Genomic DNA, 72,089 nt, shown 5'->3' on the forward strand with positions numbered 1-72,089 from the left:
AATAACAACAACAACAACAACAACAACAACAACACACTTTTCCAGATAGGTCAAGTTTTCCATTCTTTCGAAATTGCAGTGTATATAAATGCACAAGCATTCTCCCTCTTCTGGTTCTTTTTCTCACATACAATACCATTTTTTAAAAAAGCAATTATTATTATTTGTGTATAAAGAAGGAGATTATCGCCCAATTTGAAACAGGAAACTCAGAGAGCATAAGTCATTGAACTCTAAATGTAAGACAGGAGTACACTGAAAATCTCCCTAAGAAGTTGGAATGGAGAATTCATTATTTAAATGCAAATACACTGAAGTACTACTTGATATTTCAAAGTCTCATTAAGAATGGGAAGAACACAACTGGAATGAAACAAATTTTTCAGCACTGTGACAGAATTTGGGTCCATCACTCTTCCTTATTTATTTATGTTTTAAATGTGTACACTTTTTCAAACAAGTTTCAGAGCTGCATACAATGGTTAGAATACCTCAAAATGTAAAGACAGCAGAACAGAAAAATCAGCTTCTCAGCAATCAAGAGGTTGTGGGTTTTTTTCAAATATCCCTCATTCCAAAAAGGGGCTAATATGCCTTCAAACGGACAGCAGGGAAGAGGCCATATATACTTCTCATAAGGTAGCTGGAGATGGTGAGGGGAAGCCATGGCTTAATAATAGAGGACATGTTTTGCATGCAGAGGGACCCAGGTGCTATTCTTGGCATCTCCAGCAAAGACTGGGAAAGACCTGTTTGAATTCCTGATAACTACTGCCAGTATGTAGTAGAAAATATGTAGCTTAGACAGAATTATGGTCTGACTTCATATACGGCAGCTTCTGATGTTCCCATGACATTTCAAAGATTTGGGGCTGTGACAGAAATGCCCCTGCTTCTCATAGAAGCTGAACTCCTGGTTTTTGTGCAGTTTTCTCACATTCTAAAAGATTCAAATGCCACTACTAAGGCTTAATTAACGACAGTAAGAGCTTTAAGCTAAATAATGCTGGTTCAAGATCCAAACAAATGTTGTTTGAGTAATCATGTGCATTATCATACACAGGTAGGCGAGGACACGAGGTAACAATTAATGAAAAATACACTATGCAAAAGCAAAAGAAATACATAAGAAAATGACTTTTAACAGTATTTTTTAGTGTTTGTACAGCATTTGAAGTGAACATTATCCAGTTGTAATCTTTACAACAACTCTGTAAGGTAAGTCAGTATTATCCCCCATATTGGAGATGGATGGACTGAGCTGAGATCAAGTGGATTATCTAAGGTCACCTTATGAGTTAATGGCAGGAAAAATTATCCGTAGCTTGATCTCTTAGCCAATATGATATACCAGCTCTCTTTTTTAAATAGCACGCACACACACACATGCACACACACACAGAACACACTTACATACAGTGTTTTCCTTCATTGTTGTTAAACTAGCCAAAAAAATCAACAAAATTTTGAAAAAAAAAATCCATCTGCACAGAAATCCAATATCTCCTCCCACCTTTTAAAATCAAAACAAAGAAACAAACACACTCACCCTTCATAAGGTGTCATCATGCAACACATCTGCAGTAAGAGCTGTATAACACTGCCAGCTAGTGGTAAGTTCACCACAAAACACAGTAATTCAAACCAAGCCATTTCGAGAGCTTTCCTTACGTAGCAACGCAAATCACTTATGACGATGACACTTGTAGCAATTAGAAATAACTCCCTTCAACATTCTTATCAAAAACCACCGTGTAAAGCAATAAAGCTATTGATGCATATGTTCAGACACACTAGTGTCTTTTAAAACCATAAAAGCCACCTAATTGTCAGAATGTAAGTAAATGCTTCACCCTTCGTTTACCATTACTTCATCAGCAAAACCCCATTTTTCAGCCGTAAATTTTAGACACTTCTAAACATTGACACTGGACTAGATGGACAAATGTTCTGATACAAGTTAAGCCAGCTCCAGAAGCATCAGATAAATATTAACGACATGTGTGTAGTGGTGGTGACATTGAGCTTTTAATCTCAGAAAGTGGCACAAGTAGATTGGCAAGATGTGAAGAAAAGGGCGGGAAACATGGATTGTTTCCATAATTACTCCCAAATCCTTCCTTAGGATTTTAAAAGAAAACAAATTCTGTGCATTGTACTCCCGCTGTGCATAACGTAAGATTGGAAGAGGTTTTAAATTAATGTTGTGAATTTATGGTTTTAAATTAATGATTGTGATTTTATGGTTATTGTTTCTATTGGGTCTGTAACCACATAATAAAATGATGAAGAGGATATTAGCACAATTAAGGGCTTTATATGCAAGTAGGTACAAAAACAACAAAAAGCGCAATCTGCTCTTTATTTAAGCTGCAATCTTCATGTACTTCCCAACAACAAGAAGTTCTCTGCGTGGTTTAGTAAACTACATATTAAACAACATGTTAGGGTGTGTGTCTGTGGGAGGAAGCCTTTGAACTCTTGCCTTCTCATCCAGGAGACTGCCCAGGATGAGACAATCAGCGGGTGGCCACAGAGGAAGTGAATGGCCAGGTGTCAGTGGATGAAAGAGCAAGTGAGCGGATGACACCTTTATATGTATGGCTCAAACTACACTACATGTTAAATATGAAGTATACAGTTGACCATCTCTTTCTTTGTTTGTACTCCCCAGTAAGCATGCAAAATCCCAATCCCGGTTCAATATCACCCTGCACCCATAGGAGAGATTGAAATTCTCTCCTCCAGCCCCCAAGCTGATTGTTTTCCAAAATTCACACACACTCTGGTGGCTGAAAAATAAACAGGGTGAGGGAATCTTTCGTATTTGCTTCATGTAACCCCTCCTGCCTAATTAAGAAATTCTATAATCAAATGGCTAATGCGATAAAGCTTGGCCACCTGACCCACGAGTAAGAAAGGTGTCTCATCTCTGAGGTTTGCTTTTTGAGAAAGAAGCAGCACTGCTAGGCCATCAGCAATTAATCACTGTGACCCTTTAATGGGAAGAAAGGAATCCAACCGAAGAGGTGCCCATGTTGTGCTTATAGCTACGACTTCCTCTTAGCATTGTAAAAGAAAAGAAAAAAGTGCCATAAAATGATTATTCTCATAATAAAACCAGGTATGGCATCAGATAAAGTAGCCAGAAAGCTCATCTCAGAACGTAAAATACAACAGATGTGTAATAAGAAAAGCTCACAAGTCAGGATGCTATCAAGGAAATATTTTGTTGTCACAAACAGTTATAACATCTCAGGGAAGGCTAAAATGTTTGCGTAAGTATATTGTTATGGTCATTTATCTTGATAAGAATCTTTAAAATTTAACCATCTTATTTAGACATACAAAGATTTAGGGGAGTACATGCTCAGATTTTTTAGATGACATAAATATGTAGTAAAAATAGTCTGAACATGTTTCATAGCATCCAAAACATATATAAAGGAAACTCTGAACACACCATAGTGGGAGCTATGCTCTTGGATCAGCTTCTCCGACATGTCGCCTGTAGAATCAGCCAGGTAAGATTGATATTACCATTGAGAACTAACAATTGTACTTGATGCTCTTTAGATGCTTTTTTTAGAATGATGTTGAATATTTCATGTGTTTGAATTCATGCATGCACAAGCTTTTGTATTTAGTACTGCTATGCTGATACTTTTGAAGTAAAAGACAAATGTTGTCTGAATGTCTTCGAAGAATTCTGTATCACCCATATCAAGAGTGAAGTATTAAGCTTGCTCTATGATGGTATCTGGTTTTATGAGAAGTCTCTACACACACACACACACACAGAGAGAGAGAGAGAGAGAGAGAGAGAGAGAGATCAGTCATCAGAGGTTGCCAGCATACTGACAATGTATTTTGAGAGAACCTCTAAACCAGGGCAAATGCCACACTCCGCTGGCACAAATTGAGACTTCTTTAGCCCTTCTTCATGGGGGTGGGCATTGAATTTCAGAAAAGAAGTGGAGGGGGGAGAGATTTAAACCTCACAACTGGCATAAAATGGTCTCAATCAAGATTGGGGCCACATGTGATTACCTGTTAGTGAAACATTGTGTAGTTTAATTCTGTATCTCTTCCTTTGTCCTTATTTTCTTCCGCCCAGTTTTCAGGCTTTTCCCACCTCGCCAGCATTCCACAGGCACTGAGCACATTCAGTCCTCATTGGGCTGTTTTGGGGGGGGGGGGGTCCCCCCACTAAAGATTTTGTTTGTTTGCTACTTCTACAAATTTTAGGATTATTCTGAATTTACCAATACCTCCCTCTTGTGCATAGCTGTTGCTGGTTTGGCCACATAAGCAACATCAAGCAAGCAATTGAATTGGAATTAGAATATAGGATGGCCACCCATTTGTCATAATTTAAGGAAATATGTTCCTAGCAACACAAAATTAATCTTCATGAAAACTTGAACAGAAGGAGGTGCATGCATGTGAATATAAAGAGGTAAATTGAAAATGTAAGAATTCAAAGACATAGGCCAAACTGCCAACACAGAATGGAACACTATCTTCATCAGTTCTATGCGTTTTAATTCCAACACGTTTTGCTATCGAGACATACATTTTGCTTTATCAAGATTATTATTTTGGTACAAGGCCTTCTCATAATGATCTTTGCTGATTGGCATGCGACGCTGAAGCATAAGGCATTGTTATGCAGACAAAAGAACTGCTGTATGCGTGTGTTCTTTCTTCAAAGAAGTGAGGAAGTCAGTCTCAGATGTTAATACTCAATTCATGTTTTAACTTAATACTTGAAGGTCAGTGCCTGAGGCAAAGTCAGACTTAACAACATGTTAGCGAGTGTAGATGGATGTACTAGTTCAGCTAGGATTTTCTCCCATGACCATTCCTCTGTAATGACAGGAATGTTACAATCCTTTACAGACACACTGACAACCTAACACACCCCTGAGATTTTGCTGTGAACATTTCAGCACAAAGAATGCTGAAGTCTTGATTTTCTGATGTTTTAACCACTAAAGCAAACTTCCCACAAGGCCACAACTAGTATGGGAGCTGGTTCTGGCACTCATAACAGGCTGTAGTGGGGAAGAAGCAACAAGCATGACAGTAGCAGGCAAAGAGAACATCAGGGCCTGCTCCAGTTGGACCCCACCCCATCCCTCACAGGGCTAACTGACATCATGACCCTGTGGGGAAGAAGAAGCGAGGGAGGCAGGAACAGGCAGAGAGACCATCAAGGCCTGCTCCAGTTGGACTCCCCTTGCCCCCAGGCTAAACGACATCATGACCCTATGGGGAAAAAGAAGCGAAGGAGGCAGAGAGCGAGTACATCAAGGCTTGCTCCAATTGGACCCCCCGCCTTCCAGGGCTAACTGATATCATGACCCTGTGGGGAAGAAGAAGGAACTGTTGGCCTGGCCCTCCTTTGGGAGATGAGAGGGGGGAGCAGGGCCTTTCCACCAGCCCTGTTGAACAGTATCCTTAATTTCTTTTCTCCCTCTTCCCTCTGCATCCCCTTTTCGTTGTGTGTCCTGTCTTTCTTTTTAGAACGTAAGCCTGAGGGCAGGGACTGTCTCCTTTACTGATCCATTGTAAAACTCTCGGGGAGCCTTTTTGGCTGAGGGACGGGATAAAAATACTATAAATAAATAAGTCCCAATCTTCTGAGCCTCAAGGCAAAAGGTTGGTCAAAAACAAAACACAGCAATGTTGTACACTCAGATTGTATAATCACAGGTTGCGCCAGCAAATGTTGTTGGCATCCTCTACACCAGCACAGTACAATTTGCATTAGTACAGCCGCCTATCTCCCCTTACTAGGATTCTGATAGAGATCAGGCCACATCACTTTAACTCTATCGTAAAAAAAGATGCAACTACTATAGCTATGTCTTTATGTCTTTAAAGCAATGTGTGCTCTGGCACACAGTTATGCTTGGAGAGACCTGGACACTTCCATTTTTGTCTTGGGGAAGTTCACCAAAGCTTTGAGATTCTCCCAGTTTACTTAATACTAGCTATACTGCAGCCTTCCCCAACTGGGTGCAAATTCAGTAATCCGCCAGCTTTTGGCCAGGCTAGCTGGGGATGGAGAGGGTTGTAGTCCCTCTTCTCGAAGGAAGAATTGCTGTCAACAAACCAGTTATGACCAGCTCATCTTTACATACATATCAGTTCTGTCATTTAGCATATTTAGCTGAGCAAAGGGAACAAAGCGTAGTGTTGGAATGGTATGTAATAACTAATTAGCCAAGAATCTATGTAATACAAATAATTCAAAAACAACTTGAGTATTGGGAGGAAATATATATAATAGTAAAATCATACTTGAAGCATGTATAATATAGGTTGCAAATTTATTATGCATTAGGAAGCTTATTAACTTAAAAACCAAACTGCATAGTACAAAAGGTTTGATATCTTTGCTTAAGGCGGAACAAGTTTCAAAATATATATATATATATATATATATTTTTGTATTTTTTAATTTTTGTTCAGTCGTTACACAATCCTTTATAAAAGCTGTATATCTGTCAACACCCTCATTACATTTATAAATACAAGATTTACACAGTACCTCATCTGGAAAAAAGTAAAACTTCTTACAAATATCTACATATATTCAATACATATAAAACATTCATAAGAGTACTTTGTTAGTTTTTTGTGTAATGGTCCATTTCCACTGCCGCAAAATACATAGAAATCTGTGTAAATTCATAAAATGCCTCTAAAAATTATAGCATGATACTCTGTAGAAACTAAACCATCTTTAACACCTCTTTTGAAGAAGCATATCATAATTGTAAATCCATGAGATTCTTCAGAGATTGATATGAAAGCTAAATGTAGTGGATAACAAATGCACACTAAGTAGCAGTTAAGGCAGGAGTGAAATTAACAGGGATGGAGTGCTTCATACGGCAGATAAAAAGTGACGATGCAATAAATACACACAAGTCAATGTAAATTGCCTCAGCATCCAGTTAATTAGGCTCTATGTCAGAACTGACCACACTGGTAGTGCTAGACCGTTCAGTGAGCATCACTAATGCCTTCCATCAACATAGAATTATCTTTGTCCATTTTAGGTTCCAGCTGGAGCCCTTTTTACACATGTCTACGTTAGAATCCTTGGGAATGAGGGGAATGAAGACTTGCAAATAACTTCTATTTCAATGGTTGAAGTTCTTCTGCAACACTTCATCTGTAAATAGTTATGCAATACTCATTCTATCAGACAGCATATTAGTAAGAGAAATATAGGAGCATTTGAAGGAGGGACAATGTAATGACCTTTATCCATCAGTAGCATTTACTCATATAGAATATTTTCCCAAACTCAAGAGGGCTAAAAGGAAGGATGTATCCAATGAGAAGGCATAATGGAAATGCTTCACCATTCACTACTTTGGCAGGGGCTGTGGTCTGCTCATAGTGAAATTGAGTGCTCAATGTTCAATTGTGTTTTTGAAGGTAATTTCCAAGACACTGTATTCCAAATTCTCAATTCAATGTTGGGCATGATAGCATTTGCACCGATACATAAAAATAACTACTTCGGACAGTTATACAAAAAACACAGTAAGTGGTTGAAATCCGCCCGTCCGGGACACCAGTGGCCACCTACACAGTATACCTTAGGTGGGTGAAATGTGCAAAGCTTCTGATAGATCAAAAGCTCACCAGTCAAGTCCTGCTCTGAATTCAGAGCTCAGTGCATGGATTTTGCTTGCTTGCAGTCTCTATTAACATTAGGAAAATCTAGTAGCTCTCATACACTGCTGTCTTGCAACAGTGGCTCAATGTCCTCATCACTGCCTCGATCTGGGTTGTTGCTCTGGATACTGCTGATGCTGTTGCTGTGCTTCCTGGTACTGCTGGCTTTACTGTGCTCAGGGATGAATAAGGCAACTAGAAAAGCTAGAAGGACTGCACATGCTCCAAACAGGAAAGGTGGCCCAGGGATAATTGCACTCTGCAGAGAAAGAAAGAATGAGCTACCACAGATAAATGCCTGCAGAATAAAATATAAACAATGAGATTGTGCAAAGACGGATCCATGATCAGGTATCGATGCTGCGATTTTTTTTTTAGTCAGATTATTTAACTGACATGCCAATTAAGTTCAGTCGAGAACCCACACATCTGATTGGCCTTGGTAACCAGTCAAAAATGTGTGGTACCCACTAACCCTAACTCTGCCGAGTCAGAGCGAGGTGAGGTCTCATCTCCAATGTCATTCGGAATGACAGCAACACTGTTTCTGACGGTCTTCACAGCTAGTCAGAGAACAGTCCCCATTTGTGCTGCAAAATGCTGCACTGGGACGAAGAACACCCTGCTCAATCAAGGATGCAGCAAAAGCAAGCCTGCCTGCCAGTCTCAAGTGGACTGGGACAAGGCAGCCCATCTCTTGGCACAACTGGAGATGGGCCACAACACCTGAGGTTCTCACAACACCTGAGGTCTTTGCAGGAGTTTGGGGTTGGAAGAGAGTATATGACCAAGGTGCACAAAAACATGAAAGGGAACAGCCAAGAAGGATTTCCCCAATGCCTGCCAGATACTCTGTAAAAGGATGGTGAGTAGTGGCAACTTCCTTCGCCATAATCCATCAGAAAATGTCAAGAAAGTGTGAAAGTGCTCCACATAATTAATATAAACAGACATTAGCTTAATGCTAAGAACATATGAACATTTTAAATTACATCAATGGGCATAATGATAAATATGAAGTAAAGGCTATGCCAATAATAATAATAATTTATATCCCACTCTTCTAGTAAAAATACCCAGAATGGCCATACTAGGGGAAGCAGACTTACTCAAGTCTGCTAGAAACTGAATGACTAAAAGGATAAAGCCCATGTCGGATACTTGTAAAACATTTCCCCAAGAGAGCTTTTATAGCAGGCTTCAACAGCATGTTCAACACAAACTGTAAATTATTAAAAACGCAAGACCATAAACAGAAGCGCTGACTCAACCATAAATGTGTGGACATTCTGACAACCACATTATAAAGCACCCCAAGCATACTGGCGAAGAGGAGACTACATAAAAATAAATAGATGTACTGTGGTGGCAAGGAGTGACAATGAATCACCTGTTTATGACAAACACAGATGATAAAATAATCATTCAGCCTCAATATTGTGCTTCACCAAAGCTTTCATCCTCAGAGTTCTTAAAGAAAATGGGCACTATCTGAGGAATCATTTTTTCCATGGGCCTGAATACAATCTTAGAAGAGGTAGGATTTATTTTTGAAGTGTGAAAAACATTTCCTTGAACATAAAAGTTTTAGATTTGCCTACACAGATTAAAGAAGCAAAAAGACTAAAATGAAAAACCCAGAAGTGTATCCATAAATAACCTTCAGAATAATTCCTATAAAATCAAACTTTAGCTGTGAACTATGAAAATTATCAATAACCAAGGCTGCCTGAACAAAATGAAGAAAGGGGGAATAGTCACACATTTTATCAAGAGATTTTCCACCAAATGCCTTGATCAAGACCTATTAAAAATCACAACAATTAATGTTTACAATCATTTACCTCATCACTTGGATCCTGCATAGCCTTTTTATCCTGAACAGGTGCCAACTCATTAAGCTCCACATGGAACAGAAAGAATATAAAACCATAGAGAGCAGGACCTAGGCCATTGCACAGACCTCTGATTCCAGTTATTATCCCCTGGACAACACCTGTAGAAGATCAAGTTAACGGTGAAGGAAAAATCATTTTAAAATTAGGATGCAAGAACTCTAAAGCCTTCAGTGTAATGACTTTCAAGCTAACACGCAGTTACTAGGTTGACCTTATCAAGTACTAATGAATACCTTCAAGGATTAGCTAGATAGGAAAGTAATGCTGCAGACAAGTAGTTTGAATAGTACATAAATATGTTCTCTGAAGTAGAGATTTCCTTGTTTGGAAGTTTCAGAGTGACTGAATTAGATTACTTGTTTCAATGTAGGAAGGTAGTTCCAATCTGTATGCTTCTGCACTTTCAAATGTTCAGTCACCACTAGATGGCATTAATTTCCACTTTCTAACTACTAAAAAGGCTTCAAAGAATACATAATTACAACAAGACTAACACTATGCCTTTTTTTGCTGTAGCTTGCACACTTACTCAAAATTATTTTAAAAAATGATGCTTCTCTGATCTCTTTCCCATTCTGTGCCATGCAGTAAAACTGTGGTCATCTTAACAGAAAGCGAAGAGATCCATTAAAAAATGTACAGTCGTGTGAAAAAGAAAGTACACCCTCTTGGAATTGTATGATTTTACATATCAGGACATAATAACAATCATCTGTTCCTTAGCAGATTAACAACAACACATGACATATTACACCGTGTCATGATTTATTTAACAGAAATAAAGCCAAAATGGAGAAGCCATGTGTGAAAAAGTAAGTACACCTTATGATTCAATAGCTTGTAGAACCACCTTTAGCAGCAATAACTTGAAGTAATCATTTTCTGTATGATTTTATCAGTCTCTCACATAGTTGTGGAGGAATTTTGGCCCACTCTTCTTTACAACGTTGCTTCAGTTCATTGAGGTTTGAGGGCATTTGTTTATGCACAGCTCTCTTAAGGTCCCGCCACAGCATTTCAATCGGGTTGAGGTCTGGACCTTGACTGGGCCATTGCAACACCCTGATTCTTTTCTTTTTCAGCCATTCTGTTGTAGATTTGCTGGTGTGCTGGGATCATTGTCCTGTTGCATGACCCAATTTTGGCCAAGCTTTAGCTGTCGGACAGATGGCCTCACATTTGACTCTAGAATACTTTGGTATGCAGAGGAGTTCATGATCGACTCAATGACTGCAAGGTTCCCAGGTCCTGTGGCTGCAAAACAAGCCCAAATCATCATCCCTCCACCACCGTGCTTGACAGTTGGTATGAGGTGTTTGTGCTGAAATGCTGTGTTTGGTTTTCGCCAAACATGGCGCTGTGCATTATGGCCAAACATCTCCACTTTGGTCTCGTCTGTCCAAAGGACATTGTTCCAGAAGACTTGTGGTTTGTCCAAATGCAACTTTGCAAACCTAAGCTGCGCTGCCACGTTCTTTTTAGAGAGAAGAGGCTTTCTCCTGGCAACCCTTCCAAACAAACCATACTTGTTCAGTCTTTTTCTAATTGTACTGCCATGAACTTTAACATTTAACATGCTCACTGAGGCCTGTAGAGTCTGAGATGTAACTCTTGGTTTTTTTGCAATTTCTCTGAGCATTGCACGGTCTGACCTTGAGATGATTTTGCTGGGATGTCCTCTCCTGGGAAGATTGGCAAGTCTTGAATGTTTTCCACTTTTGAATAATCTTTCTCACTGTAGAATGATGGACTTTAAATTGTTTGGAAATGGCCTTATAACCCTTCCCAGATTGATGGGCAGCAGCAATTGCTTCTCTAAGATCATTGCTGATGTCTTTCCTCCTTGGCATTGTGTTAACACACACCTGGATGCTCCAGACCAGCAAACTGAAAAAACTTTGGCTTTTATAGAGGTGGTCATACTTGCTGATGATCAATTAATCACGGGCATTTGATTAGCAGTACCTGTCTGCTACTTAGCATCTTAATTCCTATGGAAGCAGTAAGGGTGTACTTACTTTTTCACACATGGCTTCTCCATTTTGGCTTTATTTCTGTTAAATAAATCATGACATAGTGTAATATGTCATGTGTTGTTGTTCATCTGAGGTTGCATTTACCTAATTTTTAGACCTGCTAAGGAACAGATGATTGTTATTATGCCCTGATATGTAAAATCATACAATTCCAAGAGGGTGTACTTTCTTTTTCACACGACTATATGTTCAGACGAACTCTGTCTAGAAATAGGCTGGGAAAACTGACCTGGAAGATGCTTTGCTCACAAAATTTGCTGACTCTGTGAGACTAAATTTGCTAGAATTAATTTTAGCTAACTGTTCTCTCACTCCCTCTCAGGCTAGAATCGCGCAACATAAGCCACGATGGGTTGTGTGCCCTGCTTGTTTTAGAGCAGCGTGTCAAGTTGCCGGAACCAAGCAGCATGGTTTCTTAACCATGCACAAGCCACTCTGACTGGGTTCGGACAGCCCAGCAAGCCACTCTGAAAGAAATATGGGTCACAGCCCACTGTGGGTTATCACGTTGTGCAAACCCAGTCTCACTGGGAAAACAACCTGTGTCACAATCAATCTTTCATGGGAAATAAATGCTGAAGTCCAAGTACTATTATGGTTGATAACAGATTATGATGGTTATGGAAGAGAAAGTAGATAAAGATGCAAAACTAAAGAACAGGTCATCACACAAAGAGATGACTGTGCTGACTGGAGCAGGGATGGGGAGCTGGCAGCCCAGGAGCCGGATCCAATGCTACTGGATCCAGCCTGCAGCAGCCAGCCAGTGTCCTGGCCCTCTTCAACCTCTAGTATGGAACTCCCCAAGAGAGTAACCCATATCCTTCAATATAAAAAAAAGATGCCCCACCTCTCTTAGCTAGAGAATCCTATTTTTTGAAGATCCACAGCACGCACAACTGTCTTCCCACTGAGTACACATGGGGACATGTCAGATGTGGAACGCATTGCTTCCAAAAGCTAAAATGTGTTTTCAAAAGCACAAGCAGATGTATGCACACTGGTTTTGCTAAGAAGATAGTTCTGTGGAAGTTTTATATCAAACAGTTACTGCACTCACCCTGCTGGTCTGAGTCTGCATTTCGTGACACAAGAGCACTGATCGCTGGAAAGGTAATACTTGACATGGCTGCTACAGCTCCTGCTGCCCACATCATCCTAAGAACAAGACACAGAGTCATGCAATTACATAATTTGAAAGAAAAGTCAACTATACAGAGAGAAAAAGGTACTTCTCCAGCTGTTACCATATCTTTTGGGTAGTATTAGATGGAGGGTTGGCATCCCTGTGGGATGTTTCCCATCGCACCATGTGCAAAGTTTATAAGCACTCACCACATGAAGCAGGACTACCAATCAGCAAGTTCCTCCACTCCATAAGTGGCTGCCAATGACATCAGGCAGGGAAACCTGGTAAGTCGTAGTCCCATTTCATGTAGTAAATCTTGTTAAATGTTACAGCCGGGGGAAGGGGGTTAGAACACCCACCCACAGGGATGCTGATGCCCACTGTAACTTGTAACCTGGCGCTTAAATCCTTGCTAACCCTATAGAGCTGAAAATGTCAGCACATAAACTTCCTACAACAAAGGAGCTTTAAATGCAAGATACCCCCCCCTTCCCAAGGTTGAATAGGATTATACAAATATTTGTTTGATAGCAAGTGCTTAATGCTAACACTTTGGCAAGGCAAAATAGGGCAGTGGTTTCTGAATGTAAAAGATCAGACTCTAATCCCACCAGTACAAGAAACCACCCAAAGAAGAGTGGAGACAAAGTGAGCTATCAGGTCAACTGGAAACTGGTGCAAAAGCTAAATTAATCAAAAGAGCTAATAATCTATGGAATCCTCCAGATGTCTAAAACTATAATTCCCATCAGCCCCAGCCAGCATGGCCAGTGTTCAGGGATTAGGGAAGCTGTTGTCAAACACCTGGAGGGAACCATGTTAGGGAAGGCTGGTCCGGGACACTGGTCTTCAACTGGTGGGTCAGGAGCCACTACTGGTCCATAGCCAGACCTAAGGAGGGTCGCATCAGCACCAATGCCACTGTATAAACAGAAATAAATAAAATGTGGGTCCTCAAATGTTTGTTTGGACTAAAGCGTGGTCCCTGGTCTGGAAAGGTTAAAGACTACTGATCTATGGGGTTCAGGAGACTATTTAAAAATACCCAAGCTTTATCTATCAAAAAAAAATCTACTTTGCGTTTTTAGCCCCCTGGGCATCCATCACAGCTTACAATAATTAAGGTACAATACTTCCGATTATACAAAAGAGCTAGCAAAGATGTCCTTGTTCCAAGAGCACTGCACTTACCACGGCTGAGAACCAAAGCCATACCAGGCCAGCTGGAACATCTGAAAACCAAGGCCAAGGAGAACTGTATTTTTGTTTCCTATGGACCTCATGAGGATACTGAGAAAGATAGTCTATAAAAATAGAGAATACGTTGTGTTGGAAAAAGCAGAGAGTGTTTTAAGCACTTCATATTTATAATAAATAAAATAAAAATATCAATGCAAACTCAACTCAGTCTGGCATTTTAAAGTTTATTAGCTGCAAATCCCATTTTAAAAAGATCTGATCTTATGCTAAGACAAACATAAAACCTTTCAAATTAATCACAATACATGTATAGCACTTTCTTTATTTCACCCAGTAATCTTGAAACAAGTCTGTTCTCTAGGACAGTATTATTAGAGGGAACACAGCACAAGATATAAGCGATCATAATTCCACCCAGTGAGGCTACAGCCGAGGCACAATTGAAATAGAAATCTCTAACTCAAAACCCCATATTCTTAACTATTATACTAGCTCCTCAACAAGAATTAAATAGGAAAAGACATTTCAACTTCCTTCCCTTTTCATACTCCCTACCTAGCATCCTTCCTTCTAATGATTTCATTTCATATCCCTACATTCCCTTTAGGGTAGAGAAAACTCTTAAGGTCCCCCTCAAATCAAGCAGATGCCAAGTCCCATGAGCAACTTTCAGTCCAACTGGAAAACCACGACTTCAAGGCAGATCTTTGGGAGAAGGCATATTCATGCTACAGAATCACAGAATTGAAAGGGACCTCAAAGGTCATTTAGTCCAACCCTGCTGATGCAGGAAATCTGCTGGCACAGCATTCCTATGGAGTCGTAAGAGGGAGCCAGCCTTCCTCAACCTGATGCTCTCCAGATGTTTTGGACACCAACTCCCAGATTATATCTAGAGAGAACCAGGTTGGGGAAGGCTAGATAGTAAGCTATAAAACACAAAGGCCTGTTTATTGACCCATATGAATGGGGAGGGCTTTTATGTTAAATGTGTTTTTTCAAAATTATTTTGATTGATAGAAATTGGATGTGTGATATATTGTTCTTAAATATTATGTTGTGACCTTTGTTTATGAGCAGCCTTGAATATCTTTTACAGGGCAAATAAGGTGGGAGATGTATTAAAATAAATAAATATTCCATTTATTAAAAAAACCTTATTCCACAGCAGCTGTATTTTAACCTGCGTACAAACATTTGTTTTATGTACACTTTATTTGCAAAGCATGTATCATCACGAGTACTCATTAAAATGTAAGCTTCTAAAAGACTGTACTTACCTGAGCACCTATGGACAGAATTCCAATGACAGCTATGAATGCTGCAATGCTAGCATACTCAAATTTTATCACCTGTAGACAAACCAAAGCACAGAAACAATGTGTATGTAAAGTTTAAACACAGCTGTTAGCTAAACTGATTTCCAAGAAGTAAATAAGAATGGCTTATAGGACAGCTTACACAATTACACAAACCAGAAAAGTTACATTTTTCATTAAGACCAGAAGGGTCAAAAGTGATTTTAGTGGTGGCCATAACCACAGATATTTGAGTTGCAGAAGGCAGGTAGCAGTCAAGGTCTGGTATGAACTAATAGGGCAATCCTGAGATGCTTGGGACAGCATCTCAGTGGCCATGGGATAAACTGAAAATCCTGCTCCAAGGTCAGAGGCAGAGCTCTGATCTTATAGGAGATCCAACTTTGGATCTCCTTCCCTGCCCCTGAGGAGAGATCTGTGGCTCTCATCATTCAGCCTGGAAGAACTGGAGGAGGACTGGGGGTGTGGTGTAGGTGGACCAGAGAAGGCTTCCAAAGCTCTCCCAGTCCCCAACCACACCCCAAATATGAAGAATAATTTAGACTGGCTCTAGCTGGTATAAATTATTTCCCTCTCGCCACTCACAGTGGGAAATGGTTAAAAAGAAGAACACAGGAAGAGTAGCAAATGCAGTTCCTTCTCTCACTTCTATCCTGCTGGCAAGAGCTCAAGAAGACTTTGAAAATGACACAAAGATAGGGTTGCACTTTAAGTCCACTTTAGGTCAAACAAAAGGCAGAGCAGATTCCGTAGCATCATGACCAGTTAATTAGATCATATTTTAGCCTGAAAACAAGCCTTCTATTGAGCAGGGGGCTGGACTAGATGGCCTTTTAGGCCCTTTCCAACTGTACTATTCCATGATTCTATGATCTACATATGCATCTTAAGATGTATCCTACTCCTTAGGCATCTTTTTACCATTTACTAGACCTTAATCTGTTTCACTCCAACTTTGTTCCAACATTGTTAAGTAGGACCTATTATCTTCCTGGTTGCTGGGGGCCGCAGAGCAGAAGAGCAGCACACACAGGTCTCTGCCACCACGCAGGGGCCAAGTGCCACTGGGAGGCTGCACCTCCTGTCTCCAGGGAAGAATATCATGGCAAGAGGAAGACCGGCCTAGACCCATCCATTAGACAGAGCAGGAGAAGCTAAAGAAAACTTGCGTCCCTTCTCCCTGCCAAGGACATCAGGATTAAGAAGGAGCTCCTCAATTTGCCCTTTTCTTCCTCCCTCCCAATCCTTCCCCCTTTTGTAGATGTCTTTTAAATTATAAACCTAAGTACGGGGATTGTCTTATCACTGATCTTCATAAGGTGCTCTGGTAGTCTTTTTCAGCTGAAGAGCAAGGTAAAAATGGCTTAAGTTATAATAAAGGCCTAACAGAAGAGTTTGAGAGTGACTGCTGCTCTAGCCATAAAGCACTGCCCCATAGTTGTGCTGTTGTTGGTATCTTTGCCCTCAATGAAATTGTATGTCGTATCATCACATTTAGTTTGCTTCATATTATTCCCTGCATTTAGCTCAATAACAAGAGGGGCAAGGGAGGGATTTTAATGAGAGTCTGCATATCAGATTGTTTTGCCTCTCAGGAACAAATTCACAAACTGGAAACCTTAATATTCTCTGGCACCTTTATTTTTTGCTTAACCACATAATAGGAACTTGTTCCTGGCTTGGCTCTATTACAAAATACAGGAATATGTCCGTTCAAAGATAGCTACAAGTGCTTTCAAACAGTGAGGGGTGTAACACAGGTAGCCTACACTAGTGGGATGAAAAAATAACTGGTTTATTTCTTTATACATTTTATTTTGGCATCCATCTTGAAACCACACCCAGAAGCACACGCCTGGAGCGTGCTCAGTTCCAACTATTCTAAAAGAAACACTTTTGCTTTGTTACCACTAGGTGGCAACACATAACATATATTACAGGGGGAAATCCACAAATGCTTGCATACTAGTATTTTGCTCTATGAACAGAAGTGTTGCGCTCATGGAAGAGAGCTTCGGCTATGGGGTAGCATATAAATGTAACAACAACAACAACAACAACAATAATTTCTTCTGTGAGTGGAATTTTAAAGAGTCAGGATCTAAGCCACACTATTTTAAAACTGCGTTTTCAGAATAAAAACCATGCAATATACTATGTGTCAAAGGTGCCCCTGGCCACACCAGTGAGATTCTTCAGACACAACAAGACCTTGCACAAGCCCAGCAAGAGGGGACTCTCTTCTCTGAACAGCAGCAATAGGTGCTGAACTAAAAAACACTTCTGAGTTTCCAAAAGCAGTTTGCTCTATGGCACTGGTTGGTAGGGGGAGCAGAGGTTGCTGTTAAAGAAAGAAAAAAAGTCCTACTGCAAGCACACAGTTAGTCATGTAGCCTGGATTTTGGCCATTGTGCTATTTTAAAAAGTTAGTGTTTGTACCAATGACTGACAAACGGAATAAACTCCAGATTTCTCCAATTCCAAAAGCTGCTGTAACTCTGATGCAATGTCTATATACTATGCATCACTATATTTTAAAGCTGTACCTGTTTTCTAAGTGTATTCTTAATTTAATAATTTATCAGGAAAAATGTGGCAGAAGTTAAGAAAATATATCTATCTATCTATTAGAAAATACTTACCTGTCTCAAATACAGGAAGAAGCTAGAATACTGGCCAGCCTCAGGCAGATAAGAAAGAAAGACGGTAATGCAAGTCAGCAAAATCGTAGAATCCTTCCCAACTCTTTTCAACGACTGTCAAAAGATTAAGGAAAAGTAAAGTGAGCAAAGCAGAACATGTGTGAAGGTTTATTTGGTTTGGACCAAGTCCTTACTTTGAATCAGAATATATTCCATTTGTAGTTTGTTTCAAAATAGTTTTTTTCCCCAGGAGTTGTTTCTCCTGTTTGTGAGCTTTCCAGGTTCACCTGACCAGCTGTTCATGGACTAAAATGGATCTTGGGCCTAATTCACCAAGGCAGTTCTTCTGTTATGCTAGCAGGACAAAAATGAACAGCCTGGTCCTCCAGCAGCCTCATTTTCCTCCCCTTGAGGTCGAAAGGGAGACACAAAGGTCCCACGGCTCCTAAGCAGTGAAGCTAGGCCACAGCCACCACTGCTGATAACGCGGTCTCTCTCATCTTCATTTCTTCCCATAAAATAGTAGCTGGGGCTGCTAGTGCAATCTGAATTGCTTGGAAAAGTCAGGTCAGGTGAATTACACCTGCAGGGCATACACAGAAGGCCCTGTTTCGTTTCGCCTGGTAACTTCCCCATCTTCTCAAGGGGCATTGGCTTGTCTCCACAGGCCTGGATGCCTGACTTAGCACTAAAATAGAAAGATGTACTAAATCATGCAAGGATCAGTGAGATTTTACAATCATTCCATCATGACCCTACATCTAAATAAAGGATTTACCATTTGAACAAGTAGTGGTGACATCGAGATACGCACAGCTACATGCGGCCTGCAAGTGCTGGTTGCACTGAGCCCTTTTTTATGGATAGCTTGTTGCCTCTGGCAAGTCAGAGTTCCTAGGCACTAGTCAGTTTTCAAAAAGCCACATTAGGCAGGTTTAACGGGGTTTTGATTTAGTCAACGCACACACAAAAACTGCTGAAAATGCATTTCCCCCTATATTATCTTCCAATGAAGAAATCAGACTAATTGTAAAGAAGAGTGAACACGAACTTACTGCAAAGGGGTCTGCTTGTTCCCATGATATAAGAGCTCCCCATGAAGGTGGTCTCATTTTTTCAGGTAGAGATTCCGGTACAGCCAACAGAATGAAACAGATATCTACAATAGCCACCACTGTAGCAACTAGTACCACCAAGTTATCACCATATAGAGTAGACAGGTGTGCTCCAATAGCAGGGCTAGTTACCAAGCTTGCTGCAAATGTGGCAGATACCTAAACATAGAAAAAGACATCTCAATTTAACTACTTTGCTAGAAGAAAATGGGGAAGGGGTGGAGAAATGCATTTCAAGCATTTAACAAATATTGATTATGGAGTTTGTGACCTAGATGCTTTTATGCCATTTTACAGAAGAAGCTGTTAAATATTCAGAAATGGCATGTTTAGAATAACAAGGAAACAGCAGTCGATCAGAGCCCTACCAATCTGGCAGAGAATTCTGAAGAAGTGAAGTGATATCAAGCCACTTCCATAAGAATTGACTCATCCTGTCTTAAAACAACTGCTTGTGAAATATACAGAATCATCCTTCCAGTGCCTGCTAATTTTCTTTGTGTTCCTTAACTTGAAAATGCTTCATTTATATGTACTGGCATGGATTCCTTTTGTCTTGATGTGGATGATGTCATGGAGTATTACTCCTGATGCCAGAAGAATTCAAGAGGCTTGGCATGTTTATTCATGTGAGCCTAAGGTCCAGGAACATATTATCCTTCCCTCAACATTTTTTTTCAAGGGGAGGGGGAGAGTTGCTACTGCCAGACACCATGTTTTGGCTTAGGTTGTACAGAAATGTCTATTTCACCTACACTTGTAAACTGCCTCTCACTTAGGGTGCATAGCAGCTGCCTTAAGACCAGCACACTGGTGGCCAAGAAGCTGAGCTGCAGAACAGCCTCTGATCTCATGCACAGCTTTGCCAGGTGACATCTGAAGAGGCAGGGATCTCCCAAATCCCATTCTGCCAAAGCACGGGGGAGAGCCTTTTGTGATACCATGTCTTTTGAAATGTCTCCCCATGAGTGCCAGTGTGGTGGTAGTGGCTAAGGTGTTGGACTAGAAGTCGGGAGATCTGGGTTCTAGTCCCCACTCAGCCATGGAAAACGACCGGGTGACTTTGGGCCAGTCATAGACTCTCAGCCCAACGAACCTCGCAGGGCTGTTGTTGTGAGGATAAAATGGAGAGGAGGATTATGGAGAGGCAGGTAAGAAATAAATTATTATTATTACACTGCCTTGGGTTCATTGGAGGAAAAAAGGCGGGATATAAATCTAATAAATAAATGTAATAATAAATATGAGAACTATTGAAATTATGCATTTAACAGCTGCTGCATTGAAGGTTATTGAGGACAAAAAGTGAGGCTTTTTGCTAGTCTCAATGTTCTACAGAGGCATTAAGGAGCACCTACCATGACAACTTCTATGGCTGAAAATGCAAAGTAGCAATGCTAAACATTCCTTTCCAGGATAGGAATCCATGCTGTGCACCTTGACAGAGGCAAGAAACATCACTTTAAGCTATGTGTGCATATCTTTCTCTGCCTCCTGTTTGCCTCAAGGACTGCTAGTAATTTAAGGGAAACAGAAAATTGTATCCCGGAAGCCTGAAGCCATAAAAATATTTAAGCTTTTCTTCTACTTTCAGTCTTCTGGGATGCAGCTTTCATGTTACTTTGTAGCTATATCTAAGTTGTGTTTTTCTTATTTTTTTTTGTTTAAAACGTTGGGTTTTTATTTTAGTTACAAATAGTGATTTATGCTGTAATCCCAACTCTTTGATTCACTGCATTGCCATCTGCTTTAGTAGAAAGTTTGAAAGGCAATGTGTAAGTTTTAAAAATACATAAAAATGCATTTGTAGCACAATTTATTCCCCCACACACACCTTGACAGTATCACTGATTTTTTATTCTTAACTGTTTATTAGATTTTTTAAGCCACTGGCAAACACCTTTATTCTTTGTACAGTGCTTCATAGAATTTTAAGAACTTTAATGCTGACGATGACAACTTGGGTGTCAATTTGATCAACTCTTTCAGTTTCAACTCCCTACCAAAGACTTGCCACTTTCCATTCTTTAGTATTTCTGAAATTTTCACTAGTGATACTATATAGACTCTTCATCATTCTTAAGTAGGATTATTACAATACTCATCCCTATCACTTTTCAGCTGTTTTAAACCTCTTCTTCTGTTCATAATTCTGCCATCCACCTCATTTACTCAGCACATAGTTTCAATCACATCTCCCTCTTTCCTGTTCTTTATACTGGATTCTTCTTTCATTTCACATTTACTATGGACGGCTTGACTTCAAATGCCTGCAACTCTTTTACTCGGTTCTATCTTTTCTCATTGACCCTTGCCTCAATTTTTGTTGTCAAGACCAGAAATTCTATCTTCAACTTCATCTCTTCTCCCTGGCTACACCATCCTACTATGAATCATGATATCCCATAGTGGGTCATCTGAACGCTGTTAGATCTAAGGGGGCATGTGGCAGCATGGATCAAATTACATTTGGACCAAAAGCCCAAGCTGTGTATTTGGGGCAGAGCAGGGTCTTGTGCCAAATTAGAGAATACTGACCACAAAAATGATAGAAAGCCTGGGAATCAATTTTATTTATTTATTTCATTTCTATACCGCCCAATAGCCGAAGCTCTCTGGGCGGTTCACATCAACATTAAAAAACACACACATAGTACTACACACTTTGTGCAACACTTTAGGTTGCACATGCCTAACTCTAACCCTGTAGCAGCCAGGAAAACAATGCAAAGGCAAGTTAGTTTTCTGCAATTTGACACATGGACTATGGCAATAGAAATATGTGAAGCTACCATAGGACTGCACTTTGTTTTAGCAGGATTTAGCTTCAAAGGCTGCGTGAGGCTAGCCCTGCTCTCTCTTGCAAGTCAGTACCTTTAACACTAGAGGGATTTGGGAGGGATGGGAAGAAAAAAATACGCATTTAGCCCCTGTGGCTCAACTTTACCCACTAAGCACACAGCCTCTAGACAATTAACGCTGGAGAGGAGCTGGCACATGGAGCAGAAGGAATGGCTGGGTAAACAGAGCAATCCAAGAAAGGATTTACATGGCTGCCCTAACATTTCACATCTTCTCTTAAGGATAGAAAATATTTTTATGCCAGAGAAGATGTCTACACAACAGGGATCAAGGAATGCAATTTGCCTAGAGACTGAACTTTCTCCAAAACTGTCTGTGAATCTATCAGCCAAATACATGGCAATACCATATAATTTTCTAAATCTTTAAATCTTTCAAGCCGCAATGTGAAGTTTTCTAATGGCACACGTGCCCTCCTATGGAGTTGCAGCTGTGTTGCCGCTGCTTTAGGGAGAAGATGGTCGTGTGGGGGTGACTCTGAGGGCAGGACTGAGGGCAGCCCTGTCGCCCGGGAGGGAGATGGCCAGGCCGCATGAACATCCAGGGTGAGCCCTAGACCAGAGGATAAGGGTTGATGGATCCTCCTTTGCTGAACAGAAGCAAGTTGAAGTGGCAAGGAACGTGAAGATTTTCAGCTGGAGCTCTGGAAAGGGCTTGGGAGAAGGTGTAGTGGAGAAAGTGACTAGCCCTCTTGAGGATATTGATGTTGGAGTCAGACCTGGAAGACTGGAAATTAGATGGCGAAGGCTTCTAATTCATGCCAACCAATACAGCTTTTCCTGAGATGAAAATTACAACTCAATATGAGGAAGAGGACTGGAATAAAGAACTGGCAAAAAGTGAAAACAATAACAATCCTTATGGATTCGAAGATGTTATGCACTGTAGAAGTTTCTTGGATCAAAATCCAGTGGCATTATGTCCAATTCAAGACAAGCCTTTGTACAACCTAAGCTTGCACCATGTAGCACCACTGACTTTGAGCCATCTAGAGGACATGCTGGTAGATGGCCAGTTTGATGATGCTGTTGACTGAGGCTTTCCCAACACTGGGGGTAGAAATGTTAAGTTCTAAACTTGATTCCTCCATGAAGCTGATCTGAGAATCAACACAAGCCTCTTTTGTTCTCTGAATATGACTGAATGACATATAAAATTATTGGAAACTCGGGAATTTAACCTTTGTAGCAAGGCTGATAATGACTTTGTAGCCCTTTTTGGTTTCAACTGTCTTGGAAACATTTTGAGTTATATTTTAAAGTTGTGATGAAAGTTTTCTAATACAAGTTTACTTCCTTCACCAATACCTCAATGGTTTAACACTTCATCAATATGTTTTTAACAAAGGTGTTTTTCAGACATTTAAGTACTCTATTTTGAAGAGTTGCCATGGTGCTTATGCACTAATGAAGTAGCAAGGGAAATGACTCCCTAGAACTTCAATGCATCATTGAAAGCACAGTACTGTGTCTTGGCAATTAAGGCTGTTACAATAAGTGCTGTACTACTATTTCGTGGAGCTGTCTTTGACTAGGGCTAGGCATCCAGACATGACACAACATTCTAGTACTGCTAGGAGCTGTGCTGAAACTTTCTGGCAGCTTCTCACCAGTGGTTGGGGGCAGGAAGACAAACATACTTTCTCACACGGGAAGGAAAAGAAAATCCTTCCACAGACTCAAGGTCGAGAGTTATCCCTACTAGCAGCTGTTTGTTCTTTTCTAGGGAACCGCCCAGAGAGCTTTGGCTAATGGGCAGTATAGAAATTAAATAAATAAATAAATAAGACAGACTTCCACTATTCCCACTTTTGAGAAACAAGTTTTTTTAAAAAACAAAAACAAAATAAAAACCCTAAGCCTTCCATTTCTGCAGTGCTTCCGACAATCATAAAGGCAAGTTCAGAAGATCCATGTAACGTTTTTCATATACCAATTGCTGTTATTATCACCGCAGTAACTCAGAGATCACTTTCCAACTGAATCAACGTACACGGCAAAGGAAACTTGGCAGGAGTAAATTACTCCAGGCACTGCCTTCACAGCAAAGTGTAGGAATTCATCCATTATTCTAAGTTTTATTCAAAGAAGGAGGCATAGGCATTCTAAATCCATATACTTTTAGTCAGTAGGTACAAAGAGGAATGCAAGTACCAACTTCAGATGCTGATATTAATCCTTTATAGCCCTTGCTTGTTTAGCTTCTCAGGAAGGGACATCTGTCACACAAATCTGCTGCAGGGCCTGAGACTGGAGAATGTGTGTGTGTGTGTGTAGTGGGGGGGATTATGCTAACATAAATTCCATCATGGGCTCAATTTCAGGCAACTAGTCTAACCCTGTTTGCAGATATTTTGCAATGCCATTGTTAAGCCTTCAATGGTGCCCTCTGTAATAATCAGAGCTAAACGACTGAGCCCCTATCACCTCAGTCACCATCTCACCTTTTTCGGGGTGGGGGGATCTCTTACTTCATTTCACTTTTTGAGTCAAGGCTTGAATAACTGCATTACAATTAAAGAGGATACACCACTAAGGATACTTCACTGATTTTTGGGCTCAAGCAGGACATGTATGAGGAGCAGTTCCGCATCGCTGCTCCTCTTGGACCTGAGAGCACAAAGGAAGCTGTAGTGGCAGCCACTACAATATTGGTCAGGCTCAATATCCAACTTTCAGGCTTTTTTTTCTGTCTAAAAGGTCAAATAGTCTTACGGCAAAAGAGAGAGTGTGCACACGCTAGACAAGACCACGTCAACACTGGCTATCATAGGTATGTTGACAGCCAATAGCAATCCAGGCTTGGGACGATCAGGGGTGCAAAATTATTTTTGGTCTAAACTGGCCCCGGGCTAGAATATAAATAACTACATGCCAGTTGTGACAGAAGCCACCACTGGCATGTCCCCTTGCCCCATTCTTACACACAAACCCAATTCTCACACATATTCGCCCTATTCACTGAGGCAGACACTCTTCCCAGACCACCACCTCAGCTGATCCATACAGATTGATGAGGGGGACATTTTCTTCCCCACTGGAGTTTAAACCTCCCTACCCAGTGCACCACAATGGGGATGGAAGTTTGGTCCCTTCAGTTGACCCACAGCAATCAGCTGAGCAACCCAAAGGGCCCGATCCAACTCCAGGCTGAGACACCTTTGCTTAGTCCGTCATCCCCATTCAGGGAAGGTGAAAGATGGGTGAAGCCCAGTGAGCTGGTGCCTCAAGGACTGCTCATTAAGGCTGCTCTCTTGTTCCTTTTCCCTTCTCTGAGGGCACAGGGCTTCAGCATAGGCATGGCAGAACAGGTGGAGTGTCCTCATGGACCTAAACCAACTCACAGGATGGAGGTTCTGCATCTCTGGGTATACGCCTAGAATGCCTTCTACAGCACAGCATGCTTTACAACTGAAGTACTTATCAGCAACGAGATACTACATAGACCAGGTAAGTGGCAAATTACATGTCTGCCATTGTTCATGAATACATATACTGCTAATCTACTTGAGCAAACATGTGCAGTGTCAAATATTCCAAAAGCTCAAAGAAAAGCATCTAAAGCATTAGATGTTTCCATCTGCAAAAGACTAAACCAGCAGCATCTGCCAACGTTGCTGCAAGAGGGGGAAACATTTTTTTAACGAGACAAGGGCTAGAGAAAGATCAACTGGAGACATAGCCTAAGATAGATTACTGTCCCAGTGCCTTCTACATTCATGATGGAACCAGTATTCAGAAGGCCAAGTTCAGCAAAGAAGTGTGACTAGGATATGTCAGATTAGAAGTCTTCAGATCATTCTTCCTTTCTAAGCTACCAAGCTGAGAAGGAATCAGCCATTACTATTAAACCAGACTCCTACTATGCCTTGCCTAAAGAATCAGAGCAGTAATCAATCCAATAAGTCACCTGCTCCAGTTGCGTATCTTAAGATAGGATATCCTACACCTGACACAGATGACTGCTGCACCATATACTGTGCACGTTCTGGTTTCTTGGCTGGGACGAAGAAATCTAAGATTCTGTTCTTCAGTGGATCACCTGTTCCTGAGGTTGCCATAGTTGCAAGAGAGGCTATCCTCTCTACCCTAAAGACGCCTCACTCAAACACAGCTATTATATTGCTTGAACAGTACTAAGTTAAATTCATACTTAGGTTTTTTTTAAATGAGAAATTACAATGAATCCTATTAATGCTAATATGATAGCATAGCTATCTACAAAGCCATACAGTTCAAAACTTGGGTCAAGAAATTGTCTTACCAGTCCATAAGCTGTGCTTCTCTCATGTTCTTGTGTTATGTCGGCTACATAAGCAAATATCACAGAGAACGTAACAGCAAAAATCCCAGATACAGAAATCATAGCGAAATACCACCTGCAAAATTAAGAGACATTTGCTTTTGATCATTACAAAAGTGTAAGGCAGCATCAACTTAACTACTCTATCACCTTTAATTAAGCACTCCATTTTGGATATCCAATTAAAACAACTGAGTTGACACACTTGGACACAGCAGCAGTAATTGAATCCTACCTTGAGAAAAATCACTTTCCTCTAGTCAATTATCTTTTCCTAAGAGATCACTCTTTTAGTTTCTTTAGTACACCAAAAAACCCTACTGTAATTTGTGCCACTTACCATGGACTTATCTTCATTAGTGGAATGGGGACACAAGTAAAGAAAACTGTAACAAGCAAGAAAGACTTTCTTCCCCAGACATCGGACAGAGCACCGATCAGTGGAGCACTCATGAACGATAAAAAACCCTAAGAAAGAAACAGAAGTGGAGTCAGTGCATTCTGGATGCTCTTATATTTAGTGCCGCCTCCCCCAACTTGGTGTCCTTCAGATATCTGGGGCTTCATTTCCCATCAGCCCCAGCTAGCGTTGTCAATGATCAGGAATGTTGGGATTTGTAGTTCAAAACATCTAAAGAGCACCAGGGTGGGAGATCTAAGCAATACAGTAATAACCATGTTACATTTTGGGAAACACCTGCTTAAAAGCACAATTTAAAAGGGCCAAATAACCCAGAGTAGGAACAGAGGTAAAACATTTTTCCACACACACAGAGTACTTTGCTAGGTAGCCATATTGTACAAATGCTGGAGTAGTTCCTTTGAAACATGGACACAGTCTTGAACAATATGAGAGTGTTTCCATGGCAGTGGCAAAAGAGAAAGATGCTAAACAAGTAGGTCAGTTGTTCATTGCAATGGAAGTATGTATCTCAGTAGAAGGGGTGGGGGGAGAGAGACTCTTTCAGCCCAAGGACCGAACCATTCAGAGAAGCTCACAGGGACCACATTCCAGTGGTGGGCAGGGCCATAGTCAAAAGGGGTGTGACCAAAATACAAAACACACACCAATAAACTCAGCACATTATACCTTAAAACTCTTAATGCCAGTAACTAAGCTAAAAGACAGGCATTTCAACCTTTTAGTATGCATGAAAAAAACTGCAGAAAAGCTGGAAAAACACCAAGTGATTGGGGGAAAGGAATTGGTGCCGTGGGAAGAGAGAATGGCCATCTGGGTAACCTTGGAGGGCCAGATTGGGACCTCAGAAGGGGCAGATTTCCCCCAAGGAAGAAGTGTGCAAAAGCCAGGAAACCACCAAGCAATCTGCAGTCAAGGCAAAAGCGGCAGGGCCATCTGAGGAACGCTGGAGGGTCAATAGGGATTTGGCCCACAGGCCTGAGGTTCAACACCACTGCAGGAATGTAATTGCTTTCAACTAGAACTGGTGTTTTCGAGCGTCAGAATAATAATAAAAAAAAGTCACAGTGATTACAGATCGCTATACGCATGAAGTCAAATTCACTCTATTCAAGAAATTAGTGTAACAATAATGTGGATAACTTTGAACTAGAACTAGGAAACACTCCAACCTCCACTCAGTTTGGAAATGATTCATTAAAAACAAATTAAGAGGAAGCGCTGGATGCCCAAACTTCTCTCTTCCCCCCACCCACTCCCCAAGATTGGTAAAACATCTTGTAGTCGAAGTCATATTTACAACATCCTCCTAACATGCTTCCAGGAAAGTGTACAAAGTTTTAAAGTAACATACATAATTAAAATATACAGTCACAACCTAAAACTATTCAAAAATATGCAACATGCAAATAGACTAAAATAATTAGTTATTATTATTATATAGAGAGCCCTGGCTATGGGAGCGGTATATAAGTTTAATAAATAAATAAATAAAATAAATAATTAATTAAATAAATAAATAAATGTTAAACAGCCGGGAAAATAAAGACTTTGCCAAGCACCAAAATGGCATCAAACATAGGTGCTAACTGAGCCTCTTCAGGAAGAGCATTCCAACTTGGGGTGCCACCACTGAGAAGACCTCTATCCGGTACCTAATAGTCCCATTCTGGAATCCTTGGCCTTTATGCGGACCCCAAAATGGGGCTAGAAAAACCAGACCATCCAAATCTGGCAGGTGAATCTGGGCTTAGTCCAGATCCATCCAATTTATCAGTAGGAACATAATACCCTCAAAACTAATAATGGAGTGCTGAATTATCTTCATACAGCACCCCACTTGTATGACTACTTCATACTGACTGAAGCATGGATCTTTTACCTGGTACAATGTGATAAACAGAGAATTTTAGCTGTCATTTCCCATAAGAAATCAGTGACATTATTTCCCTGCTGGGTTTGGCAAGGAAACAGCCTTGGTCATCCTGTACAACACCTATGATAGGAGAGAGGCAAGGGGGAATTCTACCTTGTTGATTCTCCTTGATCTCTTGGCAGTTTTCAATACCATCAACCATGATATCCTTCTGGGACAACTGTCCAGGTTGGGAGTGGGAGGCACTTCACTGCAGTGGTTTCGCTCCTACTTGGATGATGCTTGGGGATTATTGCTCAGCTCTATGGATTCTCCAGTACATGGTTCTGCAGGAGTTGATTTTATTCCCCATGTTATTTTAACAGCTACATGAATGCTGAGTAAGAGGTTTGAAGTGTATCATCATCATAATGCTGATGACGCACAGCTCTATTTCTCCTTTTTATCTTCATCAGGTTTGGCTCTGGATGTGCTAGATTGGTGCTTAGCTGCGACAATGAACTGGATGAAGGGTAATAAATTGAAGCTCAAACCAGACAAGATTGGGATGCTGTTACTGGATGGTTTTTCTGACCAGATGGAGGGTGTTCAACTTGTTCTGCACTCCTCTTGAAGAAGCAAATTCGTAGTTTGAGGTTTCTCTTGGAGCCAACTTTGTCACTTGAGGCTCAGGTGGCCTCAATGGCACAGAGTGTCCTCTACCAACTTTGGTTGGTGGCTTCAGTCGCCTATACTCCAATAACCTCCAAACTAGATTACTGCATTGCACTCTACATGGGGCTGCCTTTGAAGACGGTTCAGAAGCTGCAGCTTGTGCAAAAATACAGTGGCCAATTGATACCAGGGACAAGAAGATCCAAACATATAACACTGATTCTGGCCTGTTTGCATTGGTTGCCTATGTTTCTGAGCTTGACTCAAGGTGCTGGTTTTGACCTATAAAGACTGACAAGACTTGGAACCTATTACGACACGAACCTCCCTGTACATGATGCTCATTGTCTGTTTTTCTCCATGTGTCTCCTCCAAGGAAGACTCAAAAGATGGCAACAAGGGAGAGGGCCTTCTCAATGACAGCCCACCTAATTATGAAACGAACTCCCCAGCGAGGCCGACCTGGCACCAACGTTGTTATCTTTTCGTTGCTACTCCTAGGCATTTGGCAGCATACAATAGGTTTTTAATCAGGGGGTATTGCTTGGATATGTGTGTGAGTACATGTGTCTACTCTGCTTATGTCTGTAGCTAAATGGTTTTTATATTATGTATAATACTGTATTTTTAAGGTTTCTAATCTTTGTAAACTGGCCAGAGAGCTCTGGCTATTGGGTGTTATAGAAACATAATAAATTAAATTAAATTAATGGATGAATGAATGAAATTTCCTGGAAAATTTAGGATCTGAACATGTTCTGAAGAGAAAAAAACCCCAATGTTCTAAAATAGACTTGGATCTGATTTAGCATACTTGACTTGTGATTTGTAAACAAACTAAACAAATACCCAATGTTAATTTATGTGCTTCTGTTCCCCTTCCGCAGGAGGGGGGGGGCATGCTGAAACAGTCTTCGTCCATCATTTCCACTGAAGACATGTTGACAGGCACATATAAAATAATACCGGTTTAAAAAGGACAAGGTCATTTACATCATTGAGCAATGTCTGAGATATAATGCAATGCCCATCTAAGGAAGCGAATTCTGCCTCCCTCCCCCTAGGGCTAGCCCAGGGACCTACAGGCAAGGGATAGAGCTTGGACTTTATGCAAACCTAGTTAATTTGCATTAAAACTTGTTTGTTTGTTTTTTAACTTAATCCAATTTAATTCCTAACATTTCATTTTGAAGCTCTAAAAATGAACACTCTTATCCCAGATTTTCCTTTAAGTATGCCATTCCACTGCATTAGGGCACTTCAATTTCCACTATTAATAGTTACCCCCAGATCTTCTTTAACTGCATAACGTTTTCCAAATGTCCTCTCAACTCCTCATTTCAGACAATTACAGCTGTAGTTGTTGTACTGTGTTTTCTGTTTTAAGATGGAGGATGAACAATTTCCTTTCAGTACAAAACTGGTGAATGTCAACATGAAAAATACATTCAGCCCAGAACAACAACCTAAATTCTCCCTGGAGACAAAGCAGCCATTTATTTGCTTACATTTTGGAGCACGGGGAGCATGAGAGAAATTGTCAGACAACTAAAGAACAAAGTCTGCCAAATCTGTTCTGCATTGCTGCAATACCAGATTATTGTAATTGTCTGGCAGGAAAACCATGCAATTCTTAGTTAAGTAGCATAATGCCAGTCTCAAGGTTCCTCTAAATGCTAGTACACTAATGATTTTGAACAGGGTCAAATTAAATTCTCTATTTAGCATAAGAAGCCATCAAATACAGCTAAGAAGTTCAATACCACACTCTTACATGCTGGTATTTAAGAATCCTAAATGTTATACATACCAATGTATGCCAGTTGCTATTTAAGAATCCTAAGTGTTATACATACCAAGTTAGACTTGATGGCCTTATAGGCCCCTTCCAACTCTACTATTCTATTATTCTATGATTTATTCAGACAACAAGATCAACTGTCTCACGCCCTCCAACAGTTCTAATTCCTAGGCACATGCTTCTAGCAACAGCCCAATCCCAAAGTCTCTTCCTCTCAAACAAATACAAGATATCTATGAGACCACTTGGAAACACAGTATACCTGGATTTCAAAAGACAGTCCTAGTTTGTTATATATCCGCACAGATTTGTTTGGTCTCCACTAGCCGTATATCCCACTTTTAAGTGTGGGGAGGGCAGGAGAAATGCTGCTGAGCGTATAATGTCAAAGGAAGCTGCATTATGTCTTCTTTAGAATGGTTGGATCGAGGCCTGTTCTTCTGCGAATGGAAGGGCTAGAGATCCAGCAGAGGCTCTGGGTAGAAAAAGGGGAAGGTGGCACTTTCACCAATTCTCTGTAGTCCCCAGTATCATCTCTCATGCTGTTCCCAAAGCATCTCTCAAGCTTCCAGAGCAGACTTTGGAGAACATATCAGAATGCAGGGGGAATCAATGAAAATTACCTCTCCTGCTTCTTCTAGTGGGCGTGTACCATGATCGGAACTCTGTTCACAGGAAGTCTGGATCCAACTCATTCTTGATTAATTTCCTTACCTTCCAACAGCCAGAACTTTTATCAAAGCATTCCATCACATCTGAACATTCAAACTTTGGTTATCTTTGCACAGTTTATTCTGAACAGAAGAATTTGGATTTTCTCCATGCAAAATAGCAGTACACTTTATACAGACAGATAATATTGTACTGGATAATTACAATTCACACAAGAAGTATTTACCAACTTGCACTTCATCTAGAATTCTTCCACTAGGAAGATGTTGTCCACACTGAAAAACCTGCATCATCATCTTTCTTTAACTAGCATAGGGAGCCAACCATTTGACATATTAGCTGCCTAAATGCCAACATGTCAGTATCAGAGGCAGTAAGCCTATTTATATTAGTTGCTGGGAAACATGGGTAGGAGGGTGCTGTTGCACCCATGTCCTGCTTTCATAGCATAATAGAATAGTAGAGTTGGAAGGGGCCTATAAGGCCATCGAGTCCAACCCCCTGCTCAATGCAGGAATCCACCCTAAAGCTTTATGGGTCCCCGATCGACAGCTAGTTGGCCACTGTGTGAACAGTGCTGGACTAGACGGACCCTTGGTCTCATCTAGCATGGCTTTTATGTTCTTAAGAAAACACATATGCCCTCTCCATTCACAGACTACTTTCATTTGTCAGTGCTTTGGATTAATTTTTCTAAGAGTATTTTTGAAAAGCACCTGCAAGGCTTTCAACTTTTATTGTGCTCAATGATCCCCTTTATCGTACTCAAACCAAAACCTTCCTTTCAGACAGTTTCTGAAAGCTACAACTTTTTCCCCTTATAGCAGCCTTCCCCCAACATGGTGCCCGTCAGATATGTCGAGACATCATGGCCAACACATCTGGAGGGCAACAGGTTGGAGAAGGCTGTCTTATAGGATGGGTTTGCAGGACACATGCAGAAATCTGCGTTTGCAAAAAGGAGGGGAGAAATCAGACCATTATTATTATTATTATTATTTATTTATATAGCACCATCAATGTACATGGTGCTGTACAGAGTAAAACAGTAAATAGCAAGACCCTGCCGCATAGGCTTACAAGATCATATCATAGGCATGCAGGGAAGGGGAATTCAACTGGCATGAAAGAAACAATACCCACAATTGTATCTTTCTCCATAAATTCTGACACTTATTACCATACAAAGGTTCATTTTCTTGGCAATGTGTCAGGTACATTCCCAAAAGTTAAACTGCCATTTTCTGTAAGTTTTCTATGTAACCTCCATCAGATAAATCTGCAATTTCAATGCTCAACATACCTTCCATTTAACATCTCATACACATATTGGCTTGGATCCAGACTAGGCCCTTCCACAAATGGAAGGCTCTTTTCTGTTCAGGGAAGGGACTGTGATCCAGCAGCAGCAGGAGGAGGAGGAGCACCAGAGATTGTTTGCCAATTCCCCCCTTTCTCCTGCAGCCTCCAGCACCACGTACCAAAGAGTCCTGGAGGATCCTCCAAACCTCGGGAGCAGATTTTTAGAGGCCTCACGGGGAAGAGGACAATCACCCTATCCCCTGCTCACAGGATCTCTGGACCCAACCATTATTTGCATCATATCATCAAAATTAGATTCTCAAACGAATCTTCCTCTCCGGCTTTCACATTTTAATTCTTATCCTTCCTCAAAGTATGAAATGTTATTTTATGGAATAATCACAGTAACTGTATTTCTTGCTGTTGTTGTTTTTTAATTGTAAATATTTATGAAGGCCACACAGAGACTTAAGTACAGACTTAAGTAAACTAGATTGCAACAAGCTTGATGCATATTTGGTCCCTTTTGTTTAATATCAATTATTCAATCATACAATGTGCTCATAAGTAATATCAAAAATGTAGTTCATCTCAATCTATTTGATCCTTCATTAGTGATTTTTTTGGCCTCTGCTCCATAATCAAGTTAATTACCAGTTCAAACCAAACTGGTTCCAACATACTGTTTATTGACATTAGGTGTTTGCCTAGGCCTGAGTGCGATCTTAAAGCTGTGTTACCCACAAGTATTTATTACTGCAATGCTAAGCAATTTTGCTCAGAAGTAAGCTCCACCTAGCTCAATTGGACTTAAATACATGAAGGACTGAAGCCTTCCTAACATAAAACACCTGTGATTTCTTTAAATTCATAAACTTGAATTCTTTGTGACATAACCTGCTGTGGTGTTGTTCCTTTCATGAAAAATTTAACTCAGGGAACACTGCCAGTTCAGAATGTGCTATTCTGCCCATTAGGTTCCTGAACCATTAATACGTAAGAGAGGTGATATTTAGCAGACCCTTTAAAACATTCTTACCTTAACTCCTTGAATGAGGCCATTCATTAGAAATGTATGCTGTGGAAATGTTTCACGTAAGACCTAGAAAGAAACATTCATTATTCAAACTAACTTTCAATTAACGTAGATATATATATATAACAATAGCAAAAACTAAATACAAGGTTGGATCCAGGGCTCCTTCCATTTGCAGAAGGAACAGGGATGCAGCAGAGGCTTCCCACTGGAGGAAGGGGGTGGGGCAGCCATGTTCTCAGTTCCCTCTGCAGCCCCCAGTGTTACCCCCAGGCTGTTCCAGAGGGTCCCCCAAACCTCCAGAACGGCATGGGAGGTGGAACAAGGGGCTGAACAGGAATGAGAGAAAATTGCCACCCTGCCTCCTTTCTCCAATGCCAGCAGAACTCCACTGATGACTGAGCCATCCAGGATGCCATCACTTCTGTTATAGGACTCAGTATGGCTGTGTGCGTGTATACACGTACAAACACTCAAAGAGACCGAGACACAGAGACGTAGATCAGCCAAGCCTCATCTTAACTGAATATCCAAGGCAAAACAGCTGCATATAGTTTCAATATTTGCCCAAACTAGCTTTAATGATTTTAACAGCTGTGCAATTTTCACATAAAGGCTATTTCTCCATTCAATTAGGACACAAAGGGGCTGTTACTTAAATATATTCTTCCTGAATTTCTAAAAATGTGGCAGTAGTGATCTGATGAATAGAAAGTAGCAGGCTCTGAGAAAAAAACCTGAAGGTTGAGTGTATTAATATGATCTTGCAAGGGGGTTATGCATTTTTCAGTAGCAACCTAAGACCTGCCTGCGTGTTCATATATCCTTCAACAATTTAAATCTACTTATAATATCCAAAAGGACATTAGAAAGCTCTTCATGTGTGCAGAGTTCTTTGCGCCTCCCTCAGTGTTAATGCTGCACACATCATTCCTGTCCTTCAAATGTTACAATTTACCAGAAAACAAGAACTTAAGTGAAAGTGAACTAGAAAGTGAAACATTAAGAAATCTTTCTTCAGCGTGAAGCTACAAGTATACTTCCATTGTACTACATGTTCTATTATGTATCCAAAACATCTCCCACTCCACAATTTACTGTGAAAATTATGTTCATATGAGAATGCTTGAACAGAAGACCTGTAAGTTGGTTCAGAACTGTTCAGGCTTCCAACATTTAGCAGTACTACCAATAGCAAGAATCCAATAAGCAATATTAAAATCCAGGATATATAGATGATGTTTTCCCTATCAAAATGGAGGTACAACTGGTATTTGATGTTAAAATTGCCAAGTTCAGGGAAAGAAGAACAGATGTAACTCTACACCACACATCTGGAGAGCAGCATACAAGCCCTCTGTCCCTTTGGAGTATAACAAGATTACCAGTGGTAAATGCAGCAAAAATTTATATTGAGCTCTACTTTAAAGCCAACGCTTTCTTGGTTTTCATTTTGGAGGGTTAACCTAATCCTATGAAAAGTGCTGGGTCAAACACAGTACTAAGTAACATTGCCCAAAATACATATATCCTGGTTCCAAAGCACTTTTTCAAATCAGTGCAGACTAGTTCCAAGCTCTTTCATGGGTTTTAACTGACTTTGGCCAGTTTCTGTCATCATTGTGTTTCCTACTCTTACCTACTGTGTCAGTTTACTCTATTAATATCATGCATTTCTGCCAGTGCACTCAAGGTGGTTAACAATTTAAAATAATGGCTTACAATCTAATTAATACAATGCAAAAGGGAGTGAAGGAAAATCAGGCTGCAATTCTTACATAATGTTTACATCACGGGTATTGAACCTCAGACCTGTGGGCCCTCTGGGGTTCCCCCGATGGCCATGCCCCCTTGGCCTAGCCCAGGCCCCTTTCCCTAACCATTTGGTGGTTTCCCAGCTTTTGCAGCATTTCCCCCATTTCCAAAAGGCTGAAATGTATCTCCTAGGGCTAAGCTACTGGCAGTAAAACCTTCAGGCTAAAATATGATGGTACTATTGCCCCATCCCTTTTCCTTCAGTCCTGCCCACCACTGGAATGTGATCCCCAACAGTTTCTTAGGAAATTGAATTTGGACCTTGGGCTGAAAGAGGTTCAACAGTTCTGGTTCACTTAGTGACTAAGTGGTATAGCAGCTGGAGACAGTTCTGGAGCAGGGAGGAACCAAATGCAATTGGTCTCAGCCAAGGTGATGAAGAGGACCTCACTGACTTCTCCCTCTAACGCAGGTGTCATGACTGCAGAAGGAGATAGCACTGGGAGGGGATAAGCCAAATGACTGTTGGATTCAGCTACACCCATAGAGAGGACCCTGCTATTTTACCTCTACCTGCAATGTATTACTGTTTGTCCTAGACTTCAAGACAGGGGAAACTAGTTACATACTACTTTGTATATGAAATTTCACTGTATAGATCATTTCTTCAAGCATGTAGCAATGTGCACTATAAAGATCAGTCCTGTTTATGTAGACTTGGGGTCTTTTTAGCTTAATGCCACTAGTTAAAGAGATTCTCACTGACTGATACATCTCAGATTTCCAAAGCATTGCTGCAAATCAGCACAAACTAAAAAAAGCATATGAAATTCCGAAAGTAGTTAATATTGTCACCGCTGACTGAAAATCTCCAGGTTAGCAAACTTACTGTGAGCATGGGTGTTGTGAGCAGACCCCAAGCAAAGAATTCAAGGAAGATGACAATAACTGCATGGTACACGCTTGGTCGACCAATACCTTGCTGTTAAGAAAAGAACAATATTAATACAGTACAATTCATAGAAACTTGCTTCTGTAAACAATGTTTTGAATGGTAGAAGGCAAGGCAACATTCTGTTTACATTTAAACACACAGCCAGTGGGGGTTTTGTCAAATCAATCAGAGTTAAGCGCTCACATTAAGCAAGAATACTGCTGCAGGCTACATGCCAATTAGTGCAGCAATAGTACATCAATTCTTTCTATATTTCTCTCTCAACTTTTTTTATAATTAAGGCTCTCCTACAAAAAGTAATGTGAGGCACTAAATTTTCCAGAATTTCATTTTTCCACTTTATAAGTTTATTAATAAAATCCATACATACTAATGGCAAACACAATATTAAGCAAAGTTGGCAGTTTCAAAGATGTAACTAATGGTTTAATTTTGATTATCCTTGGCAAGTATGTGAGAGAATACATATGTGTCACAGACTGACATATAGGTCTCAGAGTGAAATGGAACTAATAAATAATAACAGTGAAACAAAAGGTTTCCAAAAAAACTTAGTGGAAGAGAGTTGAAATCTGCTGAAATATATGAGCGATTTTCAGCATATCATGCATATTTCTTTGGGCGACTAAATTAGGCTGCAGTCCTATGCATGCTTAGACTGAAAAATATCCTACAACTCTCAACATTCTCCTGCCACATGTCTGGCTGAGGAATGCTGGAAGTTGCAGGATATTTTTCTAACTACGGCCTTAGCTAGACCTAAGGTTTATCCCAGGATCATCCCTGTTCATGTAAATGACACACAGGATATCCCGGGAGCAGGCAGGGACGACCCCGGGATAAACCTTAGGTCTAGCTAAGGCCTAAACATCCATAGAATTGTGTCCTTAGTGTGGCAACAGTTTTCAGTTCCTTTGTCGTCCCCCCTAAACATAAATAACGTAAGAGAAATACGTACTGTCTTTAAAATTTTACATGTGTTCCAATAAAAATATTTTACATAATATAACATTTAAATCACATTGTTTTAATTTCCCCCTCAAATATTACAAGTCAAATATTTGTGGTGTACTGGGACACAAATTAACATAGGGCACCTTTTTTTAGCTTTGTTTTCTAAATACAAGTAAAACAAACATGCTGAATTGGATCTCTGTAGGGCAGTGGTTGTTAACTTGAAAAGCCAAAACATCTGGAGGGCCATAACTCCCATAAGCTCTGGCCAGCATAGCCAATGATGTGAAATGATGAAAGCTTTGGGCAAAATTACTGGAGAACCACCCTCTCCTGTAGGGCATCAAGACATTCTCTGATTCAAGATTTTACAAATGAATTACATAAATCCTCACAGACATTAAAACTCTAACATACCACCCAAACCCTAGGTTACTCAAATTGAACTAAAATAAAAGGAATAAACTGTTTCCTAAAGATAGTTCAGCAAATCCTCAGGGAAAATGTGAGGAATTCCCCAAGATCTTTGGGAAGAAATAGGGAAAAGTGTATATCAACATAAAGGGTTTACTTACTTCAGAGAACATAAAAAATTCCAACTAAGGGCAGGATCCAATTCTGCTCACCCATTCAATAATGCCATGTTTTTATAAACTGATAGATTAACATTTCTCAGGCCACAATCTTAAACACACTTACTAGAGTGAGTCACTCAGTGGAATTTACTTCCAAGAAGAACTTCCTAGACATATGCCTAGGACAGTGCTGTGAAGTAGCTGTTTGAAACATCGGATCAGTCACCGCAATAAATATACTGTTCAGCTTTCTGAGCAAGTTTCCTCCCTACCAAAGGGTGATATCCAACAATGTTGTGCTAGCGTAAGAGACTATGGACAATGCAAATAGAGTTGGCTAGTGCAATGGGATTCCCCAGAAAACCCATCAAGCCAGCTACCACTCCTGGCATTACTCTAGCGGTCCCTTATACTAGTGCACCATTATTTACATTAATGCTTGTGTTGCATTGAACACTGCCCAAAGTATACAGTTTATTAAACTAATGAGAGTTATTAATTTGAGAGCCAGAGTGGTGCAGTGGTTTAGTGTTGGCCTAGGACTGGATGGCTGTAGTCCAGTCATGAGCTCTAACCTACCTCACAGGGTAGTTGTAGGGATAAAATGGAAAGGGGGAGGGAAGAACTATGCATGACAACCTTAGCTACTTGAAGGAAAGGTGAGCTATAGGTGTAATAAAATAAAATTAACCCTATATTAACCATATGTTATTATGTAGATCTACTCTATAAAATACCAACTAAGCGCAGGATCTAATGCTGTCACAGCATGAATGACATTGAGCTAGCGTAAACGAACACTACTGCAACATCATTAGCATTTGCAAAAGGAAATTCTTATGTTCTTATGCCCTAGCACAGACTTACCATAGCACTGTGGCAACATTGGATACTGCCCTAAGAGCTGTTCTAATAATCAACTGTAGCTTTCCCCAACCTGGTGCCTCTAGATATGTTGGACTGCAACTCCCACCATTCCCAGCCAGTTTGGCATATGAAATTGAACAGCTTCTGGAATGCTTCCTTTCAGCCATTACTTTATTTTTCATGAATGATAAATTTATATGTTTCATGAATGATAAATTGATATGCCTTTATAATCATCTCCTGTTGACCACGTAGAATGCTACAGTCAGCAAAAGTGACAAAACGCTCAGCAGTGGAGTCACAGACCACTTATATGGTATTCACAGTATTTTCTTTTGACAAAATTAAATGCTTCAGCATATAAAGCTCATTAAAACTTGTACCAGTAAGAGCTTTCTTGGTATGTGTGCCAGTGGCAGACATTTTTATGTGCAATTATTCAATCTATTCAATTAACTAAGCTTTCAGTTTATTTAAGCTGGTACAGAAGCATTAGAATGGTGAAAGGAAAAGTTTTTTGTGTGTGTTTTTGCAAATTATGAGTTACTTCAAGGAGCAGGCAATGCAAAATCTAATAATCAATCTGTGTGCAATCTTAAATGTTCAATTTTTTAATACCCAACTCTATCCTCTGGGCTCAGAAAATCTACGACTATTTCACAAACTCATGTCTATCATAATCCCAAAGGGGCTCCAAATCTAAGTAATGGGGATGGATGGCTTGAAGAAATAATGCAGAGCAAAACAGTAAAATCTCATTCCTTTCTACTAGCACTTCCTTGTCAGTATTACTCTGCTTCTCCCAAAATAAACCTTTCAAAACATAGGTTAAATACAACGTTGTGCAAGCGGAAGTATGCTTTCTCCCTCTCCCCTGCTACATCCCGGCTGTCCAAAAATCTGCTCCAGAAGGTTTCCCATTGTTCCTCAGCATATTTTGAATACATGTGCAGAGCGCAAAGGAAAACCGTACTGCTGGTAAAAAGTAAAATACTTTTAAAAAATCTAAATAAAATACTAAAAAAATTCTCTCATTTAAAAAATAACAGTTACAATTGAATCTCATCATAAACATACTGAACCTACACATATCATCCTACAAAAATGAATTAGGGCACAATTCTATGCATGTTTAGACAGAAAAAAATAGTCCTACAACTCCCAGCATCCCCCAGCCTGCATTGTAGGAGTTGCAGGACTTTTTTTTTAACATCTAAACATGCATAGGATTATGACCTTAATGGCTCTTTCGCACTCAGACCCATTGAATTACCTAACCATCAAACATGGATATTCATTTCAGTTTTTCATCTCATAAAAACGGCTCTGTCCACCAACCCTTGCTTTTTGGAAGTTCTAGGCTTTTAGTTTCTATTTCTCTGACAAAAGTCATGTGCAAAGGTTTGTTGCCGTGTGCTTATGCAATGGTAGAGCTGGGCCAAACAAGGAAAAGGAATGAGTAAGAGAAAGACAATATAGCAAGATGGACGCAAATCAATCATTTAAAATACATATATCAGAAACATGGCTTTTTAAAAAAATTAATCAGATTTTTAAAAAGAAAATGTAAACTCAGTTGCACTACAATAATAAATAGGTTAACATTAAATCACCTGGATATAGGCATTTTAGCTGTACAATTAATCTCTAAATTAACAGAACATTAAAAGAAGTTGGAAAGAACCAATCTCATCATTCTTCAAATATGAATATTTGCACTTTACCGATCAAACATAGATGTTTCATTTTCATCAGATAAAAATAAACTGTTCCAGACTGCCCAGTAACTATAAAATCTCACTTTAACCTTTCAGTCATGGGCATTTATTTTTTATTACTTTATTTTTGTGGTGTTGAGGCTGGGCCAAGACAGTGAAGCAGAAAAGAGCAATGCTGGCATGAAAAAGAGATGGCAAAATTACCCAGTGTGAATCTTCCTGTATTCTATACTTCAGCTACGCAACAGTGTAAATAATACTCTGTTAACTTGTAAATTAACATGGTTTAGTGGCCCCATTTCCACCAGTATTTGGGAAATATATGAAAAGGTTTCAATGGGAAATTTGATTTAAAGAGAACTTTTCTCTTGCTGATTTAAATCATTGATGTAAATCTCCTTGATTTAAATCAATCTATCTTGGGGAATCACCCCTTTCCTATTCCACTGATGAAATTACTGCCATCTACGGAATAGCAATTCTGGATACAATCTATATACCTTTCTCAAATTCCATTCATTTTCCCTCTTCCTAATACTACAAATAAGATTAATGTGAAAGAAAAACACTTGCGTCTACAGCATTTCGCTATCCAAAAAGAATCCACCATGTAGTGGACCGGTTTGGGTGTCATGGTAACTCAGAGCTTTTTAAAGTCCAGGGTTGTTATGAGCGCAGAAGCAGCGGCTAAAAAAACCAGGGATGCTCCATTAACTCTGATTTCTAACCCTTTGCATGTCTCTCCCATGACAAGCCAGAGTTCTTGATTCACACATAATGCTAAACAACCCAGGGATGGAGTGTGTGCTAGCACTTGCACACTCACAGCAAGTTTTGACATTGCTGTGACAGCACACACAGTTGTTTTAACATTCAAAACCAGCTCACTATTTCACAGCTTGTGGTGGCAACAGTTAACAGCTGGTGGAGACAGTAGTAACAGCTTGCCTTTCTCCCATCTCTTCATTTAGCCTGCCACACTCTGCATCTTATTTAAGAGCTACTGTAAATATATACAAGAAATTATAAATTTGTAGAATTAGGTTTCACACGGATGTTTAACTGTCGTGAAGAGACGTTCCATTTGCTGCCTCTGAAGGTTATAAAACATAACAACTTGATGCAAATTGCAAGTGAAATTCCTGGTGTCAGCCATTTTTGACAAGTGGGATCAGCTCACAAAATGATCTAGAATAGGAACAAGCAACTTCAGAGAGTCTGGAAACCCATTTGCCTACACTGGCATACACCAATTTTGGTGTGACCACAAAAAAGCCATGATTTTGCTTGAAAACAAAGAGGGTGTGTGCTTGTTTAAAAGGAAAAGGGCCCTTCTGCCACCACACCTCAAAACGTTGGCATTGATAGGGCTGTGGGAGCTGTAAAAAAAGGCCGAGGAGAGTGTGCGCATACAGTGTGCAAGTCGTATGTTTCCCACCCTTGATCTAGAATATTTGTTTTAGTAGGGCAGCAGCAGAGACAACATATTATTTACCAATCTGCCTAATACATGGTGATCATTTGTATATTTTAGATGTTCTCTAGATCTTGTTTTATGACAAAGTAATTACTCACTATTTTCTCTCAAGTATTTCATTTTCTCTATGGCAGATTCTTTATTACACTGAAAGCAGTATCAAGAGTTGGCAATTTAACAAATATGATTTGGAACCAAATCGTTTCTGTGACAGCACTTGGGAAAATCCTATGCTCATAGTCATCTTTATGCTAATATCTAATATTTCCTCTTCAGAATTTGGCAAGGTAATAATATGTTATCAAAACTATTGATCTACAAATAGTATCACTGAAATGATGTTTCTAATTTAATTTAAAAACTAGGGAACACTATGTATCTACACTGCCTTGTATTCAACCATTAAGGTTCAAGCAACAATTCAGGTCAAGCAACAATTCATGAACAATTCATCCATGAGCTAAAGGAAACCTGTGATGAGCAGTTGCCAGTGAACTATGCTACGCTACACTACTTCTTCATTTCAATAAAACCACATTCAGAGCAGTACTACTCTAGTGTACTGTTCAATCTCATCAGCTCCATTCAGCATGGCCAATGGTCAGGAATGATGAGAGTTGTAGTCCAAAACAACAGGAGTGCACTAGGTTGGAGAAAGCGGCATTACTAGTAGGGTCTTGGGGTTACCAATACAAACACTACGCAAACACAGAAGCTACTGGAAAAATGCTTCTATATGGCAATCCAGCATGCTATGTAATATGGGCCTATCTCAATCCATAATCAGACAATAAATTTGTATGTATGGATCTGATCACAGTCACTTCCATGAACACCATTTGTTGAATTGGACATAGCTGTTATAGATTTTTAATGCCAGTTTTATAAGTGAAAAACTGCTTGTAATACTTGTTTGAGCTACTGAGTGATAGCTTGAAAGACAGACTCCTAGCAATCCCTGGGTTTCCTGTCCTTAAATCCAGCACTGCCAATGAGGGATGTGCAGCAGTAGTTTGAAATTGTTCCACGTCTTTGGGCTGAATCATATTGTGTCCAGGGGTGGACAACTTCTCCCTTCCAAATGTTTTTGACTGCAACTCCTTATCATCCCTCACCATTGGCTATTCAGGCTGGAGTTAGAGTTGTAGGCAAAAATATTTAGAGGGCCACAAGTTGCCCACCCCCGCAGTATACCAAACATAAACATCATGACACATTGCATGACCGGCTTCCACACAAATTATAAGAGTAGATTCCACATTGAACCGCCCAGAGAGCTTCGGATATTGGGCGGTATAAAAATGTAATAAAAAATTAAAAAATAAACGTTGTACAAGTGATGTTCAGATTAGTTCCAAAAGCCATTTTATTCAGGATTCACAAGCAAGTCAGGAGCTTAACTTCTACAATTCAAGGGAATTCCTGCCACTCTCAAAGAAAGTCAGCCTACGTCTCAGCTAGGGCTCAAACTTTAAAAATTAGTAGTATGCCTTTGGCTTCCAGCTTAAAATAAGTGAGATGCTGAAACCCGTGTTTCATAAAGTTCAGAGATGGGAGTTGGAGATTCTGAAATAAGAAGCCTCTCGCATGTGACTTGGAACATGAAATCTCCTTAAGACAAGGCACCTCAAAGGGGCCTTTGGAAATGCCACAAAGCCTAATAGTAAGAAGTGAAGACTGTGATCACAGATTTGGAAAAGAGAAGCAAGGAATAGCACACTGCTTGACTGCTACACAATAAAACACACAGGCAGACAATCGATTTCTAGTTTAACTTTCAAGATGAAGTTCCAGGATGTTTTCAGGTTAAGACTTCACAAGAATCATGCAGCATGCTCCAATGCATGGTTACTAATAAGCTCCATTAAATTCCCTAGAATTTGCTCCCTTATATATATATGTATGCATAAGATTCCATCCTTTAAAAAAACCTCTTCAATCTTAAGCGGTAAATACAGTAGTGAACCTCTTAGAGGAGATGGAAAGGTTGATAAGGCATTTGTAAACTCTGAAAGCCCTTCCTTAGGCATCTTGCTTTATATAGTGAGAATAAACACCAGGGCTCAAGGGTAAACTTCGTTTCCTGTGCAAGGCCAAGCCTTAAAACACATACAATCAATCATCATGAAGAAGGAAACAACATTGTGTTAGTCTGTTGGAAGGGCGGGGGGGGGGGAGAAGAGGACCCACAAAATCTTGTGGCACTTCAGTTTTTGTGGGCTTGAGTCCTACTTCCAGAGATGTATCCAACACACGAAACCTGATGCCCCAATAGGATCGGTCAGGCTTTGACGAGCCACAAGGCGCCAAGGAGGGCGCGCACCTCCATCACCGCCCAGGCCCCCAAATCCAGCCAGGCCCCCAAATCCAACCAGGCCCCATGGAGAGGTAGGAGAAGGCAGACCAAGCGCGGTGGCGATGTCAAGGAGGCTGGACCGAGGTACAACGCGCCCTCCGCGCAGAGCCCGGAGCGGGAAGAGCGCGCGCGCCCAGCCTCTGCACGGGAGGAGGCAAATCCCGGGGACCGGCCGCGAAGAAGCCCCGCGGGGCAACCGAGGGCGGGCAGGAGCCTCCCGACCCGCGGCGGCTGGAGGGATGGAGGGAAGGCGAGGAGAGCGGCCCCTTGCCCGGGCGGCCGCCGATGGCCCACCCCGGGGAGCCGAGCCCTCTCCGGGACACTCACCGAAGTGCCTCCGCCCGGCTTGAGGCCGATTCTCCTCACCAGCATGATTCGGCTGCCCCACTTTTTACCGCCACTCGCTGCCGCCGCTGCTGCCGCTGCTTCGCCGTCCACCACCGCCGCCACCGTCAAGGCCACCACCTCCGCTTCCCGGGCCGAGGCTGGAACAGCAGGAAGAGGCGGAGGAGGCGGCGGCGGCTCCGGCTCGGGGCTCATTTCGCTCCCATCTTGCCCGAGCGGAGGCGACGGAGGCGGCGAGGCAGGGGCTCCGGGCGGCCTCCCGCCGGCTCCTTCATCTGCTGCCACCGTCGCGAGGACCAGGCGACGCGCGAGGGAGAGCGCGGGGAAGGGGGAGGGAAGGAAGGAAGGAGGGCGGGCGAGAGAGAGAGGCTCTCAGCGCCGCAGCTGCTCTCGGAGGCGTCGCCGCTCCTCCTCGTTCCCCCAAAGCCCTCCCGGGACACGTGACTTCCAGAAGAGCAGCAACCTGCCCCCACCCAACGCCGCGACTTCCCACCGGAAACTGCGTCACACACGGAGGGGGAGGAGCTTCCGCAAAGGGGTGGGAGGGGCATTCAATTCCATGGGAGGGGGGCGGCCTGCCTGCCTGCCTGTACCCCTTATTGTTTTGGGTGCAAATCATTCTGGCGGGCCCAACATCTAAAAGAAATGGCTAAAAATAACAAGGGTTTTCTTGGTGTCATGCATCTATACTCACTTACCTGAGACTAAGGCCCATTGAATTCAATGGGGCTTACTTCTGAGTCGACATTTATGGGCTTGGGCTGTTAAATCTGCTCCCTAAGCACCGCGAGGGCGGGGAGTGTTTTCTTTACAGGTGTGTCGGGGGTGGGTGGGTGAGTTGATAATTGTAATATCCTTAAAAATCTTTATATTTACAAGGTGGCTGGAAGTGGGGAGGCAAGATGGTCCACTATTAAGTAAAAAAATTAAATCCAAAAGGGATCCCAACTGTACTGAAAAGAAATTGCATATTGTATAATTGTATAAGAATTAGAAGCTCTTTGCTTGGGGCCCATAGTGGTACACTCTGTCTTGTTAATAAGAGCTACATAATGATAAAAATTTGTGTGATGGAGGGGTTAGTGTTTCCATGATCAAAGGTACAATCTAGTGATAAATATATGCAATGCACACACACAGCAACATATACCACAGCTTCTTGTATATGCTATTTGCAATCCAGAAGTGTAATAAGGGTCATAAAGCCACCTGCTCTTACCCCTTGAACAGTATTGGTCAAGAGAGAAAAATACCTAGGTGCATAGCTTTGCTGTACAGCTATTTCTCTTCAGAGACAGTAAAATAAAGCAATTTCTGTAGCATTTGTAAAATTAACATTTAAAAGCATTTACCTAAAAATATTGATTCATTAACATCTTGCTCCTAAACATAATTACCTGCAAGTATGTACTATTGATTTGAGATTTGTAAACTTAAGACTGCAATTCTATACTCACCTGAACTCAATGTGACTTACTTTGGAATAGGCATATATAGGTATGCTGTGTACATTCTCTTTGATCAGATAATTAAATTGAAAATTGCTATTTTCTCTACTGAGATACATACCAGAACACCTACAGATGGGGTTCAAAAAGAGACATAGAATTACCCATCCCATATTAGTAGCCCATTACTAGGCTTATTGCACTCGAAAAAGAATACTTAGGGGTATAATTATTACTATCAGCAGCACAACATCACAAACATTAAACGTACACTGGAGCAACAGCCCATCAAATACAGTAATGTTTAACCTGACTAGCAGGTGCTATGGCCTCAGACACGGATCCTTCCCATACTTGATATGAGACTTTTTAACCAAAATGCTAGAGACTGAATACATGGTATCTGCCCTTAAGTACCTTTGCCTCAGCAAACCTCTATTCTAACATTGGTCTCATGGATTCTATTCTAATAAATTGGCTTTTATCAATGAACAATTCCAGAGGTTGGCGGGAGGCTCTAAAGCGATATGATAAATATTATTCCATTAAGCAGAAAAGCGTAGGACCCATTTGACAAAACTGTAGCCAATATGAACACTTACATTAATTAGAACTATGTGATCCAACACCAATGTTAGATTTGTTGCTTAGGTCAGCTTCCCTTGTTTCAGCATGACAGCAGAATTAACTTTTAAAACCAGTCCAAAAGAATTAAGATTTTACAACTGCCGTCATCACCTAAATATCAGCATTATGGATTTGGTAGTTAAAGCAGTACTTCTTTCTTGGAAAGAAGTCAAAAGTTGTGGAATCAAAAAGACATACATATGCATAATCATAATCATTGCCTGGATGGTATCCAAACGCTCCAACCTGCTTGGTTGAATCTTTTAGTCCTGCCCAAGTGTTTTATGGCAGGCAATGAATAGTGTTACATTCCTTTCCACGCAGGGGGTAACACTAATTAAAATATACCTCCAGGCCTCAAGCACTGTTCTAATTCACTATGATGGCAGGGGTAGAACTTGCCTTCTCATTCTAGCACAGCCTTCCCCAACCAGATGTTTTGGACTTCAACTCCCATCAGCACCAGCCAGCATGACCAATGGCCATGAATGAAGATCATTTTAGTCCAAAATATCTGGAAAGTACTAGGGTAGGGTAGGCTGGCCTAGCACTACAGATAGATTTGTTTACAGATGTCTGCATTTATGAGACAGGGAGAGTCCTTCAAACAGCTGGACTAGATTTTCTTCAACAAGGAAAAGAAACAAAGGAATGAACAGTCTGTTCCTAAGGTGCCTCATTGCTTACAGTATGTGCTGCTGCAGGTAAAGCTGCATGCTGAGCGTGCCCATTGGGGCTGAACCATGCTGTTGAAAAGATCTAGACTCCCTTTACTTCCTAAAATGCTGGTGGTCAATTGAGCCCAGCACAGAGTGTGGAGAGCTCCTTTGCCAGCCCCTCTAGCCACATGCAAAGCTGTGCTATCACAAGGGCCAAGTTATTGTGAAGGTGCAGCAAGGTGTATTTCTTCTAGCACCAGACTTTGGGCAATTAGTTGTCGTTTTAAAATCTGAACTAACCTCATTTAAAAGTATAGCGGTGCATTTCATCCTAACCCTGGCAATGTTATTATGTAATCTGTGCCTTCTCATTTTGATTTCATTTTTGATCCGCTGCTCTGCAATGCAGAGGTCTTTGCCTCTGTCACAGTCATTTTGTTTTGACAATCATAAATTGAGTACCTCTAGCTACAATGGGAACTATACATTTGATCTAGTCTGCACCAATGTTGCTGCAAAGCTGTTGAAGGGGATGCTTGACCTCATTAGCATCCAATTGTAGATATATTACATGGAAGAGTGGCTGGATTGGCATTTGCAAGTAAGTCCCATTAAATTTAATGAGACCTACTTTCAAGTAAATATATGTTGGATTGTGGTCTATGCCCCATTAGCACTAGAAGTAATAGTTCCACTCTATTACTCTGCTCTGATCAGACCTCACCTCAAATTATGTGACCCGTTCTGGACACCACTCTTTAAGAAAGATTCAAATAGACTAGAATGAGTTCAGAGTAGAGCAACAAAAATAATCGGTGGAGTAGAAATTAAGCCCTACAAGGAAATACTGAACTGGGTATGTTTAGTCTTGAGAAGGGAAGATTGAGGAGACATATACCACTATTCAAACACCTAACAGGTTGTTAAACAAAAGAAGACTGGAATATGTTCTGTGTCATCTAAATAGCGGGCTTAAGTTCCAGGAAGGCAGATTTCAGTTGAACATCAGGAAAAGAATTCTAATGTTCAGAGCAGTCGGATAATGGAACCAATTGCCTATAGATATGGTGGATGTATTCAAGCAAAGACTGGACCGCCATCTGTTAGGGATGCTTTAAACTGCATTCCTGCACTGAGCAAGAGGTAGGCCTAAATAGCCCCTTCTGACTTGATGATTCTATGTTGAATCTTGGAACTTATTTCAAGGTAATAAACTTATTGAGACGGTGTAGTACAATCTTGATAGTGTATATAGTTTGGCTACTTCCTTCAAGGAGACTTCTAGTGCTAAGAATCAAAAAGCATTGTGCAGCTATTTAATTTTTTCCTACTTGAACACATTTTTTTCTGGGAAGAAAAAAGATAGAAGAATCAGTGGGAAAATACAAGAGGACTACAAATGGAAGACACTGTCAATTGAACCCCCTGTAAAATTATGTGAGTCAGGCAGTATGATTGCACAGGAAATGCCAAGTCTGAAAATACCCTTATTTAAGTGGGTAGGTTGCTTGACAACATATATCTTGGTGACCAATATTCCTAAGAAAAACATAAGAAAACTACTTGGCTGAAATCACCTTTGCTGCCCCACTTTCTCCTTGCACCAGAGCTCTTGCCTTGAGAAGGGACCACAGCTCATTGGTAGAACATGTCTTTGCATTCAGAAGGTTCTACATTTAATCCTGGTACCTCCAGTAAAAAAGGGATCCAGTAACAGGAAAGGGGAAGTTTCTTCCTAAGACCATGGGGAGTTCCTCCTATTCAGAATAGACCAGTTTCCTCAACCTGGTGCCCTCTAGATGTTTTGGACTTCAACTCCCATCATCCACAGCCAGGATGGCCAATAGAATGCTGGAAGTGGTAATGCAAAACATCATCAAGGCAACAGGTTGGGGGAAGCTGGAAGAGATGATACTGGGCTAGATGGACAAATTGTTTGACCCAGGGTGAGTTCTCCCCATGAGACTGCCATTTCTTCCTTCTCAACAAAAGGTTGCATCCAATGTTAGTCCTACTTAAGCAGACCTATTGAAAAGAATGGAAGTCATTAGACTAACATTGGACTAACAACTCAATGAGATTTCTCTTGCTGTCACCGTGGGCAGGATCCTCTCTAACACTACCATTAACACAAATTGCATTGAGCTAGCATAAACAATAGAGGTGTGCTCCACTCCGATTAGAATCGGAGAATCAGAAGCGAATTGGCCTGCTCCGCCTTGCCCAGAGGCGGAGTAGAAGCGGACCGCAGACCCTTAGAAGCACGGCGAAGAGAAGCAGCCATAGGCGGAGCGCTTCTCTTTTCGCGGAGCGCTCCGATCACCATTTTGAAAAATTTCGCCCATAGGATTGCATTGCGGAAAAGAATCGGCGATAACTGTGTTGTTTTTTTAAGCTATCTTTCTGAAACTTCTTGTGCTTAGAGAGTCGTGGCTGGGGGTCGTTTTGAGCCTACTCTCAGCTCTCTGCGTGGTGCGGTTCGCTTGCTATAATTTTTGGAAAAATTGGGTAAAAAACCCGGGAGAGGTACCTTTTTGAAGTGCTGAGAGGCAGAGTCATGATCACATGATCCCAAAGTTGGAGGAGGGGATAGGCAAAACGGGATACTAGTAACTTGGGATACTGGGAAACTTCTCTTTCTTAGTCTGAACGGACTTTTCCCAGTGTTTTTTAAAACAGTAGCCCCACCAAATGCACAAACACAACCTGAAATCATATACTAAGCAAATAAATAACAGATAGGAAACACAGCACTGCTACCCACCCTAACCTTGGTGAACAACTGAATAGATGTGGTGCAAGGGGATGAGGTCCCCTAGGGCATGTGGACGTGCCCCGTGCACACACACACTGTGTCCTGCCCTGGAGGGTCATCGGAGTCCTCCAAAGGTTAACCAGTGGAGACTAATGCCTATCATGAGTTGAAGTGTTAGTTTGCTTCTTAAAGACTGGTCCCTAGACAGGGCCAGTCAAAATTGGCATAATTCCCCCTCCCCCTGGGCACGTCCACTTCCCTCTTACTGGTAAAAGACAGATATAGCCTTTTAAAAAAAAATCTTCCTGTTGTTTATTCAGCAACACTGCTGCTTTTAATTCTACCCCTCCTTTATTTATTTATTTATTCCATTTTATATTTACACCCCATAGCCCAAGCTCTCCTGGCTTTTCCTCTTCAGTGAAGTCAGGAAGGCTTTCATTGTGGTTCAACTCCTTCTTCTTGTTGTTGTTGTTCTTCTTGTTGCTATTAATATTAATTAGTACTGCTATTATCATTATTATTTTGTTGTTTAGTAATGGCTGTGATCACAGTGCAGTCAATCAACTCTGAAGCAAGGATCACAAAGCTTTACTCTTATCCTCCTAGCCTCCTAGTTATGGGATGCAAAAGAAAAGGCATCTCTCTGTGCTGCCCCCACCTCACAGGGATGGTTTGCATTACTGGCTTTGAAACTATCCTTGGCTCACTTCCTTATGCCCCCAGAAATGTCTGCTGCCTGCAGACATGTCCCAATCCATTATCATTTTCCTCATACTCCAGATTAGCCAATGATGTCTGACACCTCTATACATAATAGTGAGGGCTGTTTCCTGTTATTCTATAGCTTTGTTAGGTTTAATTACTTGAAAGTGTCAGCTAGTTTGGTGTATCCCTGCGCTATATTTACCAAGGATACAGGAGAGCTAGGGCAGTGTGTATATGACTTTGAGCCTATAGACACAAGGCCTTTATTGTGCATCCATGGTTCCTCACTTACTATATAGTTTGCAGATACTTTACATGATGTCATCCTCCTCCAGAGCCTCTCCAATGCTTTGCAACCATTTTAAAGGGGGGAGGGTTCTAATGAGGAAAGTTGGGTGTAATTTGTGAATGGCGAGATAACGCCTAGCGTAAGTATGCAATTCTGTTACTCCATAGTGTCACCTAGTGTTTGTGTAGTGGAACAAAAGGAAAGGAAGAGAAAGAAACCCTCCCAAAAAAAGCACATGTAAAGGATCTTTATCCTACAAAGAATCCGGAAACAAGTCCTAATAAAGTGGCATGTTAAAAGCCTCATGGAGAAAAGCTCTTAAATAAATTATATACACCCACCCACACACCCCTAACTGGTCCTGTGCCTTTAATGGCAATCCCCATGCAAAAATGTCATAGGTTTTTCATACGCACAGAGATAAAATGTACATTGTGTGGCCTGAATATATGATATGGAGAATGTCTGCTTATGTTGCCATGACTTCAAGTAACCCGGAAATAACGCGGAACCAGAAAGGCAGCTGTGAGGTGTGTGTTGCTGTCTGTGTACTTCAGTGTCATAGCAACTGCTATCAAGGTAGGTAAAGAGCTAGATAAAGCCCGTGAATACATTAGACTAGAAATTAATGCTTCAGGACTTACTGAGCTTCCTTGTAGAGATACTGTTTTTTGTGCTCCTAAGGAAAGGTTGAGGCACGGCAGGTGAGTGGAACATGATAAGAAGAAAAGAAGGGAGAGTCAGTTCTGACTCGTGCTTGGTCCTTATTTTAACTTTCCCACAAACTAGCATCTAGCAGGGTTTCAAAAATCTGTTGAATTGTTATGTTTATCATTTTCTGTAAACATGTTAAGATTGACAAAAGATACAGGCTGGAATCCAAAGGAACTTTTGCTTGTGCAACTGAGCATATCTGGATCCTACCTTCTTCCTGCAGCCGTTCTTGCCTTCCAAAAACTGATCTTAAATATTGGAGAAATCTCTTCAATAGATTTCCAGTTGGAAAGGGAAATCGGCAAACCTTCTCACCCCCACAACCAGAAGCAATTTCCATTTGCACATTGGGCTGTTTGGATCCTATAAAAATCCAGTTATAAAGTCTTTTTTAAAAATTCTACCATATCAAGTCAATTAATACCCTTTTCTTCTTAATACAATCTTTTCAGTAGTACTAAGATGGCATTAGCTAGTGGACACTGGATTAGAAAAGAAGTGATTGGAGACCCTCCAACTCCTAGGTATGTCTTAATGATAAAATTGACAATTGGGTCATTCATTCATTGTATTAGTATGTATTATAATGAAACATTATATTAAAATGTAATGTTAGATGCATTGTTCCATTTAGAGTTTTTTCTCTAAAGATTACCTTTTGTATTTAATGTTCTGGCTTGTCTTGCATTTCAACTTAGCATTAAGTATGATAGGATATGTTTCAGATGAAATATATACTCAGTTTTTGGCTATTTTGAATTAAATAATATGAACATAGTCAAATTAAGGATGTCTATTAATGGTCGGCGACAGCCGACAAAAAGCTCTGGCGTGGGCTGGTCCATGAAGTCACGAAGAGTCGGAAACGACTGAACGAATAAACAACAACAATTAATGGTCTATGCCAAATCTATCTAAGAAATCATGGATTTCTCTTTACCAGTGATGTCTTGATTTTCTTGGTCAAATCCACCTCTTTCTTTTTGTGTGGTTGTTGTAGTTTTAATCATGTCTTATATTTATTGCACCCATGCAAATTCTCACCACTCATTGAACTGTGATGTGTGTGACAATATAAAGGATTTATTGGTTGGTTGGAGAGGTTTTTGTTTTTTGTGAAGCATGTTTGTGCCCATGCCGCTAACTCCAAACCCATCTAGATTTAGTGGTGGAGAAGCAGTTTCTAAATTTATAGAGGGCCCTCCACAATGAGGTTTTCAAATGATTAAGGCAATTGCAGAGTGTATGATAGAACAGATAAAATGACATCATTATTTTATTATTATTTCCTTCTCCAAAAAGCACTTCAGGGGATGGGAATTTAGACAGTTTAGACAGAAAAAACTCCAACAACTCCCAAGATTCCCCAGGCATCTACTCTGAGATTGTTGGACGTTTTTCTATCTAAACATACATAGGATTGCGCCCTTAGAGGGTGAGCTTCTCACTGTATACGCAAGCATAGAGCCACGCATCTGTTTCTGTAAACAATGCAATACCAAAGTGGCAAACCACAAATAATGCTTCCACGTTTCCAGCTGCTTTCCTTTTTTCCTTTAAAAAAATAAATAGGACTCTTGGGTAGTGGGAGGGAGGATCTCTTCTCCAGTGTAGCAATGCCCTTAATTTAAAAATGCAAAGGATATTCAAGGCAATCCTATGCATGTTTGCTCAGAAGTAAGTCCCACTGTATTTAATGGGACTGATGCCCAGGTAAGTGCGCATTGAAATGGCATCATTGTCAATTTCATTTCCCAAGTATTGATAGCAAGAGTGAAATTGACAAACACTGTTTTGGGAAGCAGGGAAGTCATCCTATCCCAGTGAAGCAAGCTGTAGTCTCTGCAGCAAATCCACCCCCCCTCATCTGCAGGCTTTTCTACATGAGGCTTTTAACCTGCACATTTACCGATTGTTCTGCTTCCAGGTTCCCAACAGGATTAAAATTGGCTCCTTTAAATGTGTGTGTCCACCAGAAGGGTTCTTTCTTTGCCTTTCTGTATGTTCCATTGCATAACCACTAGGTGATGCTGTTGTGTAGCAGAATTTTATGCTGGCATTCAGGAAACACCAGACTTTCTTTGTTTGGGGGTGGGGAACACTATATGGTTGCAAAGCCCAGGAGAGGCCCTGGAGGGGGATGACATCATGTAAAAGACCCACAAACTACTGTGAGTGGAGGAAACAGGAGTGCACAATAAATGCCTTCTGTAGAAAGACTCTATATCTTGTCCTGTTGGAACTGAATATAGTGCTTCGAGGGTCCTGGGAAAGGATTGTACAAAGGGATCTTGGCTTGGGACCGCAATACCAGATGGAATGCCTCTCCTGACATGAACCTACCCGTACACTGCGCTCAACATCTAAGGTCCTCCTCTGAGTGCCTACTCCAAGGGAAGCTTGGAGGATGGCAACAAGGGAGAGGGCCTTTTCGGTGGTGGCCCCCTGACTGTGGAATGATCTCCCTGATGAGGCTTGCCTGGCACCAACACTGTTCTCTTTCAGGCGCCAGGTCAAGACTTTTCTCTTCTCCCAGGCATTTAACAGTATTTAACAACACTAAGTTTGTTTTCTAATGGACCCCAGAACTGTTGTTTTTAAATGGATGCTGTTGTTTTTATACTGTTGTTTTTATGTTTCTGATGGTTTTAAAACTTTGTATACTCTTTTAATGTGTAGTGTTTTAAACTTTTTTAAACCGCCCAGAGAGCTTCGGCTATGGGATGGTATATAAATGTAATAAATAAATTAAATATAAATAAATATAAATAAGTGATTAGGTTACTTTGACAGCTTTGATGGTTGCTTCAGGCCATGAGAAGCTGCTCCCTCAGTCATGTCACACCCAGCTCTGCCCTGTGTAAAGAGCCGTGTTAAGTGCATGCTGTTGCAAGGCTGGGTAATGTAAAAAGTGTCACTGGTATTGCATCATCCAAAGTTATTTACCATTGTTTCATGTTACCATTTAGACATGGACATGCATTGGCCATTGCAGGAAATATAGCATTCATGTTTGGAGGCTGCTCTGTTTATAATAATTCTGTAAGTACTGCCAGTTTTGTTTGTTATCCCTTGTTAATTCGATTACCATTTGACATTTTGTCATTGAAGTATAATAAATGTACTTTCGCTGTTTGCTTTAAATCGTCTGTATTTTCCACTATGCACAAGTATTTACTTAAGAATTACTGCATTCCAGACATTGTCTATTAATGTGCAACTTGGAGACATCCGTGCATCTCTCTGGGTAACTGTTTTGCTATTATTTCTACCAGTATTCACTTCAGATAGCTTAAACTCGGATTTAATTTTAAAAGCTTTCTTTATCTAGATGACAATATTGATGCCCTGCAAATAAAAATATCAACTTCAATCTATCTCTCTTTCTCTCCCAGGATGATCAGCCAACATATTTCAATGACTTCTACATGTTGACAAGTGAGATACTATTAATCTTTTCTAGCAGGAAGCTTGTTCGTGGGTTTATTCCTCCCTTTGGAGTTGCACATATTTCACTATAATAGGCCAGTCATTTGTAATGCAAAAAAAGGCTTGTCACTATAAAATTGTGCAAGTGCATTACAAACAATACAAAGAATTAGACTAGATTGGCTTGAGTATATCCTAATCCTAGTTTGAATAGCTGAACAAAAGCCAAGTTATTTTTTGCAGCTATGAATGTACCTATAGTGTTTTGTGTTTTGTTTTTGTGTTTTGCATCCATGGAGCTGTACAGCCAAATTTGCATGATCAAACACCCCACCATGGCTTGTCATGTAATGCGGCAGGGGTTGTGTGACAGTTAAACAACTTCCAGGCAGCTACTTCTGGTTGCATTAATTGGGACAGAGGCCATTTCTAATAGAGACCTATGAAATACTGTGTGACAATTTGAGCCTCACCGAAATATCAGATGTTTCACTATAATGATGCCACAAAATACCATCAGGTTCTATGGGGAAGATTTTTTATGTAACACAATAATATGAATATATTATGGATCTTGAATATGAGAAGTTTAGTCTTGCTTTTATGGGGGGAAATTATGGGGAAAACAATGAAAACTGACCACACATGTCCCTTTATATTGTTTTATGTATGCATCCCACTTCTAAACAGTGAGAAGTTCCAGCCGTTCCAGCTTCTCAGAGTTCAGTTCCTTAGAAGGAGGTCACTGGAGGCTTCTGGTGTTTCTGTGATATAAGTTTATCGATGTGTGTATGCAGGCTGTGCATAAGATGAGGGTTCACAGAATTAACTCTGCAACAGATTCCTGCTCCCCATTAGATATAGAGGAGAACCCATAGTGCCAAAGGATTTCCTGCAGAGAGTAAAGTCATCTCTCTGCCTCCTTTTTAGATCCATTTCCAACACAAACTGACTTCTTGCTAGGGATGTCAGAGAAATCCACACTGAGGCAAATGAGTTCAGATTCCTATGAACCCACAGCAAACCAACTTTTTGCAAGACGAGTAGATTCTGTGAAAGTGCAGACTTTTTTTTTTACTTGTGGGGGGGATTTGCGAAAATTCTGATTTGTGCAAATGCGGGGATTTGCGCAAATTCTGACTTGTGTGAATGTGCATTAGCACAAGTGGAAAGGAATTCCCGTACATCCCTAAACGAAGTGCAATCCCATCAATGAACAGATGATGGAACAAAAGGCTCCTGACAATCCTGGGAGGTTACTTAGACTGACTCCAAATTCCTAACTGGGTATGAGTGTGTATGATAATCTCAAAAATCTCTTTTTCAGTTACTCCTGTTGATTTGACTTGGGAAAAGATGCCACAGGATGGACATATTCCTTGTCCAAGACAAGGGCACTCACTTTGGTAAGCAAGCAATTCAGCAAAATAAATCTATAGGTTATTTCTAGGACTTTTATGTAGTTCACTGCAATAATGTCCGAGCCTGAGATATGTCCAAAAGCTGAGATATTAAAATATCTGAACAACTAAAACACTAAGGCCCTTGCTAGACCTGCCGGCTTATGCCGGCAGAGAGGCGGGGCCGAGGCGCGCTGACGTTGGCGTGCCTCCCCCAGGCTACCAGACGGCGGACGCGTAGCGACGTCGCGTCCCTGCCGGCGTCCGCCATTTTTTTTATTATTTTAAAGGGGCCGGGTGTGGCCCGAAGACGGCAGACAAGGTAAGTGGGTTTTTTTGTGTTTTTTACCGGGGGGGGGGGGGGCGAAGGATCACAAGATGGGTGGCAGGGTGGGTGGCACGGGGGGAGGCCTGGTGCAATCGTGCCGCGCGCCGCCCGAGCCCGGGCCATGCCTGGCATGGGGCGGCATTGCCCGGGCGGCGCGATCACACCTGCCCTCCCCCTGTGCCACCCACCCTGCCACCCACCCTATGATCCTTCGCCCCCCCCCCCCCCCGCCGATGTGCCCGGTCCGCGCTGTGCCCGGTCCGCGGCTTTTCGCGGCTCCTCGCGAATAAGCGAGGAGCCGCAAAAAGCCGCGGAACTCTCCACACTTCCCCCAGCCCCGGCCTGAGGCCGGAGCTGGGGAAAAGGCGCACCATAAGCGACTTCGCTTATGGCGTGTAAGACCAGGCCTCAGCGTGGCCTGTCTCTGGATTCCCCTGTGCGTCATCTGGACGCACAGCAGGGAAGCCGGGACAGAATGCGTGCTAAGGCCTCGTCTAGGAAGGCCCTTAGTCTATATCTGTGCTACACTTTACCCCTGAATTAGGAAAAACAACAAAGTAATTAATATTAATATTATTGGGATCACTGACAAATCTAATAGAAAACGGATGACTAAAAACCAAAGTAACATGTTTCACAGTTATGTAGATGAACACACTCCATTTGTTTTTGCCACTAGCTTCATATAACAGACAAAGCTGTCATATTCAGTGTGCACATAGAATCAAAAAGGTTTGGGTGTTTTTAAAAAATAAATGGCTATAAAGTAAATATGGTACTTGCTTTTTTGTTTTAATTTTATAAAAATAACACAGTATAGCTACATTTTCGGTAGTAATAAATGAATTTATCAAGTACATTTCTAGTCAGGATTCCGTTTCTCTCATTCCTTTCTGTAACTTAACATCTAGTCAAGCTTAGCTCATGCTATATCATCACATCATTATGCATCATCCCACCACGCGCTCCATGCCTTTGGCTTCCACTGTTGATTGTGCAGAAATGTAGAATGTTGGGATACCATGACACAAGATAAATTCTTCTTTAAGTTGTGAAGTTTGATAAGCTCCGAGTTGAGATACCATAAGTCAGCAACCAGCAGTCGCTGCTGAAATATGTCAAAAATTAATCTTTTTGGCATGTCACCCTCGATTGTTCTTGTTTAACATACAGAATAGCCTTACAGAAGTCAGAATAAATACTCTATATACTCTATACTCTAATGATGAGTTATTATCTTATGCAGCAATTGCTTTGCAGGATTTTTGGTGTATTAATTCAGAAAGTTCTAAGTCATCTGATGCTATAATACTACAAGAATTTATCAAAGAGGTTAAAAGGAGGCCTGTAAAGTTTTGACTGCAAGACAGAACAGAACTGTTCAGCTGTCTGGAATATTTGGGGGCTTGTTACCTCTTTCCCCTTCTTCCTCCCCTCTCATATATAAATTCCCTCCTCCACATCATGGTTTGTGATAGCCATAGATTGCCATGACATCCAAATTGGGCAAATTATGGTTACCATAGATTTTGCCTCAGCTGTGTGTTACTAAGCTATAGTTACATATTTAGGAAGTACTTGGCTGCCAGTTAACTCGCTATACTGATTTAACACTTCAGACAAACAGCACACCAGAAGTTGCTAAAGGATGAATTCAATTTTGGTTTTGTAACTTGCAAGAATTAGTAAGGGGGGGACTTTAGATCCTTTCCCTTTTTTTATTAAATACTCTCAATAAAACATGACATCAAAAATACAATCATGTAGGCTGAAACAATAGTTCCTTAGCAGTAAGAAATTTCATTGTCAACAATCTTTTAAAAAATCTTAAAAGTTTTAAAAAGAGAACTAGCTCTGAATAGGCTGTCAGCTAATAGGTAGGTACTCTGGCGTTGGTGAGCTTCAGAGATAGTAAAGAAAAAACATATGCCCCAAACATCAGAGCATATTTATACACTTTGTATGACATTAGTTCATTGCTTACTATCCCATAAATTTGAGCTTAGTCTCAATTCCTCAAAAATTCCAAAGAGATTAAAGCACACAAAAAGAGTTTAAGGTTAACACATATCTTTCAGGCTAGAGAAGATATGATTCTAAATCATATCTTTGAGAAAACAATTCCTATGTCAAAATTTACTACTTAAAACTAATTATATAAACTTTCCTAAATATCTATATATCAGGTTTTATAGACCCTATGCAATATTTATTATCCATTAATGATCGACTGCCAACTGATAAGCAAAACTCTAAGTGTATGTTTGACCTTGAGTAATGCTATTTTATAACCCAATACTCTTTAGATAAACATTCACACCAAACATTAGGCTTTACAACTCTTCATTCTTCAATAACCCTTGACCTTGAGTGATGGGCCTTAGTCCAGCATCCTTTCTTAGATATTGTCCAGAACTTCTTTGCTGATTAGCTCTTGACCTCAGTTACCCAGAATTCATTGTAGACTTGTTTGTGTCTTTGTGTTCTTTTAATAGTCACTATTCGTACCTGTTTACATCTTCACATTCTTAATTAGATATCATTAAGCATTATCAGTGGCTCTTCACCTGCAATTTTATAAAAAGACCTTTTATATTGCTTTGTGAGAGGAGGGTAATTTCTCAGCAGCCTTCCCAGTCATTCCTTTTCCTCGAACTATGTCACACCTCCATAGCTGAATGAGAAACCATAGTTGGAAGTGGGTTACTAATTCTGGTTTGGAGGCAAACTGTGAGCAATAAAAACAATTTAACATAAAATCATAAAACCACAGCAAGGCCGCACAGTAATAATGGTATAATGGTAAATCAAATCAAACGATAGTCACTGAGACCCCAAAATTTGAGTGAAAAGCCAGGTCTTGAGTTGATGCCGAAATGAAGCCAGTGTCGACATCAGCTGGGCCTCTGCGGGGAGGTCATTCCATAACTGCAGTGCTTAAGCTGAGAAGGACGTCTTTCATGACTCCATGTTATGTACCACTCCCAGTGATGGGACATGCCCTTAAATATCATGGTCCCAAGCCATTTATAGCTTTACATGTCATCACTAATATCTTGAACTTGGACTGGAAGCATTAGGTAAAGGCCAAAGATCACTAGACTGACCATTGGACAGAATGCCCATTACTTTGTGCTTCTTGTTTCCTTAAGGCACAATCCTAGGCATGTTTAGACAGAACAAAGTCCTACAACTCCCAGCATTCCCCGGCTGGGGGATGCTGGGAGTTGTAGGACTTATTTTTCTATCTAAGTATGCGTAGGGTTGTTCCCTTAATGATTTTCTATTGTCGGATTGGCAGGCTCTCTTATTTGGGCTACGGTGGTTTTAAAATTAGTCTGCAATCCTATGGATACCAGCTAGGGAGAAAAGCTGCTTCAACACTGGTCATTTACTGTGGAACAGCTAGGCTTTGCTCATTCATTTTTTAAATAAAGCATCTGCATAACACTGGAGTGTCTATCATGGGCACCATTGTGCCTGTGGACACTTGTGCTGGCGCCCACCAGGCTCCCCAACCCTCCTGATTTTTAATACGTAAGATGTTTTTAAGTTAGAATAATTTACTGGATGGGTTCAAATAATGTTTTTGTATTTTGGTGATCACACACTGCTTTTGCCTTGTACTTAGGAACTTGGGCATGTTACTTTTCCTGTAGTCTCACCAGTCTGCCTTCTGGGAAATGAGAGTTTTGTGACTGGCCATTTCAGCCATTTTATAATTGAGCAAGCCCCACCCCCACCCCCCAGCAGCCATTTTGACAGAGCACCCAGAACATCTCTCAAAAATCCGAATGTGTCCATCAACCCAAAACATTTGGGGACCTCTGCATCATGAGCATAGCCTCCCCTTCCCATGTTTTTCTCTTTTGTTTGTGTGTGTGTGTGTGTGTGTGTGTGTGTGTTTTCTTTCAAGAGCCCAGAAAATCTCTCCCTCCCTCTCTCCCTCTCTCCCTCTCTCTCTCTCTCTCTCTCTCTCTCTCTCTCTCACACACACACACACACACACACTTCTCAGGTATAGATGACCCATCATGCAGCTGTTCAATCACCTACTTGGCTGGTTATACCCTTTCCTTTATAGATTGTTCTGTCTATAATTTCCTGCTCATTCTTTTGGAATCAACTCCATCACTTTAACCTTTCCCTTTGTTAAATAGAATTGCTTCTCTGCCCTCCTCCACAAATAGCAGCAGCAACGGGGGTGAGGGCTAATCATGATCGGGAGTGAATCAATAGAGAGTGGTCCCCAGAAACATCCTCCCCCTGAGCATTTGGGGCTGTGGAAAGAGTGAGTGCCCACCTAGCTGTAGAAAGTCATTTGGATTGAAGGGGTCTGGAAGCAGGGTTGCTATTTAAAGGAGTATTAATTTATTAATGTTTAGGCCATAGGCCATTCGCATGCAGAATAGATACACTATGAAGAAACAACAATATAAAAATACTACATATTCACATGCAGCTTGAACCAGCACAGCAAAGTTTGGGTGCTGCTAGATCTCCCATATTTGGCAGAACTGTAAGTTCCATTAAAACAGTAAACATGCATAGGGACAGGCTGCAGTCTTCATATTCGCCATTTGGTGGCTCAGAGGAGTAAAATGAAACAGAATAACTCCACAAACTCAGAAGAAGGGGATCAAAAATTATGTGCTCCTTTTAGGCAGCAAACATCAGTTCACTGAGCTCCCCCCACCCAGCGTGCAAATTTAACTGATCCCATATGTTAATCACTTGGATCCTTTGAAAGCTTGTTTTACATTGCCTCTGATTTATGCCGCTGCCTTCACTGCCTTCCACACAGGCATTGCCCATATGGAGATGATATTAGCTATGCTAGGTAAAACAATGAAAAAGGCTGTGGGAAAGAAAGTGTAAAAAAAAAAAGAGAGAGAGGTGGTCTTCACACAACATCAGTTGTAATTAAGGCACTGAGTCCATCAAAAAAAAGTTAGGCTTACCTGCTCTTTCTAGAGAGAAAAGCTGAGGAATAGCTGGGACACCCTGACTTACCAACCTGAGCTTGATTCAGAATGAAGTCCTACATTGTCCATGCACTCATATGGCACCAGATGTGCAATTTCAGTTTGTTTGCAATTTCATAATTCTTGGCAATGAAGAAGTGCTTATGATGGCACTATTTGGGGCATTCACCTATTGCTGTCATATGCAAAGCCACACTCTGAATGCCCATCATGGGTTTTTTTTTTTAAAAAAAAATATATGTTGGTTTCTATAGCTTTCTGAGGCCAACCAAGGCAATTTACAAAAAATAAAACATAAAAGACATCTTCACATAAAAACACAGTAAGACATTAAAAACACAATTAGAAACCACAATAATTTAAAAAGCCAAATTTAAAAGATGTGTCCTGACCTCCGCTCCTCCAAAGGGAGTCTGTTCCAGAGTTTGGGAGCAGCGCAGGTGAAAGCCCTTTCCCGCATGCCTGGCAAACAGGCCTCCCCCTGTGAGGCTGTCTTCAGAAAGGCCCCTCCAAAGTAGGCTCATACCAGTTCGTACCAAGATAGGCATTCCCTCAGACAGCCACACCCTCCATTGTTTAGAACTTTAAAGGTTAAAACCAGCACCTTGAACTGGGCCCAGAAAACAAATGGCAACCAATGCAGATCTTTCAGTTTTGGCATTTTATGATCATGATAAAGCTCACTGGTTGAGAGTTTAGCTATTGTATTTTGCACCAATCGGAGCTTCCAGACAGTCTTCAAGGGTAGCCCCATGTATAAGGCATTGCAGTAGTCTAATTGTGATGTACCCAAAGCATGCATAACTGTTCAGATCAGACTGACTCAGGAATAGTTGCAGCTGGTACACTCGACGCAGTGGTGAAAAAGTGCTGCTCATCACCACTGCCACCTGAGAATCCAATGACAGTATATTTATTTTTATTTATTTATTTATTACATTTTTATACCGCCCAATAGCAGAAGCTCTCTGGGCGGTTCACAAAAAGTATAGGATCCAGTAGTGCTCCCAAGCTATGAGTCTGATCTTTTAGGGGGAGCACAACCCCATCTAGAGCAGGTTGAACCCCAATCCCCAGGCCAGGCTTTTTACTGAACAGAATCAGTTGTCTATTCTGGATTTAATTTTGGCTTGTTCACCCTCATCCAGCCCGATATTGAGTTTAGACAACATTCAAGGGTGCTGACTGCTTCCTCAGAATTAGGTGACAAAGAGCAACAGGGCTAATGTCATCAGAATATCGATGATATCTCACTCCAAACTTCTGAATGTCCTCTCCCAGTGCTTTCATGTAGTTGTGAAGCAATATAGGAGACAGAACAGAGCCCTGTGAGACACCATAGACCACCGTCTGTGGTGACAAACAGTAGTCCCCTGAACACAACATGACAGAAAGGAGTGGAACTCTTGCAATAGAGTGTCCCCAAAGCCCAACCCCACTAGGTGGTTGGAAGGATACTATGATTCATGGCATCAATGATGCTGAGAGGTCCAGAAGAACTAGTAGGCTGCACTCCCTCCCCCAACGCATCCCGTTCCCAATGTAGATCGTCCACCAAGGTGACCAAAGCAGTCTTAATCCCATATCCCATCTGAAAGCCTGATTAAAATGGGTCCAGATAATTAGTACGTTCCAAGTGCATGTGGAGTTGCAAGACCACCATCTTCCAAATCACCTTAGCCAAGAATGGTATATTTGAGACTGGCTTGTAGCTTCCCAGATCTTTTGGGTCAATGGAATTTTTCTTTAATAATGATCTTATTACTGCCTCCTTCAAGCAAGAAGAAGCATGCCCCTCCTGCAAAGAAGCATTAGCTGCTTCCCTTAGCCACATGACCAGTCCCATCCTGGCTGATTTAATCAGTATGGCTGGGCAAGGGTGAAGCCATCAGGTGCAGCCTTCACCTATCTAGATACTTTGTCGACCTCCTTGAGATCCATAAGCTGAAAAGAATCCAAAACAACTGGATAGGCTATTGCCGAGGTTGCATCCACCAGATGTTCTATGTTGGTATCCAAATCATGGTTAATCTGAGTGACTTTAGCCTTAAAGAATGAGGGAAATTGTCTCAGCAAGCCTCCAATTGCTCCAGCTCTCCTTCTCCAGCATGATGATAAAGAAGGCTTCACACTGTGGGAAAGCATCACCATCTTGACTTGACTTCCCGATACAAATGCAAAAGTCCCAGTAAAACTTTTATTGCAGTAATTCCAGTAATTAGCTATAAGCCTTTACAGCCCCAATAAAGATCCACAGATAACACATTACAATATAATTCCTTGATCATTTTATGAGCATCTCAACAAAAGACCCAATCAACTTTGGGTTCAGCGAACAGAATAAATCCAAACGAGCTTACAGTTACATCCAAACAGCAAAACCAGGAAGCTTTCCAGGTTACAAAGACGTTGCTTCCAGCAAGCGCTACTGCCTGTTGCTCTTGTTTAAATATAGGGGAGTGGCTGCTAAAGATCACTATTGGACATTCAATCCTGGCAGGGAAACTTAGCTCACAAATACGTGCTGTGCCTCACCAGACATCTCAGTCCCTCCCTCTTTAATTGATGATGCACCTTGGGACATAACTCAGAACACTCCTTTCCTGCAATGTCCTCCCCCTGCTGCCCTGTTCCCATGGAAGACATCCTTGGTCAAGAAGCAGGAGCCTCCGTCAAGGTCAAGTCTCTCAACTGTGGATGATAGGCCATTATCAGCATGCTGAGTCTCACTCCTCCCAACTCGTAAGCCGATGGGAGGCCTGGTAGAACTGAATTCTCAGACCTGGCTCTACAGCATCCCCATTCTCTGGCTCTACAGCATCCCCCTCTGACTCAGAATCAGTGTCACAGGCTATAGCTCTCCCCAACTGCCCAGACTGGGGCAAAGTCTCACAGATCTATTCTGCATGAATGTGATAGTGACAGAGATCCAGGCTTTCCTAGCTGCCTTCCCAGTCACAGAGTTGGTCTCCAACTGGATTCTAGTCTGTTTGGATCAGATTTGCCCTGAGATTTTCTCCAACACCACACTAGCTTTTGTCTCTCCTTGCTAAACCAGAGAGCCAACGTAGTTCTACTAGTAAGGAGAGGGTGCTTAGGAGCTATAGTGTCAACAAATCTGGCCATTTCTGTATTCCACAAAACAGCCAATAGTATCACTGGCAGACAAGACAGGAACTCTCACAAGCAGGTTAAGAAAACCATTCAGATCCATCGGGCACCTAAGTGGGCCATGGTTTGAGCCAGGAGTTAGTCTAAAACTAACGAGAAAGTGATCTGACCATCACAATGGAGTAACATATAGCTTCTCCACCATTGGAGCACCAGCTCCACCCAATCAGAACCCAGAGTATGCCCTGCTATGCACATGAGGCCAGATTTAGAACCATGATTGTCATGGCTGATATGAAATCCTGAGTCACAGCAGTCTGAGTGACCTTAGCATGAACATTAAAGTCCCCAACAGAAGAAGTCTTCTTCATATAAGAAGAAAAAGCTAGCTGCTTTCAGCGATGAAGATTGTAGCCCCTTGGTCCTAGAGCTTGGCCCTCTTGAGAGTGACAAAATGGCACTTGTTCAGCTGGCCAAGGAAGCAGCTACATCAGGTCAAACATTGTCACCAATGTAGGGGCCTCCTTATGCCAGACTCTGTGAGCTTTTGACTCAGCACAGCAGCACAACGGATGTGACAGTTTGTTAGTGTGTATATATAGTATTATATATATACTATATATATATAGTATATATATACTATATATATAGTGTATATATAGTATTGATAGCAAAAAACAAAAAACAGACCAACTGAACTGTTTTAGAATTAGGCTTGCTTTTCTAAATGATCTCTATTGATATTTCACCACAAGCAATTTGAATGATTTTACAATGCAATTCTATCCAGGTTTCCTCCAAATTAAGACCCGTTGGGTTCAACAGAGCTTGCTCTCATGGATTGCAGCCTTAATAATGCAATTACAGTGTTGTTGTAATTGTTTCCATTTTTTGTGATATTTGAATTGACCTAATAAAGGTATTACACTTTGACCAGGTTCACATGTAATGCCAATTCAAGGATTAACTAATCCATATTTAAGAGTGCAGCTCCGACTAATTATGGGGGTTTTTTTTACCTATAGTTAGTCATTACGTATGAACCAGGACAATATGGATTTTGCATTTATTTGTTTTTGTTATGGCCAAGATGGCTGCCTTTCTTTTTATATTATAATGAAGTTATTAATATTGGAATATATTAACAATGACCTATTTGTTTTCTCCAAAAAGAACAATGAAACTTTTCCACTCCTCAAAAGCCCATTACAGATAGGTACCTAAAATATATATCCTCCATTTTTGGATATTCTAGCACTAGGAGGAGTATTTTTGTTCAACTTAAATTTTTTTAAAGTGCTTCTTTTCAGTGTTTTTAACATTTGAAAATCAAATGCATTCTTCTGCCAACTTTAGCATGGCACTACTAAGAATGTGCAAAGTTCTACAAACATTTGTGAGCTGACAGCTGTCAAAGCCACATGGGGCATTTCGCGCTTCCTCCCCCAAATATGTCATTGAGCGCAAAACAACAGTGGGTTTCTCTATAAAGGAATGTGTGAATTTGCATTTCTCTGCAGATAGGTTATTTAAATTTAGACTTCATTGTGCCCAATAAGCACAAGATCCCTTACACCATTTTAAAGGTACTCATTTCACCTTGGTTCATTCTTCCATCTCCTTTACGTATTGCTAGGGCCAAACCAAATGTTCCTTTAATCATGCATGGCTGAGGTATGCATGTTTACTTCCCTTACTCTCCCGTAAGCGTGCATGGTCCTGATTTGGATTGGTGTCATTGATGATTCAGGAGAAGAGGGTTTAAGCTTCCTCCCCCTTCCATTTTCAGCCCAAAATCCCACCCACCCCGCATGTGTGTGTGTATGTGTGTGTTACTAAAGATGGCAGCTAGTTATGATGGCTATATGCATCCCCCAAGTTCAGAGGCAGTATGCTGGGGAGTAATAGCAGAAGAGAGCGACTGTTTTCATGTCCACTTCCTAGGCTTCCCACAGGCATCTGAATAGCCACTGTAGTTAATAGGATTTTGGACAATGGACCATTGGTCTGATCAAGTAGGACTCTTCATATATTCTCATTTCAGCCTGGATTCTCAATACACCATACTCTCCATCCGTTCACCTCCCAAAGCACTGTCCTCTCTTCCCCACTGCCCAGTTTGATTAGCACAGGAAGTGTTGAAGAAGCCCACCCACTACCACACTCCTCAGCTGATCCCAGAGCTAATCAGCTGGGCTTCAGCAGGAGGAATGCAATGGGATCCCACCACCACATGCGGTCCTTGGGGGGCAAAAAGGTTGCCCAACATTGATCTAGATTATCAATACAAGTGTAAGGCTGAAAGATTTGGCTCAATAATGCCCATTGTGGGGGGAAAAGTGCATGTATACAAAATTCTAACCACAGGGGCAATGCTTGATGGCTGACCGTAACATTTCAACTTTGCTTTATAGTGTAGTGAAAGGCAAGATATATTTGTTTGGAGGTTGTTCAAGCAAGAATGCTGAGCGCTGCCTTCCAGGCATCTACACCTTTGATCTTGGTGAGTAAAAACGTAGAACTAGGTTGCCAGGGATTTATAGTTCATTTAGTTAATGGCAAGTCAAAAGGGCTCTTGCTCACGTTATATAAAAAGCATTTACTATCTTGATTTATTATTATTTAGGGTCAACGGTGGCAGCTTACAATGACGGCTTCTACTGATCCCACCTTTGTCGGAAAGCGGCAAACTGGTCTGTCCAATGCATCTTCATCACAGTGGTGGTGGGGATCCTACAAGCTTTGCTGAAAGCTGTAATCATTTTAAAAATATAAGCTTTAAAAGATGTAAACAAAAAATCTGGTTGGGCCTCTGGACTTCTAGTTCATAACTTATGATTTTCCTCTGGGAAGATTATTTATTATTTCTGTTCATGGAAAATTGGAGTTAATTCTGCATAGATATATTACATAGTGGTTGAACAAACGGAAGATGAATACCATTTGATTAGGTCTATTGCCATGGAGCTCTGGAGCTCGCTTTCCCATGGCTCCTAGAGAACGGAAAGGAATGTAGCTCATTTAAAACAGCTCCTCGTTGGATATATCTTCACTCACTGAAGGTGATTTCGCTCCTGGGTTAGATTCCCCGCTGAGAACATTCCAAATCAAAGGCTCCCTCTATGCTGAATGCCAGTTCATAATACACCATATTTTAAATCCCACTTTAGACTGATTAGTTCCAGAAGGGGAAACACTTTAATGTGCGCAGGCTTAGCCTGGGGCAACACCCCAGTCCTAATTTCGGCTATAGTTGTAAGATTTTTTAATGAAAACAAATGCTGACTACCTTCGGAAAAGCAAATGTACCATTTCCCCCCAGTTCTTTGGCATGTATGAGTGGTTTGGAGGGAGGCTTTAGAATATCGTGTGTGTGTGTGTGTGTGTGTGTGTGTGTGTGTGTGTGTGTGTCTAGATGGCTTTTATTTCAAAGGCTGTGAGCATGATTTCAACACCCATGAGCCAGTTTGCTAGAGAGTCTGCTGCCACTCCACGCCTCTAAATGGCCAGGGCCCTTACTAATAGAACGTCGCAAAGCATCCGAGATGGCCTAGGGCAGCCTTCCCCAGCCTGGCATCCTCCATAAAGTTTGACCTTGTGACGTGGGCTACCAAATGCATTCAAAAGTAGGAAGTGGGCACCAAAGGCACCCCTTGTCTTGGCTGCCATTTGGGGAAGGCTGGCATAGGGGCTGTCAGCTCAGCATTGTGTATGCAAATGGCCAGTGAGTAGATAACAGTGCCTGGAGTGAGTGCTTGGTGTTATGGCCCACGCTGGCCACTCTTGGCCACTCACACGCCTCCAAGGGGCTGAGTGAAGAGTAGGGTGACCATATGAAAAGGAGGACAGGACTCCTGTATCTTTAACAGTAATGTAGAAAAGAGAATTGCAACAGGTGTCAATTGAAGTGGGTGAAATTCCCTCTTCATCACAACAGTTAAAGCTACAGTAGCTATAGTAGAGTGGCCAGATACAAAAGAGGGCAGGGCTTCTGCAGCTTTAACTGTGTTGATGAAGAGAGAATTTCACCCTCTTCAATTGACACCTGCTGAAATTCCCTTTGCTACATTGCAGTTAAAGATACAGGAGCCCTGTCCTCCTTTTCATATGGTCACCCTAGTGAAGAGCCCCTCCACTGTACTCCCTTGTGACACTCTCCTAGGGTGACCATATTCTGGAAACCAAAAAGGAGGACAACATGGTCACCCAAGGGGGTGTGTCCAGCACCAAGGGGGCGTGCCCACCCGAACATAGCCTTGGTCACATGTCTGATTTTACAGCACACATTTAAGACAAATCTGTTCTACATAACATCTTAATGTTGAAATCAGTGAAATAAAGAACAAGTGAGAGATTCAATGTATCTGAAATTAACTTCTACTTTTGTAGGTTTTGCTGTACTTTGAAGCTTTTGCTATACTCTGTGTGTTACATTCTCCCCTTCCCTCAAATATCTTTTCTGACTGGATCTTCACTCATTGCAAGCTGCTGTTGTTGTTAACAGGGTTTGCTACTGGCCGGCCAGATGGATGGCTTTTTTTAATTTCAATTTTTTAAAAAAGCTTGTGTTTAATTGTCGCAAGTTTCTCTACTCTAACATTAGGGTGGGTGTTGTGGCAGTGAACACTACTTTGCCCATTCACACGTCTCACTTATATACATTAGCTTCTCAAGGCTTGTGTGTTGGCACCACTTTGCACACCCAGACCTTGAACTCCTGTCTACTTCCTGCACAAACATGCAACTCTCAGACCCTCTTCCTAATGCCCTGTGTTTCATGCCAGCACCATGGGGCTAAGGTACAATAGATGTCTCTGGGTTGTCTGTGCAGCCTCTGTTGTATCTCACTCTAAGTCATTGCAGACAAACCAAAGCCTCCAGCCTCAAACAATCTCTCTCTCTCTCTCTCTCTCTCTCTCTCTCTCTCTCTCTCTCTCCCCCCCCCCCCAAAGTCTCCCAATGGTCCAGCTAGGCTGCACACTTGTGGCTTATTGCAGGTTATTGCTTGGTCTTGTCTGGTGACTCTTATATCATCATCATCATCATCATCATTTCCAGCCTTTTGCCCAGTACTTTAAAAACCTCTGCCACCAGCCGCCTCCACCTCCTCTCCTCTTGCACAACTTTGATGCACTCTTAAAACACTCTGCGTGGCAAGCCAGCCTCAAGGCCAAGCTACAGGTGCATCTGAGTTGCCTTCAGCCTCTCTCTGCCTTATGCCAGCCTGCCAACATTTCCAGCCTCAAATAATCCCCAACCTCCTCTCTCTCTGCCAAAGTTTCCTAACGGTCCAGCCAGGCTGTGCACTTGTACCCTGTGGCTGTGGGTAGGGCAACAGCTTATGGCTTGGTTGCATCCGGTGACTCTTGTTTTTTTAAAAAAACTCCACCGCCAGCCGCCTCTGCCTGCACCAAAACTAGACTCTGATACATTCTTAAAAAGGCTCTGTGTGGTACAGCAGCCTCTCAGGGCTCAGCTACAGCCATCTCTGAGTTGTGGCTTCAATCTAACTCTGTCTCTAAGAGATATGCCAGCCAGCCAAAGCCACAAATCTAGCTATTTTTCTCTGGTATGCACTTCAAAAGTTCCGCATTGCATCCCAGCAGTGCAGTCACAGCCTAGCTCACAAGTGTACAAAGTGAAATGGAAGTGAAGTGGTAGCGAAGCAAAGCAATGATATGCCAGGTTCCAACATTTGCAGCAACAGGGCATCTGCAAAGAAGAGAGTCTCTCTCTTGACTGGCACCCTACTGTTGGTCGTGAGAGTTTTTCTCTAAAGATGACCCTTCATCGCCCATGATGTGGAAATTTGAGAAAAAGGCCTCTGGCCCAATCTGTTTTGCCCTGTGGGCAGCTTTGACTGACCTCTCCTTTCCCACATTTTGATTTGTGGATGCCTTGCCTCTGCTGAGCTCCAAGTACCCGACTGCCCACCAAATCTGCAACAGGAAAGGTGCCCTGCTTGCCCAGGACTTCTTACCTAAAGACTGGAGATCACCTTAATGCCAAGGGCTGAAACAGCTCAATATACAACAGCCCAAAGAAGAGGTTTGACAACCTGAGTTTGAAGGATATGGCTCCAGCAGTTTTAAAACACAATAATTTTAAAACTTTGAACTTTTAAAAAAATCCTAAAAAAACAATGGATGAACAGATCTGATTCAAACTTGGCATGGCTAAATCTCTCCTTAAGAGCTTTCATGGTGCCAACTTTCAGCCCTTTATCTTTAAAAATGTCATTTTTAAAAAATAATTTTAAAACCTCAAACTTTTTAAAAAATCTTAAAAATCAATGGATGGACAGATCTGTTTCAAACTTGGCATAGCTAAAGTCCTTATTAAGAGCAATCATGATGCCAAGTTTCATCTCTTTATCTTTAAAAATAACATTTAATTTTTAAAAAAATCCTCAAATTTTAAAAAATTCCTAAAAATCAATGGATGAACAGATCTGTTTCAAATTTGGTATAACAAAAGCTCTACCTAAAAGCTATCATGGTGCTAACTTTCAGCTCTTTATCTTTAAAAATGATGGTTTAAAAATAATAATTTTAAAACCTCAATTTTAAAAAAAATCCTAAAAAAATCAATGGATAAATGGATCTGTTTCAAATTTGGTGTGGCTAAAGCGCTACTTAAATCCTATCATGGTGCGAAGTTTCATCTCT

At 41.1% G+C, this 72,089-nt stretch overlaps 2 protein-coding genes across 2 annotated transcripts; one reads left to right on the forward strand and one right to left on the reverse strand.

Moving 5' to 3' along the window:
- Positions 1–6,334: 6,334 nt before the first annotated feature.
- On the reverse strand, positions 6,335–45,319 carry LOC134400828 (hippocampus abundant transcript-like protein 1). The gene is made up of 12 exons (XM_063129436.1): positions 44,951–45,319; positions 36,611–36,703; positions 33,970–34,032; positions 26,545–26,672; positions 26,166–26,280; positions 18,981–19,199; positions 17,926–18,039; positions 15,245–15,316; positions 13,956–14,068; positions 12,696–12,793; positions 9,546–9,697; positions 6,335–7,960 (listed from the first exon to the last, which is right to left on the reverse strand). The coding sequence occupies exons 1-12, from the start codon at positions 45,161–45,163 to the stop codon at positions 7,757–7,759; spliced, it is 1,584 nt and encodes a 527-aa protein (XP_062985506.1). The 5' UTR covers positions 45,164–45,319; the 3' UTR covers positions 6,335–7,756.
- Positions 22,038–22,938, forward strand: COPRS (coordinator of PRMT5 and differentiation stimulator). Its single transcript, XM_063128402.1, is given in 3 exon segments — positions 22,038–22,059; positions 22,459–22,606; positions 22,608–22,938. Coding segments are annotated over 3 exon segments (501 nt in total).
- Positions 45,320–72,089: the final 26,770 nt, after the last annotated feature.

Source organism: Elgaria multicarinata, chromosome 6, assembly GCF_023053635.1.
Source record: "Elgaria multicarinata webbii isolate HBS135686 ecotype San Diego chromosome 6, rElgMul1.1.pri, whole genome shotgun sequence".
Lineage (NCBI taxonomy): Eukaryota > Metazoa > Chordata > Lepidosauria > Squamata > Anguidae > Elgaria > Elgaria multicarinata.

Excerpts from the sequence above, each read along its gene's own strand:
- LOC134400828 (XM_063129436.1), bottom strand. The coding sequence starts at position 45,163 with ATGAGCCCCGAGCCGGAGCCGCCGCCGCCTCCTCCGCCTCTTCCTGCT. Across the intron at positions 9,698-12,695 it reads TGCAGACTCAGACCAGCAGG|GTGTTGTCCAGGGGATAATA; the intron begins GTGAGTGCAGTA and ends GATCTTCTACAG. Across the intron at positions 7,961-9,545 it reads TGCAGGATCCAAGTGATGAG|AGTGCAATTATCCCTGGGCC; the intron begins GTAAATGATTGT and ends CTTTCTCTGCAG.